We start from the raw sequence: 68,085 nt of genomic DNA, 5'->3' as shown, positions 1-68,085 counted from the left end.
ATATTTATATATATTTTTTACTTTGATAAATTTTAATCAGTTAAACTATAAATTATAATGACGCACATTTTGCTGTAAGGAGCGTGTGGGGAATTTGAGAAGATAAGATTCATTTCATATATAAGGTACTTTTTGTATTTAAATTGTATTAGTGTAAATAAAATTCAATTAATGTAATGCCGATAATAAGTTAATTACAATCCGGTTGGCATTGCTTAATGACTCTGGGTGGGCTAAAACACTAACCTTATCTTTGAAGGTAATGTTTAACTAACTGTTCTATAAAGCTGAGGAAAGTGGAGGGACCCTAAAATAATAACTCGAAAGTGTTGTGTAGGAAAAGCCAATTATGATATATTGTGTGGTTAGCTCAATCATTTGGGACTTTCCTCAAGAACCATGTACTTGCTAGAGTGAAATTTTATGGCAAAGGTTTATTCACACATTAAAAAAGGAATAAAATCCTAATTTGGTTCTTTTTTATGAAATACATTGTTTATATTCTTACACTTCATGTTTGATCTAATTCGTTTAGTTTATGTTTCTAATTTAATAAATTTCCATAATAGGAGTGTGAATTGGGTTAAATTAAATATGATCCTATATGCTTTCTAAGGCATAATAAATTAATTGCAAGAACAATTTTTAATATAGATATTGGCCATGTTAGAAGCCTCAGATTGGCAAACTGCGATGGAACATTGGAAGTGTGTTGTGAAGTTGAATTAATTAAAAGGAAGGAGTTGACAGGCATTTACTGTTCTAGCATTTATGAGTAAATAATCAGTGAGTCCTTGTCTGTGCCATATGATTTAAGCCAGTAGATGGTTTCATTAATTATTATGCTATATGTAGATGATGGCTTGTTCGAGTACTCTTACTTAGAGATTTCGATAAATGTGAGGATGGAAAAATTACTGGCTAGTTAAACATTATTGAGTTTTGATTTTATTTATAAAAATTAAAATTTTAATTTATTAAAATTTAAAAAATAGGTATATGTTATAAATTTATTTTTTATTTTAAAAATATTTATAGTATTAATTTATTTTTATATATTAACATAAATCTTATAATAAATAAAAGTATAAAAAAATTATTATTAATATATTTAAAAATAAATATTTATTTAACAATACATGTTAGTTCAAGTAATAAACTGTGAAATATCGCTTAGATAAAATTTTAGATTTAAGTCTTTATGCATTAAAAAAATTTTAGTAACATACTCATCGTGTATCTAGTTACCCACATGAGTCAAATTTAAATTGAATTGAATAAAAATAAGTAAATCTTTATTTTTTATGTTTTGAAAAAAATAATAGTTATTTTTACAAATAAAATAGAGATAATATTTATGATCCTACTTACTGTTATATAATATGTGTCTATTTTAAAAAAAAATAAAAATAAGTTAAATTAATAAATTCATTCTATAACTTTTAATTTTATATAATTTTACTCTCATAAAAAATATTTTATATAATTTATTGCTTGTTATTTTCTTTTATTTTGTCTTATTCTTTATATAATGTTAAACATAGTCATAATATATGTTTTTCATGTCACAGGCAAATGTAGTGCGGTTTATAAAGGAATTAAAAGAAAATTAATTCATGAACAATTTTTATTAGCTAAGAAATTATACGAAACATGATGTCTCTGCTTTGGGAATAGAAAGTTAAGATTTGACTTAACAGTTAACACCACATGGAAGCCTAAGAAACAGTCCCCAGCGAGACAGAGGGGGCATCATAGTCATTGAGATTACAAGTATATAGGGAGATTCATCTCAGAAAAATGTTGATAAAATTTTCAAGGATCTTCCTCACTAGTTTTTGAAAGATATTGATTAAAAAATTTAATAAATAATAATCTCTATTAAAAAATATTTTAAAATATAAATATTTTAAAAAAATTCGTATTGTGGATAATAATTTTATTCAACTCAAATAAAATTGTATTTAATAAAAAATATCATAGAATAAAAAAAAAAACTATAATATTTTCAAATTCCAATCATGTATGGATGCCCTTCAAGGACCAAATTATCCATTGGGAATTTGGGATCCAGACATTTACAATTATTTCTTCCACATTTCATTCTTTATTTATTTAATTCCCTGAATGGATTTTAAGGCCACTTGGGTCAATAATTAACAAGAAGCGTTACTTTGTTTAAAAGGGAAAATCAGCAGATAGCCCAGTGATTTAGTGTCTTCGTAATGAAATGAGATACATGTTTGAGTTATCTTAATGCCAAATTCACATGATTATAGTTGAACTTGCCCCTCAATCATATACTTTTCTGTCGCTGTGTCATTGGGAAGAAAATGACTAAGGTTATATAAGGCAAAGTCAAAATCATTATATCAGCCAATGTTTGTCAAAATATTTGAAGGAATTGCTGTATCACACATTTTGTATTATTAATTATAATTTAACAATTCTTATATTTCTGATGTTACCTTCGAAAGGAAACCCAAAATTGGAAGATATTTACGCACCAAGGGACAAGTGCATAGCCTTCATGGGGACGGGTTTTTCCAAAATCTAAATGATGAACGAAACCCAATACTGTTGTTTTGCTTAGCTGAATATCGAATGTATCAATCCAAAATGCCAAGTAATTACATTGATTTATTGTAATGTGATTTTATATATATATTGATTAGTTACTTTTAGGTTAAATTATTTTATCTTTAAATTCATATTTGGATTAATGTGATAAATTATAATTTTTGTATTAAATTAAAAAATTAATTTTTTTAAAAAAATTACGTACAAATAGCATCACTTTGAAATTATTTTTAAACAAAATTAATTTATAAAATTAATTTAATTCAATCTCAAAATTATAAGTGTATTTGACTTCAGGTTTCATCGCCTAGATACTCTATGTTAATGTAATTTTAATGCAAACATAATTCCAATGATGATTTAATTCCCAAATTCTGATCTTGAATTTGCTCCCCGACAAAATTTGATTAGACAGGTGTGCTGAGAAATTGTGGGGACATGATTTGCAAAGATTAATTACATTAGATTCACAGCTTGTTGCTTGTTGTGCAAAAACAATCGTTGGGTCCCAAATTTGACATATCTTACAAGGTAGATATGTGGGCCCTTTCGAATTTTCTCAATCACTATCCTGTGAAGGCTGTGATCACTGCTACAATTGTAAAGAATTTTTGATTTAGAACTAAGGCGACATTTGGTTGTGGGATAGAAATATTGAGACGGATACATAGCATGCATATTATGTTTAGTTAGTGTTTTACTAGAGAAGTAAAGATACAAAAGATAAATAAGACATAAATTTGAAGGATACTAGTATCTCAGCTCTAGAGACACAGAGGATAAATTTATAAAAATAAAAAAAGAAATACTAATATTTTTATTTTTATTGTCTCAGTATTTCTGTTTTTAATGTTCAGGAACGGTAAGTAAACGATGCTTAAGAGTCTCTTTTTTCTGCAAGTGCTTTGTTATATGTGCCCAAGATGAGAGCACTCACCTCACAATTCAAAGTAGACTTCCATGTTTTAACTATAATTTCTTCTGTTTTGATCATTTATTCTTCAGTAACAACTGAATCTTACAATGAAGAAAAGTGACAACACAATTTTCTTGGAACCTACACTTTGTATATCCTATAAAACAAGGAGTCACCGGTTATTCTTCTCTTCAGAAAATGATTCAAAATTAGAGAGAAAGGACAAAATATAAAAGCTAGTGATAGGGGAATAAAGCAATAGTCAGTCACATGGATATCCCTATGTACACTGATGTGAGATTCCAACGTCCAAAAATCGTAAATTGAAGAAGAGGAAAAGCAGATGATAAAAAGGAAGGTAAGGAATCACTTTAAATCCAAAAACATGAGCTCTATAAGACAATTACATTTTTTTACAATATTGGGGCATGAAACCATTGAGAAGGAACCGTAGTTGCACTAGGAGGGAATAGCAGAAAGGGATCAAAGATCAATTCCTTTTGGCCGAAAGAAAAATAATTATTATATCATTGTTGGACCACAAAACACAAGAAAAGAATTGTACATCGTACAAAGAGAGAATAATTGGAGTTTTGGGCCACGCTTAATTTGGACTTGCATGTTAATTAATGATATCCATGCAATACCCAATCCAGTGTTTATGGTTGGGCCAATTTCTTCTGTCAATTATCCTTTTAAAAATATACGGTTGAAAATCAAAGAACTAATACGTGGATATTTCAAAATTAATCAACCAGAAGGTAAGTGTTTGAATAGATGGCAGGAAATGAAATATTATTGAGTAATTAACAGTTAATCAAGTTTAAGAATTGTGAATACATAGTCGTATTCTTATAATTTTATTTAAAAAATTACTGATACATATATTGTATAACTGTTTCTATGTCAAAATTTGATTGATTTATTTTCAAACGTATGAATGTACATTTTTTAAATAATAAAATAATTGTTTTCATAACTTGACTATAATATATTTTTATTTAAACTTAATTAATATTATGAATTTTTACTATTTTTAATAAATGATTAAAGAATAGTAATGAAATAATAATGATACTCAACGAACATGATCACCGGCATATTAAAAAGTTAAATTAATAAAATATAATCAATTTATAAATATAAGTATATTATATTGTATATATATGATTATATTTTATGTCTAAATTTTTTTAAAATTAATCATAGTTACACATCATATCATATTATATTTGATATTCATACTCATATATGTCCAACATATATATAGATCTAATCTATAGGTTGTTGGTGAATCAACTTAGAAAACAAATAATACAAAGTTTTAACTATAGAATGCGTAAATTAACATAATTTTACTGATCCTAGTTTGAAGGCTAATTTAGAGTCACTATTTGATTGCCACACTCTATACAAAGAGTTTTGATATTTGTGCATTTGTTTAATGTTACTTTTTTATTTTTTTAAATAATTTTCTCTTTTTCGCATGTTACATTTATCCATCGTATCTCTTTTCCTCTTTCTCCCTAAATAAATATAATCAGGCCAATGTGTGCCAATCAATTCCCTTCTGCAAAATGAACGTATGCATGGATCACATCCTTCAAGGCCACTGGGTACATTATCATTTGAAATTATTGTACCAGCTCATTCAACATTTCCTCGTAAATGAATCATCACCAAAAGTTAAAGCCAAACTTGATTTGACTCCACAAAGATGATAGAAAATGTAAATTTGATTTCATTTTGTGGTTAGAACGCTTTGTTCACTCGCTAGAATACATATTGGGAATCAAAATATATATATTGACTTGCCAATCAATGAGAGTATGAGGATATACAATGTATTGGAAATCTTTGTCCACATATGAAATACTATTACCGATCTATATGGTCCTTCTCACAATTGGGACTAGCTAGGAAATTATAATATTCTAATGTTCTTGGAACACATCACATAATCCTACGCCCAAGACATTCCAGATGTCATTAGTAACTGCGAGACGCATGTCCGTGACGCCACAACTAACATCTAAACTCATTCGCCATTTTAGCATTTCAAATAGACCCTTAACTTTTGCTCTAACCCACATTTTCACAACGAAGTCTCCACTCACTATGGTCCATAACTTGAGCGAGGAACCATTCTCATCCAAATTCTGTGGATTCCCAATCACCATGCTATTGGAAAATTTTCCCATTCCTAACTCAGCCTTTATCCATATCATGCTCATGCTTCGTATGTTGATGGGAGTAGCCATAGTGGCCACTGAAAGTTGTTTGTCGTGATAGTACACGTAGACTTGGAATGGATCAATGACCAAATGCTCGTTTCTGTTTGTGTTTCTTATGGTAATTGTTAGGATATTGGAGTTGCCTTTGAGTTGCGCTTCGGAGACACTAAAGTTTGATAAAGAGAGTGAATCGACAACAAAATTCGGTTCGTGGGGTCGTAGGATAAACCAAGCCACGCCTATAATAGCACCTAAAATAACAAAAACCGAAGCTACTATGATAATAATTCGATGGATATCATCACTAATTGACTTTTCAGGAGGTGTGATGATGGGTGATGGAAGGTTGTTACCGGTTGCATGGTCCATCTAATAGAACACAAATTGGGTTAATCTACATATGGATGGGGAAGGTGACGATAACACTAATATGAGATAATGAGAGTGCGTATATAGATATATACCAGACGGGAGAAAACATGTCTGATTTGTCGTAAAAAACCATGAGATCATAGTTAAATTTGTTGCATATAAAAAAATTAATGACAGATATATATAATCTTTCCTCGGATATTACGAGGGCCAGCTCAAGCCAGTGAGAGAAACTTGTCTGTCGGATCGATTGAGGAAATTGACAGTATAATAAATAAACCTACAAGGAGGATTTTTAAAGGTTTAGAATCATTATTTGATGTGAGTTCTCAAAATCTATGTGCGTGTTTGGATTGGCATTTGCATTGCTTGAACTCACGTTTAGCTCGACACAAGTGCAAGTTAAAAGTTTATAAATATAGATATAACACAGAAACTATAATTAACAGTGTTAAAATAAATATCAATTCATCTATATCTTAACGTAAAAATGAACATGCTATATGTGTTGTAGCTCTATATATACACATTTGATGCATGTCCAACTCTAATCCAAAGATACTGTATCTCTTTAATAGAAGAACCAGAATGATTTGACTTCAAATAATCTGTAGGTTAACAAATAGGTGATAGTTTCAGGTAGCAAATATAATATCTCTTATTCTTTCTTAAGTATTCCCTTTGTCTTAAACTGACTGAGGTTTAAGATTTTTACACAATAATTAAAGTAAGTAATAACTATCTTAATTAGTAAAATAATTTTATAAAATTATCTTTAAAAATTAACTCATAGAATACTTTAAAATAATTATATTTAGTATTTATTTAAGATAAAATTTAAAAAAATATTTCATTGAAATTATAAAATGTTACTTGATATGAAAAAAAAAATATTATACTAATAAGTTACTTAATGTAAAATGTTAGAAGAAATATGATTTTAAATTTAAACTTAAATTAAAGCTTTTAAATGTTGTATGTGTGTATGAGAAGATTTTTTTTTATAAGAAAATAAGAGAAAAAAAATATTGATTATTAAATCTTATCAAATACAAGCCATATAAGTTTTTTTATAAAGTCATATATATAATTTATATATATATATATATATATATATATATATGACAAATGCTTCTCTTGAACTGTATTCTCCATTCATACTACATCCACATTCACTTGTGGTTCAAGTTGTCAACACATATTCAGATTAACTACTGAAATGATTAAGTTAATCTTACAATTGCTGCACAATATTATGGGTCACTTATTATGGCTAAGGATTTCATTCTTGATCTTTAAACACCATAGCGTACATGGAAGATTAACGTCTACTATTTCTAGAGTAGAATATATAAGTAAAGAGCTAGCTGCAGCAATGTTTTGTTTAGAGGAGGTTCAAGGAAGAAACAATAGCCCTCACAGTATAACTATAAAACCTGCTCTACGTCTAAATATAATTATTATTATATTTTTATACTCAGATTTTTTTACATTCCTTTGTTATCATATTTTTCTTTTCTTCTTTTGTCACGCGTCATACTCTCTCTCTCTCTCTCTCTCTCTCTCTCTCTCTCTCATATATATATATATATATATATATATATATTCCTCTTTTCATTCTTTGACCAAATTAATCTTTCAATCGAACAATGATGGAAGAATATGAAGAGAAAAAGCAAAAGGGCGAGGGCTACCCCTTGGATGATTGCATGCTTGAGCGTGGCTACGTAACCGCCACAGCTTTCTTTGCATTTCTTGGAGAATGGCTCATTCTTCTCCTCACCTCTTCCATGGCCTCCTTCTTCATTCCACTCACCCCTTCTTTCACCCTTCATTCAACCTCTTCCTCACTCCTCAACGCCACCACCGATAACCACTTCATAACTAGCTTAGCCGTTGGATTTCACGTTCACAACACCAACCTCATGGGAACCACCATCAACTACGATTCTTTCCACGTGTCACTCTTCCACCGCCATCAAAAGCTCTCCACTTTCTCTCTCTTAGATTCTTTCCAACAACCGATACAAGCCGAGTTCCCCAACGTGTCCGTGCCCGTTGATCAGTGGGCCGTCGATCACAGTGCGGTGCAGGCCCACGGAACCTCCTGTGGGGTCGCGCATTTGGACTTGTGGTTCACCGTTAATGCAATCTACGCGCAGCCAATGTGGCCACGTGTCAGGGACAAGTTGCAAGGGCATTGCGGCGAGGTCAAGTTTGAGCTGTGTTCCACTACGGTTGTGCACTCGTTTCTTGCGTCGTGCGATGTGTACAGTGACGTGGTCCACAAGGTTAGGCTTGTGCTTTTGGTGCTGTTGCTCCTCCTCCTCGTAACTGCCTCTGCGGTTCCCCTCTTAGTTGAGCATTTCTTTTGCTGTGAATCTTGATTTTCATTTTGTAGCTTTCTTGGTTGTATTAGAATTAGTCATTTTGGTTTCATATTCTTGTCATGGATTTCTGTTCCATGTTATCTTGAATAAAGAAAATGAAATTAGTGCATTCTTCACTATCACCGTGTCAGTTAGAGTAATTCCCATTTCATTTTTCAGCATACAACCATATTTTGTGTAATTTTGTGAAAGGTCATTTAGTTTAACTTTTTTATTTTATTGTTTTTTTAAATAAAAATACTAAAATGAATGATATTTTTCAAAATTAAGGTTAATTGATGGTTTTGAAATTTTAGAGACTAAAATAGTTCAGTTTATGATATATAACAACTACTTTAAGAATTTACTCAAATGCAAAGTGCTGTGCCCCTTCCCTGGATATTGTTTGGAAAGGGAGTTGCAGAGAGGGGAGGAGAATAAATATATTTTTATTTTATATTTTTAAATTAAATATATAAAACAATATATTAACATTATAAAATATGTTAATTAATTAATTATCATCATAAATCATTAATAATTTTATTAATTTAAAAGTAGAAATTATTTTCTCTTTTTTTTAAAACTCCCTTTTAATTTTAAACAACCCTTTAAGATATGTCTAATAAAGGTTGATACTTAATTTAGATAAATGATTTGACAAAACAAGCTATTTGATCCAATTATAAAAATACAACAAGATTTGGTTTGGATCAAACTTAATATAATATTAATTCCAATCTAATTTGATTTGATTGATTGAAAATAATTTGAATTAAATTGGATTGAATAAATTATTTCTTATATTTTTGTTTTTAATTTATTTAAAAGGTAGAAAAATGAGGCACAAAAATAAATTTAAAATCTTAAATTAATAAAAAAAATATAAATAAATAAAGATAATAAGATATATCTATCAAAAATAATAAAATATAATTTTAAGAATAAAATTATAAAAAAAAGCTATTATCGATCCAATCTCATACATATGCAGTAGTAATGAAAGTTAATTTCATAAATAAAATGGACTGAACTGATTTTTAAAATTGGATCCTAAATTTAATAATAAAAAATCAATTCTTATAATTTATAGTTGTTTTAGCTTATTGGGGTTTTTTTTTTAATGATAGCATTGGGTTTTTTTTTGTTGGCTATCTTGATTTCAAGTTCAACTAATTTTCGAACACTATTAATATTTGAGAGTATGATTTTAGAAGAAAAACAAACGAAGAGTAAAATTTCTATTTTCAATAAATATTTCATAATTTAATAAATTTTAATTATTTAGCAAGTAATTAATAATAATATAAACAGGTCGAGAGGGAAGAAATCCTTTCACTGGAAACTCAAGTCATATCCAACGCGTAATCAAAGTCTTCGTGGATGGGCCATGAGCTAATCCGTACCTCAGATACAGCCAACACTCCAAAGGCAATGGATCAATGGCGAAGCAATTGTATTAATTAGGATTTGAACCGCGTAATGTATGTAACATAAATTCCTTTTTTTTCTTAATTTCTAAAACATCGTTAGTGTGGAATACCCAAGACGCAATAGTCAAAGACATGCGTAATATTTATCATAGATTATGTTCCCATTCGCTTTTATTTCCTCTGTTTTTCAACTTCTGTTTGTCTTTACCTCTAATTCAATAACAACATATATTCAACGATATAATTGACTTAGTTAAAAGGCTAAGTCTATCTTAAAAAACATATCATATATATATAAAAGAATTTTCTCATGTAAGTCTAAAAATATAACCGGTCAGCAAATGAAAGGCTGAAAAGATATTGCTCATATATATATATATATATATATATATATATATATGTGTGTGTGTGTGTGTGTGTGTGTGTGTGTGTGTTACTGCTGCTAGTGCTAAGAGAAAGGTAGAAAAGATGGTGCACGATAGAATGATTGCATTAACTCTGATCATTTGGTATCTAAAATGTGACCACAGTTATTATTTAATATAAGTGCAGTGATAAACTTTCAGTTGTTACTCATAACTGAACTCCTACTACAACAGCTCACTCAGTTGTTTATCACACGTGCTTCCTTTTCTTCATTGTTTCTTCCTATGGAAACTCAAAACATCCTAGTCCATAACCACCAAATTCTTTCAAGATCTCTCTATGTACCCTTTAACAAGAGAAATAATATGCTATTCACATATTTTTTTAATTCATTGTTTCTGACACATCCTTGTTTATTATATAAAATTTAAGTAAGACCCACAAACCAAAAGAATGTGTTGAAAAAATGTTACCAGTTTCTATCTATAACCTGTGAATTCCTTTACTTCAAAACTATGCCTTTCCTGCATTAAGTTTGTGGCAATACTTACCTATACCCAAAAGCTTACCAGTGTCTTTTGGGGAGGTGAAGAAACCCACATGCAAATCGTCACAGTAAATATTCAACAACTTATCCATACTTGGCCAGATTCCAGATTCGAATCTAACCTTAACACATAACTTAACGTTAACGTTAACCACCCCTTTGTTCCAATCCTTAACAAGTTCCTCAGGCACCACCTCCTTCTTAGTTGAGTCTCCAACTACCAAATCAACCTTAACACTCGCGTTCGCCATCTTCCCAAGAAATACGTGTTGTTGCACCGCATCAACACGCCACACCTGATCATAAAACACCAACATGCTGCAACGGTTAAGCACCACTTCGACTGTGGCTTTGTTTGGGTTTGTTATGGAAAGACCCACCTCGTGCTTACCTCGGAGCTTCGAACCTGAGACAGTGAAGTTGGTCACTGAAAGTGATGTCACACGAAAACTAGGGACACTTGGATGCATGACAAGCCAAGCTATGCTTATTATGGCCATGAAAATAACGAAGATGGAAACCAACATCACTCTTAGATTGCAGAATAAACCGTTATTGCGGTTCTCCGTGGCCATTGGATTGGATTTTGGAAGAAGGCTTTGTCTTATCAATGATGTTGGGTTGTTAAGCAAGTGCAATTTTGGCTTGGTGCTGTTATTAATATCCTGAGTTTTCTTGTTTGAAGGTGGAGTTGGTGTAATTAACAAATGTAGAAAGGGTTACATGGGACTTCGAGAAAAAAAGAAGGGGAAGACTACAATATAATACGCAAAAAGACCTTGGAGAGGGGAAGGTTCCTAGAAACTTCAAGGAAAAAGTAGCTAGGAAACTTCGCGGAAGGAAATTGAACGTAATCAAGTGAAAAAGTGCATATTTGGCAACCTTTTCCGAGAACAAAAATGATGCTAATGTACAAGATTTTCTGACTTGTCTCAGTCATTTGAAGATTCTTTATCCACTTGGTTGAAATTCTAGTATACATTACAAAGCATATTAGTAATTGAAGTATGGTTTGTGTTTTCTTGCGTGATTAGTGAGAAAACCCTTTTAATATCCTCTTCAATATATTTAATGTAATTAATTAGTTTTTTAAAAAGTTAAAATTTTTGTTTCTGTAAATTAATTATTTATTAACAATTATTTTAGATTTTTTAAAAAAGTGAATAATTATAAAAGTGCGTTAAAAAATATGCTAAAAAATTGTGTTAATAACGTTATCTTTTATGTCATTCCTATGCTCCATTAAATCATAGCAACTCTTTGGTAATTAATTATAAAGGGGTAAGTTTTCTAATTAGAAAAAATAATTACACTTTGGTATTGTCAATGTAATAAGTTTTTTTTTAATAAAAACTTCAACTTTTAGTAGCTTAAAATCGGTCATAAGAGTTTATATTAAATTTTTTCTTAAATATTTTGGGAAGAACATTCAAGGTATACATTTAACATTTAACAACAAAACAGGAGCACAGGATGTCCATACAATTAAACGAAACTTGATGTTATTACTTTGTATGGTCACTATTTACAAAACATAAAAGCACTGAAAGAATTACAATAATGAAAGAAGGAACAGAAAATCCAATTTCTTCTCTTATGAATTCAAGGGGTACTCGAATAGCTATGAACTATTTAGAAGCAAATTTGAAACATCAAATACAATTGAACTTATTACAAGCTGTAAGAATGAAGATACCTTATGAAGAACGTGCTCCACTTTCCTCTGACATCATTCCTTTAAGACTCTTAGCCAACCAAATAGCTGTCTCCCTTGGGGAAACCTTATCTTTCCCAAAGGGCTTTAGAACAACTTGAAGTTCCTCCAATCTATTTTGCTGTAGCAATTCTGCAGACAATTCCAAGAGCTCTTCAAGTGCCTCTGCTCTTTGCCTAAAAGATTTCACATCCAATGTTTCCTTTGCTGCTGGTTTGTCTTCATTCAGAGAAGTGTTGCTTTTACTGATCTCGGCAGAATCAGATTCTGAGACTAAAGAAAAAGGGTTACTCACATCTTGTTCCTTAAGACCAGGGTGATCAGACATGCTTGATTTCAAGCTTGAAGGATCAGAGAAACTTGAGGATTTAAGGATAGGAGGAGTGTTCACGTTTTTCATTTCCAACTGATCGGAAATATTTGATTTCAAGCTTGTAGCTTCAGAGCAAGTTGAAGGTTTAAGGGTCAAAGGTGAGCTAATGTTTCTCATTTCTAAATCATCCCTCACTACATTGATGAGTTTACCATCTACATTTTGAACTCCCATTTGCACAGATTCTTTTACTGGCTGCTCACTTCCAACGCGGTAACTACTGTGGCGTATCACATGGATAACATCATCAAAGGCTGGAGGAAGATGGCCAGTATCAGGCCTTTCTGATGGTGGATTCTGCAGAACAGTTCCTTTCTCTTGCAAAACTTTATGGCTTGATAATTTAGTATTGGTAACCGGAGCAACAGGCTCAGCCACGGATGACAGTCGCTCCCTCACCGTGAATTTGTCATCACCAGTAGACTTACATAGAATTGTTGGCTGGCTAACTATATCAGGCTTGCTTACTGGACAGACTTCTACAAACAAAGAATTTTCTCCAGAACTTGGAGGTAGATGTTTTATAGACTTGTTAGAAGGCATTTCCTTGGAAATATCTTCAAGATCTTTGATTTCTTTGGTGGCTTCAGCAGGGGGATCTACAGAGGTATTATCACATCCAGAGGTAGTAGATATAGTTGTCTGGTTTATGAGAAGACCACCTTCTGAAGCGAATCTTACCTCAGAATCTTCAACAGGGTGATTAAGAGTCAAATTGGAAACCACTTTCTCATTACTACTAACAGTATTCTGAAAATTCAGGGTAGTAACCACACAGGTTTCTTTAGGCACTTTTTCAATCATCTTACAATGTGCACATGTTGTAGGTGAGCTGCTGTTTGGACATGGTTCCGCACTTACAATGCTAGTTACATTATCATGATCAGGATTTATCTGTTCTCTCAAGTCAATAAAAGTTGTTGCATCATCAGCAAGTTCACATCCTTGAATAGAAACTGAAGACGAGGCAGAATTACTGCTGTCTGTTTGCATTCTTCCTCTAGAAATTGTATCAAAAGCCTTCTGAGGTTCTCTGCTAATCTGTCTAGAGATATGCGGTACATTGCCATTGGTTAACTGACAGTGGCTCATCTCAGGTTCCTGGGCTATTTTATTTGTGCCTACCTTCCCAATATCACTAGCTGCATTTGGAACATCAAGTCCAGCCACCTTCATTCGTCCGGAAAATGAAGGTCGTTTAAGTAAGCTTGGAGGAGTCCTTTGTCTTGGCTTGGCAGGAACTCCATCTCCTTCTACTTGTTTGACAAGGCCAGGTGGTGGAGTCAAATCATGTCTTGGTTTAACTTTTGGTGAGGGTTCTGTCGTCAGTAACTGCCAGCATACAGAAATAAATTCCATGGTCATGAGGAAATCTTTAGAAACATATGGTAACTTGTATAATTTCAAATGATAATCTACCTGATGCTTAAAATGATGAGATCCATGTATTCGTTTTGCTGAATCAGGGGTAGCCTTTGCAGGTGCAACAGTTGGTGGTGACTCTAAATTAGGCTTCAAACTAGGAGCAAGAAAATTTGGTTTAGGCAATTTAGACAATGTCTCTGTATTTATTTTGTGACTTGATGCACCACCAGCCTTTATGCGATTGCCTCGCATTGGAGAAGTTGTTTCTCTAACTTTTCCCTCTTTCAATGCCATCATTATATTTCTAATTGTTTTTGGCTGCTTAGATTCAACATTAGAATAGTGTTCACTATGAGAGGGTTTCATCACCTCTTGCTCAGCTGTTTTGGCATTGGCATTACTAGACCTACTTTCTTCGTCTGAGACATCATCATCAATAGATGTTATATCTGTCTCGGTGGTTTTGTTTTCACACTTTGCCACTGCTGTTGCAATGTTTTTCTCGTTTGGCATTAAATTATCTCTGTCACTGCTCGAACTATTACTGTTTTGACTTTCAGCCATATTTTTCCGAGGATCATTGGCAGCAGAAATTGGTTTTTCAGGAGATGCTATTGGAGGGCTGAAAGATGGACGGTATTGATCAACATAAGGCTGCAAATAAGGGTGCTTTAACACCTCTGATGCCTGTGAAATTTATGAAGTGAAAATGCTTAGGAAAATAAATGATAGTAAATCATTTCCACATTGGAAATAAATTTATTCTCCAGAGAGGCTTACTGTTGGCCGATGCTCAGGATTTTTTCTCAGCATGCCCTTTATTAGTGTTTTCCTGTAGTTACAGTAATCAACAACAAATGATTTCCAGTAAAGAGAAAAATAAGAAATTAGCAAAAGCAGATAGAGTAGAAACCTACAATGAAGGGGAATAACATGGAGGCAAAGGGCCAATAGAAGAACGATTTATCTTGCTTATCAATCCTGCCATATCCTGAAACATGATTTACCATGTCATTGTTAAACAACCAAGACGAGATACCGTCACATACATGAATAGACAGTATTATAAAGAATCACGTGAACCGCATTCAACAACAGTCAAGCCAACATCACCAGCAACTCCAATTAACAAAGTTCAACAAAAATATTAGGAAACTAAATGTTGAATAGACCACAATGATGATCTGGTATGTGGTAGCTTCTCAAACTCCGGGAAATGTCAGGTTAGCAATCTACTTCTTCAATTATACAATTTTACGATTTTACATATCTAGATCATTCTGATACCTTATCTTTCCCTGTAACACGAAAAAGTAACTTTGCTGACTTTGATGGAGAAAAGAGATACTATGTTCATATCTGACATGATTACATTTAAGGAATTCACTAATGATTTAAAACTACCTATGGGCTATAACTATCAAAAAGTAAAAAAATAAAATCAAATAAGAAACCTTACAGAAGCTTTAAAAGCAGGGCGATGAGCAGCCATCTCGTATATACAGCACCCTGAACAAGAAAAATGCATTTTAGCTGCAGCAAAATCAAGTCTGCAAGTATCAGACTTATAAAATGCATACCTAGCGACCAAATATCAGATTTGAATCCATACGGAATATCAGCAAGCAGTTCAGGACACATGTAATTAGGAGTTCCTACCACCTGCATAGAGACATTTACGGTTATTATCAATTACATATGTGGTAACTAAGTATTTGAATATAAATGTAATGGATTAAAAAAACGGTAGCATTGTCCTATTTCAAACCTCTAGATACTAGAAGTTGAACATTATTAAATATGAATTTGTCCACACAAAATATGAGATATATTAAATGAGTTTACAACAGTGTGGTCTCCTAGCTGAATCATCCAAATTGTAGAAAAAATTCTTGTCTTCTTATCTACAATGAGAATGGATTGGATGATTCTTAGTCTAGTAAAAAAGAGTCTACAGAGATACAAAAGAACCTTTAATAAAGTTATTAAAAAAGACATTTTGATTAATTAAATTTTTGAAAATTTGATTTTTGACTGAGTTCAATGACATCATGTGATCCATATAACCGACCTCACCAAGTAAGATAAGGCTTGATTATTGTTGTTGTTGTTATCTATAAAAGCTATAAAATTTGGTCTTATCTATCAAATTTTAAGCAAGCAAGCTAGTTCAATTTGCTCAAACAACTCCCAATTCTTATCCCCACCCTTCTCTTCATCTGAAATACACTTTAAAAGGAGACAGCAAATATAAAAAAAACTTGTTAATAAGAACCTTGGAAGAATCACACCACAAAAGCTAGCTAGTTATTGTAGTTGGAGAGCCGAAGACTTTATAAACCCCCTACTTGTATAAATGTCTTCTTAGTATGAACATAACTGTACGTGTCCACACAAGACTGAGAAACAAAAGGGTATGATTTCAAGATGAAAAACACTAAATCTGTAATGCTGCAGATACATCAGTACTATGGAAACTTGATACAACTAAGATTAACAAGTATCTTGACATGTTTAAAACAAATAATTTGGATTTAAGAAGAAAGCAACAAGTTCCTATTGTACACATACCGAAGAAGCCAAATCATCTGCCTTTAGTGTCTTAGCAAGCCCGAAATCCCCTATATGTCAGAAAAATACAGACAAATTCATAACAAAGACTCAAAAATCTCTCCAATATAATCAGAGATGGTAGGTGAACTCACCTAGGCGAACATCCTGATCCTTGGTTAGAAAGATGTTGGAACACTGTTAGCAAAATCAACAAAATCAGACTTAACTACATTTCAAATGAAAAACTGAGAATCATAGACCATGTAGTTTGTCCCATATAAGTATACCTTTAGGTCACGATGTAAAACAAAATTTGAATGCAGGTATTCAACTGCCAACAGTAATTGAGTGAACCATTTGCAGAGTTTCTGAGCAATTTCAACAACACATCCAATGTAAGCCATAAGCAAATTTAAGCATTATCCCTCAATATATGGGAAACGATACACACACACAGAGCCATGAGATAAGAATACCTCCTCAGGAAAGTAAGCACCATTTAATTTTTTCATCAATTCAGCCCTGTCATAGATTTGAAGAGAAAATAAGTATAATAAAATATTAAACAACTGGGGAGAACAAGTATAATAAACTTCAAGAGATTGAACATCTAAAATTTATGAACTTTCACATGACACTGCAAGTTCATAGGTATTATTATAATCATACAAACTCACATGTCTCCACCTTCACAGTAGCCAGTGACAATGCAAACATAGCAACCCTACAACAGAAGTAGAATGTGCTTACTGCTTAGCTGAAAACTAAATAGTCACAATCTACACATTTTTAGTTTTGTAACTATTCACACTTAATTAAAAGAAATTATGGCTAGGATTAAATCATGCCAAAATTTAAAGGGACTCTGACCTTCTCAACCCACGCTTCTTTGAATTCCACAATGTAAGGATGCTGGATTCGAGCAATGAGAGCCATCTAGAATTTGCAACAGGCAACAGTAGTTAAATCAAATCTCCACACAAACAACAACAGATTCCATACATATGTAGCAAATCCACAGGTAGAGATAACAACAAAATATTTAAAAAAATAATAACAAAATAAACAAACTCACCTCTTGATGAGCAGATCTTCTGCATCTTTCAGTCTGCCTGGCAAGCCTGATTTTTTTCAACACATATCTGCAACCCGTAAGCTCCAATCATTAAACTTTTGAACCCAATTTCGCATGAACAAACAAAGGAACAAGCATAACCCCATAAATGAAAAATATGAAATGCAAAGTGGTGACTTTTACTTCTTCTTCTCAGCCTTGTGATTAACAAGAATGGCAGCCCCAAAAGCTCCACGACCGATCTGCTCCATGATCTCATACTGATCCATCCTTGACTCCATTGCTCTCGATCCACCAAACCCCACAATCACAAAAAAAAAAAAAAATACACAACAACAACCAAAACCAATCACTAGCAACCAATCTCACACCATTTCCCACTTCTCAAAATCCTCACTTTCTGAATCAAAATGAAATCATTTCCTAATCCAAATGGTACAAACTACAACATCTCAAGAACTCGAAGTCCTGGCCATAGTTCTTTTCCACCGAGATTTACAACGAACTTGTTCTACATTGCTTCCACAATAGATTAGAATCATGTGCTACCCAAAAACCATGTGGATCTTCTTCTCATCCTTCTCTCAGCACCCTGCTATAGCTTCATTCAACTGTCCCTCACCACTAGTACCTTGACAACAACAATGGGCAATAATAGCATACCCATGATGACTTTTCTCATAATTGCAAAGAAAATGATTGAAAGTTTCAATCTTTGTTGCCAAGCTGAAGTAAAATAATAATAATAAAAAATAAAAAAAACAAGGTACAACACACGTACACTCTCTCTCTAACTGTGTAATAGCTGAATTGAAGCGTTTTAGAGAGAGAAGACGAAGAAGAAGAAGAGGGTGCTTATGGGTGTGCTCGGTTATTCGCCGACAGTTACAGCTGGTCTACCTGGTTCCGAGCTTTCGTTTTTTGGTTGTTTATTTCAATTTTATTTTTAAAATTTTTTATTTCATTTTTTTTTTTCGCATCTTCTTCTTCCTACAAGATTTAATGTCCATTAATGGAGTTACCAAGGGTGTTACCTTCGTGGACGAAATATCATCAGTTATCTATTTCCATAACAAGGAACATTTCAATTATCACTAACGGTTTGTTGTGTGAATTTCTAATGTTTGTGCCATTATTAGTATTAGAAATCCATGAAGTTAATCAGATAATTTTGGAACCATATTTAATGGATGTCGTGATTTGCTAACCGAAGTATCTGTTATTTGGGTATATATATATATATATATATATATATATATATATTAAGCCTACGTTGTTTACCAGTAAAGGCTAGGTTAATAGTTAATATTATTCTTGTTATATTCAGTATTATGATAGCGATCTTCCCTTTCTGATTTTGGTTGAATGTAGATCAGGTGAATAAGTCTAATATTTAGATACATGTCATCCAAACTAAAGTTTATACATTTAAAAAAGAAATTGCTTGGTCTTGATTAATAAAGATTTGGATATTAAATGCAAAGTCAGTTAAACGAGGAGAGATATTTATTCATTTATTTAAAATGTTTTAAACAATTTATTTGATGTCTTTTTTTGTATATTTTTATTTGTTGTTAATTCATTTAATGTTAAATTTTATTATCTTAATAATAGAACAAATTTTGTCAATCTCAAATTTTTTTATAAATTATGATTCATTTTAAGCTAATTACAAAGTTTTTATTTTTTAATTTTAAATATTTTTAAAAAAATAGTGTTTGACAAAACTTGATTTAAATTAGTTTTTAACTTTGTATTAAAATAAATTTAATTCTTTAGCCCCTTGAAAATAAAATAAAAATCATTTTCAATTTTTAGTTATAAAACTAACTTATTTATTTTTATTATAGTTCTTAAAAGATATATGTTATCTTTTTTTTTCTATTAATATAAGTTATCTTTACTCCTTGATATTTATTACTATCTAATTAATTAATTAATAATAATAATAATAATAATAATATTATTATTATTATTATTATTATTATTAAGTGTGTGCTGTGGTACTTAATATTTTTTAGATATTTTTTTATAGATATCGTATCTAAAAAATTTATACCTAAAAGAAACATGTATTAAATAAATAAGATATTTTATATATAATTTATTTAAAATTATATTATTTATGATAATGCTATTATATATATATAGTATATTAATTTTTTATTTTTTATTTTTTTATTTTTTATAAATTTTTAGTTTTTAATAAAATATATTTTTTATTTATTATAAATAAAAATAATTATAAATAATATATTAATTTAATAATTAAATTTTAATAATAAAATAAAAAATATATTAATATAATATTATTATTTTATTTTTAAAATTTAATTTGTTAGTTTTAAATTAAATATAACAAATATAATACTTTATTATTTAAATACATATCTAAATATTATTGATTAAAAATTTTTATATACGATATTTTAAAAAAATTTAATAAGTACTACAGAATTTACCGATTACTTAAATGTTATTCTTTTGTTACTTTAACTATTTGTTTCTATTATTCAGTTTTATCATTGTTATTTCTATAATTATTAAAACTATTAATGTTAATAATATTATTATAATAAAATTTAATACTTGATATAAAAAACTATTAATGTTAATATTATTATTATAAAATTTAATACTTGTTATAATACTTGTAAATTTTTAAAAATACTCTATACTATATTTAAATTGATAGAAATAATTTTTATAATATTTTAAAGATTATCCAATATTTATATTATTTATTTTATTATATTAATATAAAATTAAAAATATTAATTAAATTGTTTTATATGTGAAAAGATATAAAATAACTGCTTAATTTAGATATAGTTACCATGAAATTTTAGTGTAACTTAGTGAAATTTTTATTCCTTACTCGTATAAGTGGGATATTGATCCTTTAGAACATGTTGTTTTTACACATCTTTATAATATGTTTGTCTGTTAAAGGTTATATATTTAAAATATTTAAATTAACACATTTTAATTTTTAAAAATATTATTTAATCTAAAGAACTATTTAATTAAAAAAAAAAGAAAAAAGACAACAGACACTTGAATCACCGAACAACACACATGTATAAAGATCATCACTTCATGTATGTAATCATTATTAAAAATTGGATAGATTTTTGTTTATATCACATAATTGCTTAGTATCTGTGTTTAACGAAAAAAGTATTTACGATATGAAAAAATAAAGTGTGTTTTGTATGAATTCAGTACTTTTCCATATTTCCTTTTAACAAAAGGACAGATGAAAGTGAACAAAAAATAAAACTTTTAGATTATTATTGAAAGGGGGAGGGGTCTACACAGATCAAGTCACTGTAACCGTACGAATCAATAATAAAATGGCATTTGTATTGGGTTTAAATATATTTTTTATCACTATATTTCTGTGAACTATTTTTTTATTATTTAAGTTTTAGTTTGTATTTTATAAATTTAATAATTTTATGCTAAAAGACCATCAAATATTATATTTGATAAAATATACTAAAAAAAAATAAAACTAAAAATTTATTAAATATAAGAAATAAAATAAAAAAATATTTTTAAGACAAGTACATGTTTAAACTTTTATTTTGATTGGAAACTTTGAGTTGTCAATACTAAATTATTAGAAGATTGTTAAAAGAAGTGTCAACACGTAGCAGTAAAGTACAAAATGTGTTTATTTTACAACGTTTAACAAATATTTTCTATAAAGCATGTATCAAATTACCATTAAATTAGTTTAAAAGAAATTAATCGAGAAAGATAGAATCTCACATTTAACGAGGTACAAGTTTGAATCTTTATTTTTTTTTATATAAAATAAACTTAAATCCTTTATAAATTACTTTTAAGTTTAACGACTTTTCTACTTTAGAATAAGATACCATCTATTTTATATACCCTTGCACAGTTATAATTATTTTTAATGTAATTATTAGTAAATATTTCATGCATTACACGATTGTTTTCTAAAATTATAAAAAGGTTAAATTAATATAATACTAAAAATATTTTATTTGAAATAATTTTTTTAAAGTTATAGATATTCAAAACTTTTAATTTTGCAAATCTTAAATTTTGATAGAATTATATTTTAATGATTGTTAACAAATGTTTAAAAATATTAATTACGAATATTAAAGAAATTAAACCTTGTTTAATTAAGTAATTAATTAATAAAAGTTGGTGTTAATTTGATTTAATTTAATATAAATGTTTTAAGATGTATCACATGCTACATGATAAAAATGAAATGGATTAAAAAGTGTAATTTTGAAAGAACATTCATATATGTAGTTGAAGTTGCAATAAGTGACTATTGAATTAGCCACCACTTAATAGTGTCTAAATATTGGTATATCAGACTCCAAAAAAAATTAACTATTAGTTTGTAAGATATCAACATGTTTATACTTAAAAATGTCACTGTACCAACATTTCAGTACGATTAGTAAAAAATATTTAATAATTTTTAATAAACATTTTTAAAATGCTAATTAGCCAACGTATAGAAGATAAATCTACGAATAATATTTTTTATTGAGAAGTTTGAAGAAGTTAAAAATATTTATTAGAAAATTATAATGTTCTACAGCTTTTGAGCTTATTTTAAAATAAAATAAAATATTCAATTTCGTAATTCTCTTTTAGCGTGGATTTAAAGTAATTGTTATAGAATGTAATGCAGTTTTTAAGGAGTAAAATTTTTGTCATATATTAATTTTAGACTTTAGTTTCTATTAAATCGTGCAGCATGAATAATAATTTCAAGATCAAGTGTATTATTAACCGTATTTAGTATTAGTTTTTTTATTGTCAAAGTAATTTCAACACGCAGTTTCAAAGTTAAAAAATGAAGAAAGTAAGTAAATTTATCTTAATTTATAAAAAAATAATTTTGATTGCTTATTATGTATAGATTAAAAAAAATTTCATAATTCCGTCATTAAAACATTCCTCATTGTTACATACTCAATTAGCTGTCTTGACCTTTTTTTTATTAGTCCTTTTTAAATAATATTTTTCTCTAAAATGACCATTTCTAAATGTAAATAGGTGTTTTTTTTAAAGATATGATCTCTTTTAATGAAACCTTTTTTTCCCCCTCATTATCTTAATAGCAAAAGGTTTAAAGTTACAAAATAACATCAATCAACAAGAAAATTTTAAATACTTAATATTAACCAAAAAAAAAGGAAAAAATACGTGTAATATTGTCTTCAAAGAAAATTAAAAGTGGTCAGAAGATGGAACTTTTAAGAAAAATATTTCATTGAACAATGTTAAAAGATATAAAGTGAATGAAAAAAACCACAATCTTGTTTGAATTATACAAATTTTTTTTATGAGAAATAAAGTATATTTTTGAAATATTTAACATGTCACAAATTATATACTAAGAAAAAATTAAACAATTATAGACGTCTCTTGAAGAAAGAATATAGAATAAAAAACACATCTACTAAGAAAAATGAAAAATATAAATTAAACAATTATAAACATGTCCTCCCGAAAGAAGATAAAATAATAAGTAAAATAAAACTAAATTATAAACAAGATAACCTAGTGTGAAAAGAAAGAATACATAAAAAAAAATTACGTATGATATGAATCTTTATCCTATGAAAAATTACAATGGTTAGTAAATTCCGTACAGACAAAAAATTATTATATTTAAATGATCTATTTAGTAATAAAATATTATTTTGATTAATATTGTTAGAAAACATTAGACAAAATGATTTTTTTTATTATAGAATTTAAATATAATAAACTAGTTTTTAAATATAAAAATGATTTTATATAATTTAAATTTAGAATGGAGGCCCCACCATTTACACATAGTCCAATGAGTTGACAATGAAATTAAAACAATGATTAGGGTATGATAAATATAGGAATAGGGGAATAGAATCACGCAGAAGCAAACAATGGTGAGAGTGCAGTGTGTGGCATGGTTTCATGTGGCACGTGCTGCTTCCTCTTCTCCGTCGACACGCACATGCCATCCACATTATCCCCATTTGAATGCAGTTATCGACGCAGACACCTGACAACAGAGGGTTACCCCATTTTTTTCCATTCCAATCAAATTCAGTGCCACGGGAGGGACCATCTTCTACCTCCTCCTCTTCCCTTTTCACCCTCCCACATACGATTATCGTTTAATAATATTTATAACAAATTATGCATTTATTAATCAAAAGTTATAAAAAAAAGTAACTACTTATTTTATTCTCTTAAATTACAATAACATAAATCTTATTTTGTAAAGTCAAAAACAAAAGTGAAATATTTATAAAATCAAAGCTAAATTCATCTTTGCATTAAAAATTGCGATATTGAAATAAATAGTATTTAAAATTTATTGAAAAAAGTGAGAAACTTCTTAATTACAAAGCTCATCAAGGTGCGTGGCAAGTTTTTTTTTTAATAGGCAAAACATATATTATTAGAGAGAGTTCAAGGAGAATTCAATACTCATATACACAGAAAAATTACTAACTCAGAGAAATAAAAAGCAAAAATATACTTATATAAAGTTAAGACGGATGCAATTTTGTGGATTCAAATACCAATCAGCTAACAAAATAGCTTCTCTCTTACTAACAAGTGATAGTCATTTTCAGGACCTCAGAATAATAGAATCTAGAACTTCCCTCTCATCCAAAATACCATTAAAAAATACAATTATATTTCTATGTAACCACAAATACCACATTGTAGTTAGCCAAAGAATTAATAAGTATATCCCTTCTCTTTTACTACAGCCAACACTAATCCAAAAAAGCAAGTGAGTCAATATATCAGGACTAAATCCAAGGTGGGTGGCAAGTTAAAGGTGGGTGGCAAGTTAATAATATGACAGTAAGAAAAAGGCATGGCTTTATTTTATGTGCCATCTTATTAATTTAGGTTTAGCAACTTTAACATAGAAAAATGTTAATACTAATTTTAAATAATAAAATTTTATAAAAAATATAATAATATAATTAATTTTAAAATGAAAATTATTATTTTTAAACATATAAAGTTAATTTAAATAGTTGATATTAACCAAATGATTAAGGTTAATTATATAACCTTGTGATTTGATAACACCGGCAATTAACGAAATGAGCGTGAATTTGAGTAGTCGACGTTTATTTACCATACAAACTTCACATTCATTTGGCACATAATTAGTATACATTTTAGTTAGGCTATCTCAAATCTAATTACGTATAAATAGTGTTATTTGCTAATTAAAGCCCACAATTAACATTCTATTCTTGAATCTTTGCCCACACTTTCCTTTTATTATATTCTTTTTGCTTGTGACAATGACAAACAACCAATCTATACCCGAACCACTTTCTTTACATATGTGTGTGTAAAGGTCGAGTGATTATGCTTTTACACTCTAAAAGAATGTCACACCCACTATTCATTGTGTGTACATGTATACATATATTATAGATATTTTTATTATAAAAAATCATATAAAATTTGATTAGATTATTATAAGTGATAAATTTCTTCGTCTGAATATTTAGTAAAATTATATTTAAATATAAATAATTAAATAATAATTATCTGATTATATATTTATAAATATTCAATTTATTAAAATTTGACATGTACGTGATTAATAAATCATATAATCTAAATTTTACATATATTAGTAAATCTCAAGGGATATGATAATAATACTCCTTTTCGTCCATAAGAAGCTAAAATGGCTACTTTTTAACAAATTATTGGAGGACAGTTTGATGACTATTCCGAAGAAAAGCCAAAAGCACAAAGACACGTGAAAATAATATGAACGTATCGAGTTGAAATTTGAAAACAATACGTAGGACAAGCTAGCAGCGAAAAGATGTAGATGCACATGTTCATGCTGCATCCACACTCATTATCAAAATAGCTTATTTTTGGACAAGTTAAATTGTGAAAGAAAGAAAGTAATTACTCTTTTGCTCACTCTCAATGTAATAGATTGAAGAAGAAATTTAAGAATATTATTATCTTGAATGAATATAATTAGAAATTTTAAGCCTTAATTTATACAATTGTCTTTAATTATATTTCTCTTCAAAAATTCACTGTTATTTAACGAATAACTGAATTAATCAGTTTTTTTGACTAAGTCAACCTTAAAACTAACAATTACAATAATACCCCTTATATTTTGGTGGTAAAGATATTTGTAGGACTTCAAACAAATAGGAACATCACTAGTTAAAGAGATCTTATGGTTATATTATTTTTTTTTTGGAGGTAATGTAGTTAGCTCAAGAAATAGGTGCTGGTACTGCTTCAAAAGAGAATCAAGTTGGAGTTGTTGATTAGAAGCTAAACATGCACAATTATCATCTACCTTGAGGTTGAAGCAATTAAACTCTTGAATTGCAAAAAAACATAGTTTGAGCTTGAATTATTCTTAAATTTCCTATTGCTTGCACTCCATTGGCAGTATGTTACTCACCTTGTAATATAACTCACCTTGTAATATAACTGTATTGCCCTTATGCTGAAACTGCATTGTAAGCTTTGCACAATTCCAACAGATTTTCCCAAGTGTCATAAACCACTGCATGCCTAATATAATACCAAAAGAGCTACTAGGTAGAACTAAAAAAGCTGCCATGAACACATGAGAATTAAATTTCCAAGATACTTGTGGACATCTTCTGTTGATTATAAGTTGCTTATCTGAGGCCACTGTCACTGGAAAATCTCTGATAAAGCAAGTCTTCAACCCTAGAGATTTCATCCATTTTTCACTGATGAAATTATGGGTATTGCCGATGTCCATTAAAAAAGGCACTTGTTGTCTTTTAATCAGTCTCTTTAATTGTGACCGGGTTTGCCATAATTGTAGCAGGTTATACCTGATCTGGGCTTTTAGGAATATTGCTGGAGATGATATTTTCTTCAGGTTTCTTAGGAGGTTTTCTATTGAACTTCCTTTTGTAAGGAGTTTTGTAGGTTTCAACAGTCTCTTTCTTATAATTATGTTTTTTCTTTTTAATGGAACTAGAGGGGAGACCAAATTGCTCGCAGAAGGACCCTAAATCTTTTTTGTTTAAGGCTCTTTCTTTGGCAAGTTGTTTATGGAGTTTATCTTCTTGACAAACTTTCATGACATTCTTGACAATAATAGCAATGAGTTGACTATAGCTAAAACTGTCATAAGGAATTTCTCCATTAACAGAATGATTTCAGAGCTTACTTCTAATAAGGTTTCCAAAAGATTTAGGTAGCCCATCAATGAATTTTTCTTTCCAGAAGGGTTGGTTACAATCTTCTCTAGTGTAAACTCTAGACATGAAAGTATCTTTATATAATTTGTACTGATCTAAGTCATGACACTTGAGATTAGATAACAATTCTCCATATCTTTCTCTCTATAAAGAAGGATCTCCAAGAAAATGTTGAGAAATACAATATAATAAAGTATATACTGCATCAGAGAGTTGTTCATCATTATCGACAATATTTTTTCCTTTGTCATCAATTTTAACTGCAGAAAGAATATTTTCTCTATCAGTTTCAGTGAGATAATTATCCCACCAACCCTTAAGTTGACCCATAAAACTAGCTACAAGAATATAAACAATGGTTTCTTCATCATAGTTATTATTAGTGAAGTAACCCATTGCTACAACAGCCATGTGTTGGAGTTTAGAGATTATATTATACTCAGAAAGACCATCAATATTCTACATATAGATTTCATTAGAATTAAAACTTTGAATGAGATAATCAAGACTTTCTTCTAAAACTAAATCTGGAGCAGTAGCTCTATTATAATAAAGTTTGGAAGGGTTTTTTCAATTTTTACTGTTGGTATAAACTGGATTGATAGCCAAGACAGAATTTGTTTCAGAATCTTGTTCTGAATTAGCTTTAAAAATAGTATTGACAGTTTTGGTAAAAGATCTAGTCTTAATTCTAGCGCTAGATTCTTCAGAGGTCTGAGGTGTATCAGGGACAGTAGTAAGCATACTATTAATCTTACTGATAAGCTCATTTTTATTGTCCTCAAGAGCTTTAGATTTTTCTCTTTACCTAAGCTCTAAGATTTTCTGTTTAACTTTGACATTTTTCTTGAAAGGTTTGAAGAGAGGTTTTTTTAAAGGAGTCTGCGAAGAAGATAATGTTTCTTCTTCTTTAGGTTTAGTAAAACTAGCAGAGATTTTATTTCCTAACACCTGCAAGTATTTATTGGTATAATGGGCCTATTCCATTAGACCTTGGATATCACTAGGAGTAATAGACTCATAAGGATTTTTAGTTTTGAAAGGGGTAGCAATAACATGATTACCATTTTTGTTTTTAAGATTTGACAACTAATATTGAGTTGAAGGTGGCAAGTCACTATGGACTATTTGTCCATTTTAATCTGCCAAGAAATGACATTAGCAGAGGAAATAGTAACAACATCCTCTTGCCAGGGATAATTAATATTATTTTGAATGGTGTAAGCATGAAACCAATAAAAAAATAGAATATTTTGTTTAACTTTTTTGAGAAATTTATAAAACTTCTCTTGGATATCAGATCTATCTTTTCTCTTGTAATTATGAAAGAATCACTCTCTTTGAGGTTTCCAATCCTCAGAATAGAAATATTTTCTAAGAGATTCCTTATCTATAATGAATTTATGAGACAATATCATAAGACTTATTAAGGGAGGAATAAGTTGGAGATTGGATACTCTGATTTTCTTCTTCTTCTTTGTCAATAGATTGATAAATATTTCTAGGAATTCTAGAAGAAGTCTTTAAACCTTGTAAGTTTATGGAAGGATCATGATTAATAGACCTGAGAATTTTAGATCTAAACGTTTGAGATCTGGAAGAGAAAGATCTCCTCACAGAAACAAAATCAGATCGATTGCTGTAAGTATCAATCCTAGAGGAAAAAAAGTTTCTACTATCAAAAGTTATTTCGACCTTCCCAGAATTAGACTGAGAAATGTCCTGGATTTGAGGAGCAGATTTAGGAATGCAAGGTGCAGCCTTATCCATAACCTACTTCTCAGGAAGAGTAACCTTGTCCCATTTGGTGATTCTTGGTAAAGAGACGTTAGCCTTTGTCATATCAATAATAAACAAAGTAGTCTCATTTTTCTGTGATTTAAGGAGGACTCTGGAAGCACATGAATTCATGACTTTGTATTGAATCCTATAGATTAGAACTACGAGAATAGATCCCTCTTTCATGTTTAAACCATGAAAGCAAATATTGAGAAAAAGAGAGTCTAGGATGTGAACATCCATAAGACTTACCGTTTTGTTAGAAAAACAGTTGAAATAAATTAGTCCTTGACCTAGACTGGTTTCAACTATTCCTATGAGAGAATCTTCAAATTTGTTGTGTCTAACGTCTCTAAGACACATTAAGATGATAACATCTATACCCATATCTATCAAAGGTTTGATAGCTACTTGGACACATCCTATATGAATATATTTATATTTTCTTTTATGGTCATTAATGGAGGATTTAGACAAGAGATAAAATTCTTCTTCTATGTCTTTTCTTAAAGGGATATTGTTTTCAACAGTTTTAATTATGTAATTAGAGCTGTTTTTCTTGGAATGTTCTTCAGGAACGTATAAAGTATCCTGAGGGATTTCTGGAATAGTTCAGTCATCCATACTTTGATTGATCTCTTCGAAACGAACTTCTTCGTCAAAGAGATTGTGTTTGGATATAATTTCAAGAGATTGTTTCTCCTGGTCATTGGAGAGTGTGTTTTTAGTAAGAGAGGATGAGGAGGAGCTAGAATGAGTGAAGGAGATGAGACATTATAAAATAAATCTAGTTCATTACCTTCATTTGGTTCCATAGAAATATATCAATTAATCATTTATAATTTTCTCAACTAGATCTGGTTATTTGTAGTATTTTTTTTTTACAAAAACATAAATTCTTTTACTATAGTTACCAGCTTCTTATGTTCTTAATTTCTTTTGAATACAGTATCGACAAATCAGCTTTACTGCCCTTCATCCACACGGGTCTTACTGCTGCAGCTCCATTCAAAAGAAATAAAAACTGTTGTACTTCCAGTAAAAGTATTTCATGAAATAAAGAACTATACAAAAACAGAAAAGTAACAATAACAGAATAGTAACATAAAATCCAGATCTAGAAGATTAAATTATAAATAATCAACAATTATATTCCTACTTCTCCATCAGGCTCTGATACCACATATATATATAGGGACATTATTATTTTATACCAGTGTAAGTTTGAAAACTCTTACTCCCAATCTAAACTTTTCATTTAATTTAAATCTAACGGGTTATAATTTATTACTTTACTGGTCGCTAAATTTAAATTAAATAAAAAATTCAGATTAAGTGTAAGAGTTTTTAAATTTACAATGTTGTAAAAAAATCTTTTCTCGTGTATATATATATATATATATATATATATATATAAGTTATTTTATGTGAAAGCAATGATACTCTGTCCATCGTGATGCAGATATAATGGCGCCTCATCATTATTGATTTCAAGCTGAGCTCTTTAATTTCTTTCACGTGTCATACCTGTCATTTTAAAATGCATCTCTTGTGTTTGTGTTATTTTCCTTAGAAAGTCATCTGAAGGAAAAATCTTTTTGGAGGGAACGATGAGTTGGAACATCTTCATTGTGTCGGATTAGTAAAGTGTTACATGTGTTTTTTTTATGAGGTGAAGAGTCACTTGCTAAAAATATTATTTTATAATATTAAAAAATTAAGAGGTGTATTAGTAAGTCGTCTTCTCTTGTCTCAAATCAATCAGATAAGAAAAATACTATGTACTATACAAGTATTAAAGTTTGCTTCTTTTATTTCTTTTTCATTTTTGTGTGATCAATTTTTTTATGTTGGGAGAAAATTTTCACAGTGAAAGAGATGATAAACAGTTCGACTTTTTATTTTTAAAGGTGAACTCGGTTATTTAACGTGTTGACTCATTGTTTTACTGGTTAATGACAGTTAAAGTTAAAGATTGATGAACGCATACAAATTTGGGAACAAAACTAGTCTTGAAAGATTCGAGTGTGGTATTTGTAGTAATTGGGCTTCGGGTTGGAATGCTTAAGGCCTTGAAGGCTTCCTTGACCCAAAAATAGCAGAGTTTGAGCTTTGGAAAACCAACATTATTTCTATTTCAGAATGGTTACAAAGTTTATCCTGCAAGACGGCAAAAGGTTTTTGTGAAAGAAGAGAAAATTGTTTTAAAGTCTTCCATGCTGTTATCAACACAAAAAAGCTCCTTCTAATGATAAAAATTAATGGCCCAGTTGGAATAATTTAAAACTTGATTAAACTTGAATAATTTAGAAAATACACAGGAATTGATTAGTCCAAATGATCAGGTCTGACCCAAAAATTCAGCACTATTTTTAGACTTTAAACTAAAAAGATACAAGTTATTAACACAAATAAAGCCTGCAGAATGAACCAGAAAAGAAGAAGCAAAATCTACGGTTTTGTTAACATACATTGGTGCTAATTTTTGCATGAGAAATGTTTCTTGCATGTAAACATTTTTCACAAACTTTAAAGACATGTCATCAAATTAATTTAACCACTTAACTATTTATGTTAAACCACAAATTTAAATAGTGGGAATTTATGTCTAGTTTACACTAAGCTTACTGGTTAAGTATGTGCTGTAAGTTAGCATATGTGTTCAAATAATCAAATAACTATCGTCAGCTCTAGAAGTAATTGACTGACTCATTAAGTAATTAAATCGTCAATTCTTAATTGAAAGCATTTGTGAGCAGTCTGTTTTTAAATTGCTCATGTGAAAAATAGCCTTTTTTGGGTGTAAATAACAAGTCTTCTTTACTTATTTAGGTTTTTTAAAATCATTTTTGTTGTTTTTTAAATAAATATTAAAAATAAAAGCAAAATCATATAGTAATTTTATGTTATTAATAAAAGTAAACCAAAAATACCTTCAAAAATTATAATTAACATGACAGTTGTACAAAACAAATGTTTACCGAATTCATATGTTTTTAATAAATTCTAAAAATCAAAATATTTAATGAATTATATTTTAATAATCATCGTTAAAAAAATATTATAGATATAAATAAAAAACAAATCAAAATATTATAACATTATAATTTACCTCTATATATTAATATGATTTTTTTTTCATTCTTAAACATGGATGTTTCTAAGATGTATTATTCTCTCTTTAATACGTAGTACATCTTCTTTTACATTAAAAATTTAAATTTTTTGGTTCAAACATAATTTTGATTTATTTTTTTACTTTTAAAATATTAAATTTTTTATTTAATACACTTAATAGAATTTTTAATTAATATTTAAAATATTTTTTAAAGTTATTAAATTAAAAAAATTATATAGTATATTTTTTAAAAATACTTTAAATTTAATAATATCAATTTACGGTGTGTAAAATGTTGAGTAATTTTATTAAGAATTAAAAAAAAAAACTTTTGACTCAAATAATCTTTTTTTATTCAAATAGAAAAGCAAGCATCATGGGCGTTGTCCCGCGGTTCTGCCAGCCAATTCAAGTATCCAACTATGCCCCAACTGTGTTTGATATTATTATTTCTTTTAAATAAACAAATAATATAACAATTGCAATAGAAACTGTGTTCTGCAAACAAAGGAAGCGAAGAATCGCAATGGAAAAGCAAGATGGGAAGAGAGTGGTGATTCTAGGAGGTGGTGTCGCCGGTTCCATCCTCGCTAAATCTCTTCAATTCCATGCCCATGTCACCCTCATTGATCCGTAAATTCAATTTTCTTCTCTATTCCTATAGCTAGGGTTGTTTTTTTTTCTTTTTTCATGTTTAATTATTCAAACCAGAAATTTTTAATTCGAAATTTTCTAATTTCAGCGCCTATTTCTTTGTATTTAATCGTTAAGGTTAATGGGTTGAAGATGCTTTTTTTTTTTTAAAAAAAATAATTCTGTTGCAGTTCGCTGCATCATCGTTAGTTGGTAAAGAGAACGATAAAGGCATAGTGGCATTTTATATTTACCCTTGTTTATTTTTAGAATCTTTGTCGCTTTTGGAACTTCCTAAGTTTTGAAGTTTTAATTTTGAGGTTGATGAGTGTGGTTTTGAAAGTGTTTGCTGTTGGGAATTATGTTGGGGGGTTGAAGTGGCATTGACATCGAAGTATTTAACTTTTCATGCACATGGTTGTTGTTGTTGTCAACATGTCATTGTGTGTTTTTTTCTCCTGATTGAGGGCAATTGAATGCAGGAAGGAATATTTTGAGATTTCATGGGCAAGTTTGAGGGCAATGGTTGAGCCATCCTTTGCAGAGAGGTCGGTGATCAACCATAGAGATTACCTTACCAATGGCAACATTGTTGTGTCCAGTGCCGTCAATGTGACCGAAACCGAAGTGTTGACGGCTGATGGTCATCGGATTGAGTATGACTATCTTGTTATTGCCACTGGCCATGCCGATCATGTCCCCAAAACTAGGAGTGAAAGACTTAATCAGTTCAAAGAAGGTGAGTTTGAATATCTTGAGCTAGACGGGGAACACAAATAATATGAATTTAAACCGATGAAGAATATTTAGCAATAAGTTAGAGCCTAAATGTGTTAAGATTGCATTTTTAGTGTTTCTGATATCATCGTTGCTATGCTATTCTTTGAAGAGAGTGGGTTACTGCTATTGGATTCATTTAGGCCTGTTTATTACGGTTTGCTGCATGCTCTTTCTTGCATGTAGAGAAATGATAACAATATACTTTCTAGTATACCCTTTCCAACACACTTTTTACAATTGGTTTAAATTTATGCAAGACTCACTAAATTAGGTAAAATCCACTCCTTATTTAGTGAGCCCTACTCATAATTTGATAGGAACTCTTGATAAATTTCAATGAATGATTAAAATTGTGTTGGAAAGAGAATGTAGCTGCGTGTTTTACTAGCATTCCTTGAAAAACGAAAAGACCATGGGGCTTTGGTATGACCATGGAAGTATAAGAAGACAAAACTGATTGAGTTCTGAGTTTTTTGGTTGTGATTGGACTTGTTTAGAACTGTCTGGGATTATTTTGCAGTATTATTTTCTTTTCAATTGAACCTTGTGTTGGTTGACATTACTCATTTTAGCATAATGTTTAGGAAACATTTTTCAAGAATAGGTTCAACCATGTGATGAATTGTCAGTTGGTACATGGGTTATGAAGTTCATTTTCTCTGCAGAAAATCAAAAGATAAAATCTGCCAGTTCCATTTTGATTGTTGGAGGAGGCCCCACTGGCGTGGAACTTGCTGGAGAGATAGCCGTTGATTTTCCAAATAAGAAGATTACCCTAGTGCACAAAGGATCAAGGTTACTGGAATTCATTGGGGCAAAAGCTGCTGATAAGACTCTAAAATGGTTGACATCAAGGAATGTCACAGTAAAACTAGAGCAATCAGTTGACTTAAACGCTGCCACAGATGGACGGAAGATATATCAAACTTCACACGGAGAGACCATTGAGGCAGATTGTTATTTCTTATGCATAGGGAAACCGCTTTCTTCAGCATGGCTTAAGGAAACTGTGTTGAAGAATGACTTGGATGTTCAGGGAAGGATTAAGGTGGATGACCGTCTGAGAGTCAAGGGTCGGAGCAACATTTTTGCAATTGGAGATATTACAGATATTCCAGTAAGTGTTGCCATCAGTAACTTTTATTCTGCTTTTCATGGTCATAGTACATGCCATTCAGTTGATGTTCTGTCCATTTCTCTTGAACTAGACTGAGAGATCATGCTTTGTTGCCTTGGCTTTTGCCAGAATTGAGTTTCTACTTAGTGATAATGAAAATATTGATGCAAAATGAATGACAATATTGCTTGTACTCATTGCTACTAAATAGGAATAATTAACTCAGCTTTGTCGACAAATTATAGCAAGCTCATGAAACTAGTATTCCTCCAATTCTATTTGAGATATTTACCTCATTTCATTGCTACTGAAGGCTTTATTGCCTGTCCATATTTTTCATTATTGTTCTTGAGAATCTGGCATTTTAATCACTTTGCAAGCCACCTGATTGGAGGTTTTTTTATGGAAATCCGTACAACAGGAACTCAAGCAAGGGTTTTTGGCACAGCAGCAGGCTGCAGTGGTTGTGAATAACTTGAAGGTGATGATAGAGGGAGGAAGAGAATGTAGGATGGAATCTTACAAACCACATTCAGCAATGGCAGTAGTTTCACTTGGTAGGAAAGATGCAGTGGCACAGCTTCCATTCGTCACACTCGTTGGAAGAGTTCCTGGCTTCATCAAGTCTGGAGATTTGTTTGTTGGTAAAACAAGAAAGCAAATGGGACTCGACCCTCATCCTATACAAGCTTGACTCGACATCGTGCATGATGTGTATAAAAAATCAATCTGTTTCATAGTTTATGTACATTATTGGTATATTGGTGCCTTTTTTCAGTTGGTTCTTTCCTAAAAAGAATTTATTTGCACCATATGTAAATTATCCATATGCTGATAAGTGGTGGTGTTTCTTGAGATGTAACTGTGTGAGAAGCAGAAGCAGAAGCAGGATGCAGATGTTAGCATTGACATATGTGGTTTCATAAAATTGATTGGATGCTTGGTTTCCTTGGAAAATGTTTGACATACTACATGCCTCTCTTACATATCTAAATTTTCTTTTCTGCACCATTTAGACGGAGATCTAGTCACTTTTGTCCCTTCTTCCCTGTTCCTGTTACCAACCTAACCTTACCAAACGCAAGACAGTTGATGGGTATGTATCCATTCCATGTACTTGAGAGACTGCATTTTATTTAACATGTTGATTGATGACTTCACTGGCGTAGGGGATTGTGCGTGCTGTATTGAATTATAATATTTTAGAAAAAGTGTATTGAATAACAGGTTGTAATATTAAAAGCATGTATAATTTTTCTATTGATAATTATGGTAATGACTAAACATAAATAGATCAAAACAAGTGAAAGGGAAACATTGACATTGTTTCTTCAAGTATGTGCTTGCTCTGATTAATTGACTATCAGCAATAAACTTAAATATTATATTCTACTTTTACTCCTGGTTAAAAATTATACAGAGAAAGAAGGAAAGTTCGTTTCCTACGAGGTGCAAACGTATCTGCTTCAGCAATCCTACACAGAACAAGCACACCCAAAACCAAATCTGAGTTATTTTATCTTGTCATATTAGGAACTTGCATCATCACCTAGTCTTCTATCTTCCTAGAGAAACTTGTCATGTTCACTTTGCTAAAGTGTGCATTTCAAGTTGAGAGATAGATAGGCCAAGAGACCGTTAAAAATAACTTGGATTTTCGCAATTCTTGTTTCATGACAGAACATGACAATATTCTTTTGATTCATGTAACGTTTCTCCTAAGTAGGAAAAGGTTTGGGGCTTTGCTTGTTGGTACATATAGTATTTAAAAAAAAATTAGACTCAGCATGTATTAGAAATGAGATTGGAGATGGCTGCAACACAGAAGGATCCTAGCTGGTTATTTCAAACTATTTCACCCCTTTTAAATTTCATCAGTAGTTTCAAAGTGAATATCAGTTTGAAGATCAATGGTTTTAGATTTTAAATTATGGTGGGATAACTGAGAAGAAAGAAGGATCAAGAAAGCCACTTGCCAAGAAATTAAAAGTGAAAATGTATCACTCACTCCAACTACCCAACCCACCATAACAAGTCTTCTATCCAATTAGCCAAGCCTTGCATGAGGTAACTTGTAACAGTAACTGTCCATGTTGAGAGGGTATAAATCTTGTGCAGGATAGTACTTGTAATCAAGAATGATTTTTATCAAATACTAAATTAAAACAATCGGCTTAAAGACTAAAAATTTGCCAAAATAATTATAAAGCTGAATGTTAAAAAATAAGAATAATTGCCAGTCTAAGTCTAGAAGAATCTGGAAACTTTCCCAAAAGCAAACGCTAGAAGTCTAAAATTAAAACATAGTGGCATTACTTTGCCCAGACGAAACTAAGAGAACATCCAACACATTCAAGATGACCCTGAAACTTTTGGTATTTGATTTCATCAAAGAAACAGATTTTCAGAAGAGAAATGTAAAGGAAGGAAAGAGAACAAAACTACAGCTTTAGGCAACTAAGCTGAGTTCTGTAGTCATTAGTTCTCCTTAAGTATTTATATTGTAAGTTCAAGAAGAAAAATACATTGACCTAAAAAAAAGAAAAAGAAAAAGAAAAAATACCATATACAGTAAAAATGAAAAATTAGGAGACGCAAGTGGATAAGAATCCCAAGCCCAACCCATCTAGATGCAAGAGAAAAGTCAACTTTCACCCAATTAGTCACAAGCTGATGAACGTAATGAATAATATAACCGTATCTCTTTTTTTGGGTGGGTACGATAATAACCTTATCGTAAACTAAAAGGATAAGACTAAATCAAAGGCTTATTTTTTTAATTTTCTATTAGAATATCACAGCTAGGAAACGGTCATTGAATGAAAGAAATTCTACTGTACTAGGAAGGTCCTAGAAATTTGACGTCAGCATTCGATCACTATGCGCTAACTCTAATTCAGTGCAATGCCTCCAACTCAGCGACACCTTTCAAAGAAAAAAAAATGAAATAAAATAAAAGCAAAATCTTCTATTATAATATTATTTTTAGCCATTATATTTGAATAATTTCCTCTAAGAATTTTAAGCTAGCAAGCTACATCTAATGCTGGCGGGCACATGTACCCTTTTAAGATGCCACCATCATGATTCCCCAATACTATATTATGGGGTCCTTTTATTTATTTCAATAATATTTTCCTTAAGAAATTGGACGTGGAGAAGTTGTAACACCCCTTTCAGATTATGACTAAGGTGGTGGCAAGTTGACCGAAGTTACCATTTGGCTTGGGTCGTTTTTATGTCCAAATTCAAAATTTGACGTTCCACTTTGATGATACATGCAATGACGCAACGACTTCTATTTATGTTGTTGCCTTATCTCGTTGTGAGAACATAACAATCATTACAAAGCTAGCTTCAAACTCTTATCAAAGGTGAACGAATTACAAGCATAAAACATGGTGGAGAAGAAAGTGGTCATCGTAGGAGGTGGTGTCGCCGGTGCTGTCCTTGCAAAAAATTTGCAAAATCAGGCCAACGTCACCCTTATTGATCCGTGAGCTCTCTCTTTGTATATACCATGATCTCTCTGTAGTTCAATTCTTGCCCTTTTCTATGTTTAATTGAATTTTAAATGATGCGTACATGTATTTATGGTTCGTTTCAAACAACATTTGGATAAATAACTCAAATATTTGTCACTCGAGTTTTATTTCATTAGCTTAATTGTAAAATTTACTTAAATAAGTTAAAAAGTTTATTTGAATAAATTTTACCTTGAAGCTTATTAAAAAATATTACTTCTTTGTTTTTTATAAAAAATAAGTATAGATTATTTTTATTTTTTATAAAAAGAACCATAGGAAATAGGACTTTTTTGCTTCAAATAAACTTAAAGCCTTTTCAATTTCAAATGCCTCCAAAATTTGAGAGTAGTAGGCTTTATCATCTTTCAATTTCATGAAGAGTGATAATTTGTTTAGGAGATACTTGATGACCTATTACTGATGTATGAGTGAGTCGGTGCATACATAGAAGAACTTTTTATGGACATGGTTGCACTGATTGACACTTAATGAACACAGGAAAGAATATTTTGAGATTCCATGGGCAAGCTTGAGGGGATTGGTTGAGCCATCCTTCGCTGAAAGGATAGTGATCAACCATAGAGAGTACTTCAAAAAAGGTGACCTTGTTATATCAAGTGCTGTCAACATAACTGAAACTGAAGTCTTCACTGCAGATGGTAGTCAGATTCCCTACGACTACCTTGTTATTGCCACCGGCCACACAGAACATATACCAAAAACCAGGAGTGAAAGACTTGACCAATACAAAGGAGGTAAATATTTGAAGTTGAGGATAATTAACTCTTCAAAGTCTTTATTATTGAGAGGTGGAAAAATGAAATCGAAGAAAGAAATATCTAAATCCAAACTAATGAACTCTAGATGGTGGTTTGGGAGGTTTGAATATAATAGTCCTAAGCTCTTGGTTACAAGAGGTTGGTAGTGTATTTTTAGTCAAAGTTTCACCATATAATAAATTGCTATGGCCTGTTGTGAATAATGTTATGTGAATGATTTTCAATGTGTCCGTTGAGAAGGAAGAGAAACGAGAGACATAAGATGAATCGCTTAAACTACCCGATAAAATATATATTTATGATAGAAATCAGTAGTACACAAATTAAATATAAGAATATTCAATTACTTAATTACTGTAATTATAAAGATGTAACCTTCCTTATTTTACAGCATTACTATAATTATATATTTCTAATAGTGTCTATTTCACTGGCAGAAAATACAAAGATAAAGTCTGCAGGTTCAATTTTGATTGTTGGGGGAGGTCCAACTGGTGTTGAGCTTGCAGCAGAAATTGCTGTTGATTTTCCTGATAAGAAGGTCACTATAGTGCATAAAGGATCAAGGTTGTTGGAATATATTGGGCCAAAAGCTTCAAGGAAGACTTTGAAGTGGCTTAAATCAAAGAAAGTTGACGTGAAACTAGAGCAATCGGTTGAGTTGAACTCCACTAATGAAGAAAATCGGACATATCAAACTTCACTTGGTGACACTATAGAAGCAGATGCTTATTTTCTATGCATAGGGAAACCACTTGGTTCAGCATGGCTTAGAGAGACATTTTTAAAGGATGACTTGAATGCTGATGGAAGGATCGAGGTTGATGAACACTTGAGAGTGAAGGGTAGGAGCAACATTTTTGCAATTGGAGATATTACAGATGTTCAAGTAAGTGCTAACCAAACCAAAACCAACCCATTTTGGCTTTTCCTAGGATAATAATATATATTTCTACCTAATCATATCATTTATGACAAATTCAACAAGTTACCCTGCCTTAGTTTTCCCTCCACATCCTATCATATGCACATGTGCTGCAGTCAACAGTTGTTAACTGGGTATCAACTAGGCTAATGAATCATGCTATGTGATTTTTCTGACTAATGAAAGGAGAGGCTTGCAAACAATAAGAAGTTTTGTATCAATTTGCTAATAAACAAGCCTAACATCTTAGCTAACATGATTGAAGCAAATCCATTAATTTCTCACTAATTCTATTTGGCATATTCATATTGCATCACATCATTGAATTTCTTGTGCCCTGAAGGGTTTTGGGTTGTGGTTTCACAGCATTTTTTTATTTGACTGTATTTATATTACAATGTCAATGCGTACATAATCTCTAGTAGATTTCTATAATTGTGCTAATCTGCTAACTGTATGAGGATCTTTGATATGTAACTAAATTGGTTCTATGCATTAAACATGTAACATTTTATAAGTCTCTGTGCAAGCAATCCTGAATTGGTTGATGTGAAATTTTTGCTATAGGAAATCAAACAAGGGGTGTACGCACAAGGTCATGCTCAATTGGTTGCCAAAAACCTGAAGCTGTTGATAGAGGGAGGAGGCAAAGAGCGTAAATTGGGAACATACAAGGCACAACCACCAATATCTATTGTTTCACTGGGAAGGAAACATGGGGTTGCACAATTCCCATTCATGACGATCATTGGAAGGTTTCCTGGCATGATCAAATCAGGGGATTTATTTGTGGGGAAAACGAGAAAGGAATTAGGACTCGAACCTAATGTTAAAAAATCTTAATTTCACAGTGGTGTGGTGTGTATATAGGATGTAAACTCTTTTTGTTTAGTCATTGTTGTGCATGTGTAAGTTGATTATGTGTTTTCTTTCATTTTGTTTTCAAGGAATTCCAATGTATCTGTAATATTTATTAATGATGTTGATGTTGTCAGTGTTGTCTCGAGGTAGTATAATTTATATGGGATTGGAGCAGAAAGCGGCATATTAATATACAAGTGTTACAATGCATTTTTTGGATATTTACTTTGGTTTTTATAATTTCTTAAAATCTTCGCTTTACTCCTCATTTTGTTTTCTCCACGGTCAATTAAAATTTGGTAAAACAATAAAAAAAATTACTATAAATTGGACATTTGCTGACACTTTCCGGCTTTTGATTTTCTAGTAGGGGATGTTGGGAGAGGGCTTTTTTTTTTAAAAAAAACAAAGGGAAGGGAATCTTTTTAAAATTAATATAATTATATATTATTTATGATAAAAAGGAAATAATCAATATATTAAGTTTATGGTAATCTATCATTTCATATTTTTTTATTTTAAATTGTCTCATTGCAAAACTCCTTCTATTTCTTAAATATTATTCAAATTCCTTTGCATTTTATAAATACATCACAATTGAATTCCTTTATTGCAGAAAAAATTTGAAATTATTAAATATTTAAATGACAAACATTTTTAAATAACACTAGAGCAACATAAGAGAATAGCCAATAAAATAAACTATAGATTGATAACTCCAAAATAATATGAACTATTTTAAAATTATTGCAATAAAAAGTTCAATAAAAACATAATCCCTGTTATTTTAAGGATATGAATCCACAAATTTATTTATTATTAATTCTCTTATATTTTTCTAAAATTATGTTAAAACTTTTTATTATTTAAGTATTTGATAATTTCAAATTTTTACCATCGCTAAGCGATTCAATTACAAAGTATTTATAAAAAATAAAGAGTTTGTGGAACGTTTAAAAGAGATTGAAGAAACTTTGTATAATGAGAGTACTTCACTTAATTTTATACAAAAATTAAGATTTTGAGTTTAATTAATTTATAACATTAGATTTTGCAAAAGTTAAAAAAGACATAAAAAGTACATAATAGAAAGTGAGTGAAAATAATTTACTTAAATTATAGTATAATTTATTTATGAATAATTATGAAATTTCAAAGTTTTAAAAATAAGCAGGATTGATTTGACAACATATTTGGAGGAACTATGGGCCTTGGTGGATTCTCCAAAGTGATTAGGTGCGTTGGGCCTATTGCAATTTAGGTTGACCCATTTTCAGGCAAGCCCAATAATATCAACAAACAAGCCCAACACATAGTTGACTATCATCTTAGTTGTGCTTTTGTGTCTGCTTCTAATGCAGGAGCCTTCTGGCTTGTCATTTTTTTTGTAGTAACATTTTATTTTCTTTCATGAAAAATGTTAACATTGAGAGCATAAATGTAAACTATTTTTTTTTTATGAAAATTAATATTTTAAATGCTTAAAAGATTTTGTAAGAATTAATATTAATAAAATTGTTTTTAATTCATGTCAATAAGTTGCAAGAGTAGTTTAAACTGTTCATCGTATATTTGTTCCTACCTAGCTTACTATTGCATATGGATGCTTGTTGCTTAGGTGCTAACGCAGCTAGTCCCAGTCAGATTCTAAACAGGAAGGTATCTCACTGTTTTGGGCTTCCAATCCAATCCAAAACTTTTTTATGGGCCACCTTTATGGACCCAAAGCCATGGAACATACTAAGACCTGAAGAAATGGGCTTCCCTATCTGTATCGGGTTAGCAAAGTTCAAGCCTGAAGCCCCATAAATTTATTAAAAGTGCATGCTGAATTTGTGTGTTATATGCATTCACAACGCCTTTATATTTTGACGTAAGTTTAAATTTACAATTACAGACTTTAGAATTATCTTTGTTAATAACCTTAATGATTGGAGCATTGCATAGCTTAGAATCAAGTATAAATTGAGTCTTATATAAAATATGACATGCATTATAGTGTTCTATTCACAGTTTTTAGATTATTTTATAATTATAAAAATTATAAATAAATATGAATTTATTAAAAAATAATTTATTTTCAAAATAATGAAAATATTAAAATATAATGACTTCTATAATTTATCTATATTATATAATCTATTACTTTGTCTGGTTAAATATTATTTCATTGTTTTTTCTAATCTTTTTAATAATTGCTGAGTTACTATTTTAAATTACTATGACATTAAAGAATTTAATTTTAAAAAAATAAAATAATTTTTGTAAATTACGTATGTGTAATATTTTATGACTAAATAAAAACAATACCGTGTTAAATAATGATACAGACATATATTATGCACCTATCAATATTGACAATTGACAAATAGTAAAAGTGCCTTAGAATTTGCCTAATTATTTTTATTACTGAATGGGATGACAAAATGTGTTATACTTTTCACCTTTGTATCTTATATATGTTTAAAACAATTTGAAACTAAAAAATATTTTCAAATTTAAAACTTACATTTAAAATAATTAATAATATAAAAATATTTAAATTAACGTAGAATTATAAAGTTGAACAGAACTACTTTATGTGATTCTTGGTCTTCCCCATTTATTTTTATATATTATTTTCCCTCTGCTTTGTATCCTATTATGACTGTTGCATGCTTTTATAGTTGTTGTGTTTATTTGGTCTGCGCACTTAACAATTAGTGGCAAAGGAAATATTTACACTCTGATTTTGCACCACACATCATGCCTCAGTGCCTCATCACTCCCCTAATTTATTTCAACTTGGGATTAATATAACTATGTTGTTGACTACAAGGCATTGTTGATTATTATAACATTTTTTTTCTTAATTTCCAACCTCATCTAATTAAGGTCCACATAAGAACCTAACTTTTGTGGAAAACCCAACATAATTGTTCTTAATTAAAAGATTCAATAAGTTATTTGATTAATAAACCAAAAATAAAACGTGTTATATAAGATTTATTACTAATATATTTTTAAAAATAAATAGATTATTTAACTTAATTAATTCAATATTTTTAATATTTTAAGATAATAAAATTATTTTATTTTATTTAACAGTTTTTATTTCTTTAATTTACACATTAATATATTTTAAAATTAAATTAATAAATTCTTATTATCTTTTGTTAAAAGCTTAGCTAGCAAAGTGGTGTAATATTGATGAATGGAAATTAAGACTGCTTTGGAGCAAACTTGAAGTATTAAAGCTTTGTATTTTAAAATTATATTTTATTTAAATCTCAAGTTAAATGAAATAATAAAAATTGATATAGTGAAAATAACACATTTAATTGGACAAAATAACCAAATAATGTTAGTAATCACTAAAAAAATCATCAAAACTTGATCCAAGTTAAATTAAACTTATAACAATCTACTTGAACATGATTAACTTAAGTTTAAACGTGCTTATAAATGAATTCATATGAGAGGGTTAAACTATTAATTAAATCTTAGATTATCTATACAATTTTACTGGAATGAATAATTTGCTTACATGTATGTGTTCATTACTTCGAGATTATTAAAAACATTTATTGAATTCAAGTAAATCTTCTTATACAATAATTATGTAATAGTTGTATTATTTAAATAATTAAAAAATTATATCATATATAATATTATATATAATTATTTTTTCATTTTTTATCTAGATATATATACACACATATTAGAAATACATATAAACTATAAAATATTCTCCAAATAATATGCAAAATATTTTTCTATAATGTGAAATACAACAATACTGACAATGATATCATTTATATTCAATTTTTTTAATGTGTGTTTAAAGTCACGTGTTAATAAATTAAAAGTAATTTTTTATTAAAATAATAATATTAATTATATCTTTTTATGATAATTTAAAATATTTAATAAGATATATTAATATTTTTAACAACTTTTTCTGTCTTAAAAAATAGTATCTTTAGCAAATTTTGTTTTTTAAAATAATAGTCATTTTAAAATTTAAAAGTAAAATTATTTTTTCTAGTTTTACTATAAGATCTATGTTAAAACTTAATTTTTTAAATTTATTTATTAATAGATATAATAAAAATATTTTAATAAAGTTAAATATTTTTTTCAATTCTTGTATCACAGCACTATTGTTTAGAGTTATGGAACACATATTAAAACGTTAATTTCATAATTAAGTCGATCGAAATTTTTATAAACATATTTTAATTTTTAATGCAAGACAACGTTTACGGTAAAATTAGTCGACAGAAACATATAACGATAATTTGTTATTAAATGTAGAGCTGCCCTTTACTGACTTCACCTTTTTTTAAGAAAAATCATTATAACAAATTTTCGAATATATACCTGATAAAATAAATAAATAAATAAATAAGTAAATTTTAAAATTTATAAATTTTAATAATATTAAAATATATTAATTTAATAATTTTAAAAGCTAATATTATAAATAACAAAAGTAAAGCACGATGACGTGGGAAACCACTTTGGGTTTGGAGATGCATTCGATTTCATTTTGTACTTTGCTTCGAATGCGGTACGGTGCCTTTTTACAGTACTCTCAAATTCACTGTGTTTTGTTGTTCGTTGCTGACGCCAAAGTCAAAATATATATTGAAATAATCACTCTTCCAAGTTGCTTTACATTATATATATACATGTTAAAAAAATTTATAAATCTAGAATTAACAAAAAAATTATAATTAATTTGTTAAAATAAATATAATTTTATTATTATTTAAACAATAATCTTAATATACGTATATTATGTAGTTCATAAAGTGAACCTTACCCAATATTACACCATATTACCATATTACGCTTATAAACAAAAGAAATCAAACTTTTCAAAAATATATAATCAAATCACAGCCTTATTATACAAAACCTGTCTCTCACTTTAAGATTAAATTAACTATTTCTTATAAGAATACTTTTTTGCCGCTGATCAACCATCCTACAATTGTCAATATCACTCGAGACTATCACCTCAAATCAATATCTAAGTTGAATGGGATTCCACTCCAAAACAATATAATTTGTGTGTGTAAACTTTTAATATGATTAAAATTAATATAAAAACAACGAAATGAAAGGAAGGTAGGTTAGGGTTGGGAAGGAATGGCCTAAAATGGTGGGACAATATCCATGACCCAACAAGGCAACATGCAACAAGCACAAAGCATGATCCCATGTTGTCCTACTTTGTGTTTTGTTCTTATTTATGTTCTTGTATGAAGTTCTTTCGTATGCATACTGTCATTTCACTTTGTTCTTCTATTGCTTTTATATTGTAATAATTTTATAAATTCTTGATTCTATTCCTTTATTTTTCGTAATAATTCAACAGTTTCAATAATTCACAATAAAAAAAAACCCCCTTCTACTCCCGATCTTTCACACAAATCTTATAAGCTTTAAATCATTTTTAAAGACACCAGGGATTATTTTTTTACAGTTTGTTACTAAATTTGACCATATATTTAACATGGTTTAACTACGACTATTAGTGCTATAATGTTCTACTAATGCTAAAAATTCAGAACTTATATAACCCATATAAGCTGTTCAATTACATATACGCTATTTATCAAATCAATCACTTAGAATATAAGTGTGAAGTTTTAATTACATGAAAAAAAAGGTATAAACAGTTCATACTCTTTATGTTGCTTGAGTAGACAAAAATGGGCATGTTCTAGAATCTAAGATGTGATAAGTGTAGTAGATTATTTATAAACAAAAGTGATATATGCTATAACAAATCAAAAGAGATCATAATTTTTCTCCACATTTGGTTTCAAATAAGGCGCTTTTTTTAATAACCTGTAGCAGTAGAATTATAGTGGAAGACAACTCAAAGCCCACTTTTTGTTTTGCATTGTTTCTGCTTTTTACGCACTTAAGCACGTTCATCTTGCCGTGATTATAGTCTGAACCCACTTTGTCTTTAAAAGTACATTTGAAATTTAAAACTAACAAAATTAATTTAAATCATTAAATATTATTTAGATATGCATTAAAATTAGTTCTGAATATAAACTTTTATTAAAACATATATTTTTTTATTATTATAGAATGTAGTAATTAATTTTTAATGATAAAAGTATTTATTATAATATATATAGAGATTAATTTTGATGTATTATTAATGTAAAAAGTTTACAATATTAATCAATTACAAAATATTTTAATATATTTAAAAATATTTATTATAAAAATAAAATGTTTTAATTATATATTAATTTATGATTAGATAATAATATAAAAAATTATACAAGTCAATATATTTCAGTTAAATTTCATAATTTATATCCTCACTGATCCTGGTCACAAAATATTAAAATAACAGCCCCCATTGACTAATGACGTGTAAAGTAACCAGCTATTTTTTGCTTCTTTAGAAACAATCAATGATGGCTTTATTTATTAAAAAATATTAATTATATAATTATATTTGATTTGATTAAAATAGGAGGAAAAGAATTAAAAAAGTGAAATAAGATACAAATAGAAATTTAAAACTGTTTGGTTGAGGATGGAAAGAAAATTTTACTTGATGGGCTAGTTAAAATTTCTAAAATTTTCTTCACAAGTGAGGCGTGAATGTGATGGGTCTAAAGTCAATGTCTCTTTTTGTGCTTGCAATGGCTTTATGATGTTGTCGAATAGCATTGCTATCTATGACTTTGTCATGTCCGTACACCAAACATCTGAAGTCTCTGGACAATTCCTTGCTCGTGTATCCTTCCCATTCATGCAAATGGCGTCAGTGGATCTCTTAACTATGAGATACAGAAATAGAGCTCAACAATTATGGCAGAAAAACATATTAACAATTTTTTTTTATCACGAATAAAAGATAACTTTATTAAAAAATTTATTCATTCAAATAATATATTATTTTTATTCTATTTCTCTTTTCATGTATATTAAATTTCACATAATTTATAGGTATGAATTAAAATTTGATATTTTTTATATTTCAAAAGTATATTATCTGTTAAAAAAATGATATAATAAAGTACTTCGTTTTGTGTGAAATTTTATAAAATCAAAACCTTCAGATATACGTTATTGAATTAATTTCAGTTGGTAGAAGTAGGCCAGATAATAATTGTTAGTTTTTAAATTTTAAGGTTGAGAAATTTTGCTGCAGATATTTTTGAAAACTCTAGAATAGTTCCATATATCTCATGATGCACCATTACATAGACCTTTGATATGAACAATAATGTTGATCATCGCAATAACTGGTAGACTAGATAACCTTCATCATGGTTGGGGTATATAGGGGGGTTGAAGGTTAATTCGAATAATCTTTTCATTGAAATAAATAATGGGCTGGTGAAAAGCATCAACCCACTAAAATAACTCCACTTTCTTTCCACCCAAAAGAAAAAGCAACCGAACATGTGCCACAGCTATCTATGTGCATGTAGGCACAATTAAAATAATCCTCACGGCTTTCAGAGGGAATAATCATGATAAGTGATTAATCAAATCAAGTTTCTAATTATGATAACTTAATAGTTTTTCCATGGTTATCACGTTCCGTACCTTTCATTTGTGGATTAACAATATCATGAATTTATATGCCTCGATTATTTATGTTTTGATTTCCAGGGTCACGCGTTAAAATGTTGCTTGAGCTTTTGATCCATTTAAGTAACTCAAATTATTCTTTGGTTCTTCATTCGTTTGTTGACAATATTGTCTGCTCTAATGTAAGGTGTTTGTGAACAAGAGAATTGAGAGATGATGGCCAACCATCCAAATTTAGAGTACAAAAAACAATTCGAAAGAATTGCTAATTAACATTACATTAACCTCACATGAGGATATTAAAATAAGAAATTCAGAATGATCATCACAAATCAATCGAAATTAAGAATACAGAATTGGCATTATTGTAGTTAAGGCACTCTTCACGGTCTAAGCAACATAAGGTTAATTAGTTTTGTCCAATGTTGAGGACATGATTATTTCATTCCTATACACTTAAATCAATCATCAAACTATGTTATGTTCATCAGATGTTGATTTTTCACTATCTGACACAACTAGTGCTGATTCCTCAACTAGAATAACGAGTTGGAGGTTATCACTTTTGGGACCCGATTCAACACATTCACATTGTGAAGATTGTGATGTTTTGGGGTATTTATCTGTATCTACAGTATCAAAATGTGTGAGGTTGGCAAGATCATTAACCGAATCTGCTATTTTCTCTGTGAAATCCACAATATCAATTAATAGTGAAGCCACTGTCACAACTGGAATAATTGATAAAAGGTCTGTTTCTTTCCATAAGCTTGATTGGAGCAATGACTTGAGGTTCTTGACTGCATCTTTTGCGTTTGCAAGATTAATATCAGAAGAGGATGGCTTGGTCATTGCCCTGATTGATGATCCTAGTTCCTTCAAAGCTTTGCTAGATTCCAAACACATTTTTGAGCAGAGCTCTTGGACTGTAAAACGAATTTCTTGGGATCCCTACAAGGGTTCCAATAGGTAAAATCAGTGTCGATATAATCATAGTCCATAATAAAGTTTATTTTCCAATGCATGCAAACTCATTTGGTTAAAAGAATAAAGATGGTAAGGGTTGAAATTCCAACTACTTTTGTCAACAAAAATGTTTTTATTTGTTTTCATCTAGACAAAAAAAAATGTTTTAAAAAAATTATCATTACACTCATCAAATCAAATGGTGTATGAATGAAAAAAAAAAAAGAGAGAAGATAAAATAAAATAAAAAGTAAGATAGAAAATAGATATACAGAAAATGTGTAAAAATATAATAACTAATTATTTAATGATATTTTACTCAAATCTAAGATGTGTGGGATATATATATACACAAAAGATATATCTTGTGAAAATATTTTTTCAATATGACAAAGATAAATCTCAATCATACAGCTATATATAAATGATTAAAATTTTTTAAAAAAAAGTTTAAAGTCACACACTTTAAAAATTTAAGTAGTTTTTTTTTTTTAAATTACATTAAGTGTTTCTTTATCATAAGATTTTAACTATGAAATATTTGTATATTTTCATTTTATATATTTGGCATGCATGCATGTATATATATTATTAGATTGATGATATATACTTGGATATCAGAATTGAGGTGTGCATTAAGGGCTTCCATTCGATATGCACATTGGCGAGAAAGGCCACCAATGTTGAGGTATAGGTTCCAAGGATGACGAAATTTAAACTTGCCATGACCTGGTTCCCACCTTGCAAAATTGGCCTGCATAGTGAAGAAAATTACATGAGACATGTGCATGAGATTTTCATATAAGGAAAGAAGCGAGGGAACACAAAGCAGCAACTTGCACTCACCAGAGAGTCATCACTACTTTTAGAATTGAGAACCTTTTTGTAACCTTCTAAAAACGACTTCTTGTCTTCAGAATCTCCATCTTTGTTGTCTATAGATTCCCCTTCTTTTGATATTTTGAAGTATTCACGTACAAACGCTGTAAAATATATCAAATTATTATGACTTAAGTCTCAATAACAATTTACAAGAAAAGATAATTATTTTTTTTCCATTTATTGGTATTATATAAGGTATTGATTTATAGTAACTTTTTGCTTCGGTAAATGTAATTAATTCATGACTTTATTTCGTACATTTATTTTGTTAAATCTAACCTTCTAAGAAGTCTCCAAGTATTTCTAACTTGTTAGCAATTGAATAGTGGAACTCTTCACCGGCCCACACAGGACAAACAAAAATGGAAATCATCACACAAGCCGAACCCCCTATAAAAATGGTTGATAGCCTCTTGTGTGCCATTAATAGTACTTCATCATCTCGAAACCCAGATACAGATATCAAAGAGAATGTCAAGATAAATATAAGCATCCCGTAGTCATATCTTGCCTTCACTTTCGGAAAAAATCTTATAAATGATGCTATAGCAGCTGCATAAAAAAAAAAGGATTAAAATCATTATATAATTTACAAAATCAATGAAAATGAATTGAAAATAGCTAGAGTTTCTTAAGTTGATGTTATTGTTATGCAAACGTTGATCAGTGTCTATATTAATTAATTTTAATGTCAACAAGACACCTAAATTTAATAATATTTTTTATTTATTGATTCCTTAATTAACTTTTTTAAACTACTTGTTAATAAGTCTTTGATTATTATTTATTTTACTTATTTGGTAGCTTTGTTTTTCACCTTGTATGAAGACAAACACGCCAATCAATATGGGTTCCCCTGTATCTCCAGATAGGCTAGCTAAGTAATGAGCTGCAACACCAAGCGCACCAGCCGCCAGCGTTGCAATTGTCCTATTCAAACCTTTGCCTAGAGTGGCTCCTAAAAATGTGTCACATATATATAATATATTAGTTAGTTAGTACAACAAAGGCATACATAAATATACAAAACAAACATGGGTTAGTAACATAGTATGATCATTAATTATAATATGCAGAAACTTACCAACTGTGTATTCAAAAACCACCACCACAGTCATCACAGCCCACATTGCTGAAAGGCCAAAATTCTCATATAGAGGTTGATAGTAATAGAATAGAGAAACCAGGGAGATTGCAAGCCCCACTTTTAGTGAATGAATCACTTTTCTAGGGTCATCTTGGGCTATCTCTTTTGTCAACCTACAAATACCCAATACCTTCTCCTTAAGAGCTTTAGGCAAGGCCTTTAACCGTTCCCATGCTCTACCAAATACCCCTTTTTTCTCTAGGTTTGTGTTTGGTGATGCCATATCTCCTTGAACTAGGTTGTATCCTCTGAAGGAATTGAGTAACAAGGAACAAAGATGCTGTTACTTATTTTGGTCCTTCTAGCCACCTTCTATGTGTATTTATAGAGAGAGGTAGCAAGAGAAAGCACCTGATTGAAGATTTCAAGAATAATATTTTAATGCTATAAACATTTGTTAGTGCGCTTAATTTGTACGATGAGAGTACGCAGACATATCTGCTTAGAAAAATGGCTTATACTTTTTATTTTATAAGGTGGAAAAGCTAGGAATATTGACATAGACCCTCAATAAAGATAATAAATAACTTGGTGCTATGCGACAAAAAATGACAATAATGGGGCATTTTAGACGTGTGTGGATAGTGTTACACATTGCAAGTAGCCCACAAGTTTTGAAAGCAAAAATTAATGGCTATGGACACTTGGCTGCTGTAACAAATCAGGAAGGCAAAAAAAAAAGGGACTGCTACAACTTGAATGTATTAGTGGTAAAAACTGAAAAATCATGTTGGAATACAGCTTTAAATGAAAAAAAAAAAAAGTTTATATAATGATTCTAGCTAGCTGTAACTTTTTATTAACAGAAACCAGTAAGTTTACATAATGATTCTAGCTAGCTGTTAAGTTTTTTGAAAAATACTAAAAATGCTAAAAAAATGAATCATGGTAGAAGAGGCTTAATTAAACTCAAATGCAGTTCATAGTATACAAAATTTTGGAAAAATCAGTCACATCTAAAGGTCATGTTACAGGGACCTTGGAAGTTAACATCTTGTAATTAAGGACTTTGCCAACAACATATAATAATTTGTGACTTACTATCATTTTCAACTATTCGCCTTAGTGTTATACAGTATAAGTGATAGGCAAAGCTTTTTCATGAAAAGGACTAGTCCGTATTGAATCAATGGAATTTATGAAAAAGGATTTCCTTGTTATCTGTATCTTAATATGTCATTATTCAGTGAAACTGGTGTGTAGGGTCCGTGTAGTTAAACCCTATATAATGGCAATAGTTGGCTATTACAAACAACCATTCTCATCTAGAGCTGCTCATTGAAAGAAATAGTGTGTATGGATGCTGCCTGCTATGAAAATCTTTCCCTTTTTGTTTTCCTCCACTTTGAAACTGATATTCATTAACACAAAAATCAAGTCACCCTGAAATTTTAAGGATTGAAGCTGTCTGCTTTCTTTTTTTACAATCTTATCAAATATAATATCAATTCAATCTCTAAATTTAATGCTATTCATCAATTTATTTCCTAATATTACAAAAAAAATAAATTAGTTTTTGAATGGAGCAACATGAATTAATTTGGTCTCGCATATTATCAAATTAATTATTTTGTTTATACATTTAACAACTATTATCAAATGATTTATTTTTAACATGATATTAGAACCTATTTAATCTTAATATTAGACCACTCACAAATGTCTTGTCTGATAAACTTTGCACACCAAATATCTACTTTTAAATGTAAAAGAAATATATTGACAATGCTCTTCTTTTAAACTAATTTTTTAAAAATAAATTAGGTTCATTTTATTCTTATCACGTTTTCTAATTTAAAAAATAGGAAAAATATAATTTTTAAAAAATTTAAAACTATAATCAAATTGTTTGATTATTAGATCAATTCTTATTCAAATGTAATACATATACACTTTGAATGCATTTAGATAAGTAGTTTAATTAAGTATTTATACAATAAATTTTTACTACAGAAGTTTTATATCTTAAATTCAATTATAAATTTTATCACAATAAATTAAAATGAATTTATTTTAATAATATATATTAAAAAATTAATTGAAGTTAACTTTAAAAAATACAGATTATATATTATTTTCATAAATTCTTTCAAAACACTCATTTTATCATCTTGATTTACAGTTTGTTTCAAAGAATTTATAAACAATTTATGAAAATATTTTATAGCTTTTATTAAAATTTTGAACATATTTCAATAAAATTGTGTATTTTATCAAAATATTTTTTTTCAGTTTATTCTAAGAACTTTTTAAATTAAATTTATGGTATGAATTTTAAAAATTATTAACTTTTTTAATTAAGTTGCATGTACAAACACATTCTTATATATATCATTTACACATTTTTCTTTAATTATCAAAGTTGGTACATTACTTCTTGATACATAAATATTTTGATAATTTTTATTTATTCTATCTCACTTTATCGCATAGTTTTATTTTGATGCATAATAATGTAAGTTATCAACACATTAAATATCAAATTATTAAATAATATAATAATGATCCATCAAATTATAATATAAATTTGTTACATTCACAAAGCATTTTAGTTGAATTCTAAAATTTCAATTGAGTTTTGGACCGACTTATATTTGTCATAGTCTAAGTGAATGGACACACAAGTCCTCTTAAAACTAATCATCATTACTTATAAAAATATTCACTACCAGAAAAGCATCATTTACAGACGGCTATTACAGATAGTCATTACATCTGTCAGTAATATAGATAGATAAAAATTTATCTGTAACGGTCGTTTGTAGTTTGTTTGCCATTTGGTACAAAATAATATAGGCAAAAATTATAGATAAATTTTTTTGTCAGTAATTTGAAAATGGGAGGAAAATTTGGAGCAGCGGAGGGCAAGTGTACCATCGAGAAGTAATAAAGGGTTCTTAAATTAAGTTTCCAAAATATCGTCCCACAAGGATTAATTTTCAATTACTAAGAATTTTTTAATTTAATTGTTTAAACTTCAAAGATACGAGATTAATTAAAAACAAGAATTTATAAAATCAATTATAAAACTAAAAGTAAGGAATACACTATAGATCTATTAATTAACCGAGGTACGGTCGCTTGACGATATAATTAATTAGGATTAAGAAAGGAGCGCAATAAGATAAAATCTAATTACAAAACGGAAATCAAATTTAGATTTAAACATCAAAATTCCATAAATTCATGAACAATAGTTTCCATAGCCCTAGCTATGGACTTAGTTACTCATGCTAAAGAAAATAATTAAAACAATCATAAACAAAGCCATAATCAAAAGCAAACTAGAATGAGATGAGTTCCCAGTCTTCAAGTACGATCGCTCGAAGCTCTAAGTCTCGCCAAGCATGTGCCAAGGATCCCGTGCAAGAGAGACGAGATCAGATGTATTCTAGAGTCAAAGCCAAGATGTCAAAAACTGGTCTAAAATGGTGTCTGAGATCTTCCCTTTTATAGGATTTGAAAACCCTACAAACTCTTCATAATTAGGTTTTCCGTAGATGAGCATGGCCGTGCAAGGCCTTAAGCACGGTCGTGCATGGGCTCAAAGCACTTCCGTGCTTGTTGGAAGGGTCTGGGCGTGCTGGCTGCTGCGAAACTCTAATCTTCTATCAATTTGGGCCCAAAATCCACTTGCGGCCTCTTTATACCAAACTGCACAATTAATATATAAATTAGTGTAAAACCAAAATAAAATAAAGATCAAATATGGATATATGGGCTGTAAAAGAAGGCCTAAATATAGACTTTTCAACTTCCCCATACTTACCTATTTGCTTGTCCTCAAGCAAAATGCTAGCTAAGAGTAACATAATAACTTAAAACATAATACCACACAAGGAACCCGAGATGAGGAGATAAAGAAAGCAACAAGAGTGATATCACTGAGCATAAGCAATCAAAAGGATTAACAATTAGAATCTTATATTTCCATATTTTTCACTTAAACATCAAACTGGGGTACTCTACTTTCCTCTCTCACTAGGGGACAAAATAAGATATCGCTCAATTCTCCTAAAGAAGAGTGTACTACCATAGGCTTGACTATAAACTGACTCTCTACTATATAAATTAAATGGAAGTAAAAATCATGAGGTCTTTTTCAGGTTATAATGTGGACAAGGGGTTATAATAATTGAGGTGAGATAATTGGCAGAAAGGGAATATACAAAGGGGTAATAAATTATAAAAATTATAAACATCCCCTAAGTTTACAAATGAAGCTCTTAGAGTAATTTTTATATTTTTGTATGTGAACAATATCTTTACTCTTCTCTTTTTTCAGTCATATATAACCTTTTTTCTTTTTTTTTTTCATACTTTCTTTCTTTCTTTTTGCACATGAGATATATATAGGAGAATTTATCAAACAATTCAACAACTCAATTGCTCCATTCATAAACTCAAGGTCATCAAAATATTTTTATAGATTTAATGCAAGAGACCAAGAAAATTAATAAAGCTCAAAGTGGACAACTAGTTGTATCTCAAACATGCTGAAGGCTAAGAATAAAAATCTTATTATGCCTCAATCATATTAAAAACATGCAATTAAAAAGAGAAGTCTTAAGTCGATTCCAAGTCAAGTTCTAGAGCACAAATCTTAAGGAGATAATCACACAAAACAATGAGGAAAGGGGTACAATTAATTAAATTAAGATAGAAATCTCCTTTAAGGCTCAAAACTCACATCTGTTAGTTAAAGTTTAATGTAGAGCATAAAAGTAAGGAACCTAGCTAATTATTAGTTTCCAAATGAAAGTATAATACCAATAATAATCACTAAACATGCTCTTCTATCTGGAAAAAATTGGGTTCCATGAGGGAAAAAGTTTTAAATTATCATAAAAATAGTATAGGCACTTTACTCAGTAACATGCAAATAACAATCATATAATTAAGAACTACTCCCCCATACTTAAAGCGAAACATTGTCCTCAATGTTTGAAAGCAATTAACTTAAAAGCATGTAAAGAGGGCAATTGAATAAAAAGGAAAGAGGTTCCCTGATAATTCTTGACGCGACGGCTTCGAGTGAGGGAGCACGACCATGCTGAAATCTTGAGCATGCACATGCTTATGATATAAAGCTTTCTCTCACAACTGCGACTCAATGCACGGCTGTGTATGTGATGAGCACGGACGTGCTTCCAAATCAGAGCTCAAAAGTGTAAGAACAATCAACTCCGTTCTTACAATCTTTCAATATGCTTATTCTTTATTCTAAAAATAAAATATAAATAGCAAAACTTAAAATAAACAAAAAAAATAAAATAAAAGACACAGGTTGCCTCCTGGGAGCGCTTGTTTAACTTCACGAGCCTGACGTTTCTGTTAAATCATGTTGGGAAGAAAGTATGAGTCTCAGAGGTGACTCCCTTGATATGCAATTGTCTCCCCAGCAGCTTTGCCTCCCCAACACCTATTACATCAGAAATTTTTTTCATAAGATGGAAATTAGAATAAAGAGAAGAAAATTTAAGCTCTAAATCAGGAGGCTTATTAATGAATGTTTTAAGCTTTTGTCTTTTCTTCTTCTTATATTGCTTCCTCCTTGGCCTTCTTCTCGTGGTTCCATGCTTCACATGAATTGGAGGAAGAGAAGCAACATCCATAGTGCTCACAAAGTGACAAGACTCTTGGCTAGAAGGGTACTTGAAAGAATTGAAAACTTGAAATACAACTTCCTCATCATCTAGCCTCAGTGTAAGCTTCCATTCTTGTACGTCTATGATGGCCCTAGCAGTGGCCAAGAACGGTCTCCCTAGTATAATGGGGACATTATCATCTTCTTCCATGTCAAGTACCACAAAGTCAGCAGGAAATATAAACTTCCCAACTTTTACAAGTATGTTCTCCATTATGCCTTTGGGGTATATGATCAACCTATTTGCTAGCTGAAGTGACATGGAGGTCAGCTTAGGTTTATGCATTCCAAGCTTCCTGAAAACAGAATAAGACATAATATTAATACTTGCTCCTAAATCATATAAAGCCTTATCAATATGAGTTTTTCCAATTGTGCAATGAATAGTAAAACTCCTTGGGTCTTTAAGCTTATGTGGAAGCTTTTTAAGGACTATAGCTGAGCACTCCTGGGTGAGCTTCACAGTTTCATGTGCTTTCAGCTTTCTTTTATTGGTCAAAATCTCCTTTAAAAATTTAGCATATTTAGGCATTTTAGAGATAGTATCAATGAAAGGCATATTGATGTGCACTTTGCCCAATAAGTCTAAGAACTTGTGGAACTCTTCATCATAAGGAGGATGACCTTGCAGCCGCTGTGGGAAAGGTATCTTAGGCTCATAAGGCCTTGGTTGAACAAGAGACTCTTCCTTCTTTTCTTTTTCAAGCTCCTCGCTTGAAGCACGGTCTTGCTCATAGTGATGCACAGCCGTGCTTTGATCACTGTCATGAGCGTTCTTGTATAAGTACGGTCGTGCTTCAGTTTCAGTGCTCATCAGTAAGCACGGGCGTGCATGTAGAATCAGCATAGGTGTGCTTCTTTATAGGCATGGGCGTGCATGTGCCTCTGTTCTGCAATTCTTGTAGTTTCTTCCCATTTCTAAGAGTGACGGCATTGCATTGCTCCCTTGGATTAGGCTCAGGCTGAGATGACAGTGTTCCCATCACTCTTTGACTTAGAAGGTTCGTAATTTGCTCCAAATGTGCACTCATCTTAGAAGAGTTGGCTTATATTTCAGATTTAACCTCTGCGAAGCTCTTATCAGTTCTCTCAATATGTTGGTTCAACTTGGATTCAAGCTCTGTCATCCTCTTCTCTGAGTAATGCACATATTGCATCATCTGTTTTTAAAAGTTAGACTGAGATCTAGGAGCTTCTTTTCCTTTAGATCTTGCTCCTTGACTTTGCATATGAGGAGGGCGATAAACACTTGAATTTTGACTTCCAAAGCTATTCCCCCAAGAGTTAGGAGGATTACTCCTCCACCCTGAACTGTGATTGCCCATGAAGTTTCCTCCTCTTGCTTAAATTCTGGGCTTGCGAGAGCTCTTACAGGTTAGTCTTGAGCCTTTATTAAAGATTTTAGTTGCTTTACAAGGGCTGTCATTTGGTTCATTAGTGGACTGCTGCTCTCTACTTGGTGGACTGTGGCGGTCTCTTTCCTCTTGATGTCGTAAGAGTCAGCGGTGTGCCACTGGAAGCTAGAAGATGACATCTCATCTATTAGCTTGTATGCATCATCTGGATCTTTTCTTATGAGGGACCCTCCTGTTGTGGCATCAATCGTAGCCCTGGAAAGTGATTGATAGGCCACTGTAAAAAATGTGTACCTGTCTCTACGTCAAAAAATCATGATGAGGACATCTCCTCAAAAGCTCTCCAAATCGCTCTCATGCCTCAAATAAAGATTCAGCTTCATGTTGTTGGAAGCAACATATCTCCGTCATAAGCTTAGAGGACCATGATGGAGGAAAGTACTTTCCCAAGAATTGTTGAGTGAGATCCTCCCAAGTTCTGATGGAATTGGCTAGGAGTGAGGAAAACCATGCATTCACCCTTTCAGATACTGAGAAGGGGAAAAGTCAGAGTCGAATAGCATCGTTGGAAACTCCATTGTACTTTATGGTATCCGTCAATCTGAGGAACTTTGTCAGATGAAGATTAGGGTCTTTGTTAGGCATTCCTCCAAATTGTATCGAGTTCTGGACCATGGTTATGAGTGCTGGTTTCAATTCAAAATTGTTGGCCTCCACATTAGGTGCCGCAATGCTTCCAGGAGTGCCTCTAGCAGTGAGTGTCATGTAATCTTGAATTGATCTCCTTCCCTCTGCCATTCTTTGCTCTCTCATTTCTTTTCTTTGTCTACGCGTTGTTCTCTCAATCTCCGGATCAAATAAATAAGTTGTAGAGCACTTAGAACGAGTGGGCATACATTAAAAGAAATTGTGAAATAAAAAAAATATAAAAATTATAAAAAATAAAAAAAATTAACAATAAACAAAACAGAACTAAAATAAAGTAAAACACAAATTGTTCAAATCAATTAAATTTTAGATTTTCTTAATATTGAAAAAGTAATCCCCAGCAACGGCGCCAAAAACTTAGTCGGAGGGCAAGTGTACCCATCGAGAAGTAATAAAGAGTTCTTAAATTAAGTTCCCGAAATATCGTCCCACAAGGATTGATTTCTAATTACTACGAATTTTCTAATTTAATTGTTTAAGCTTCAAAGATACGAGGTTAATTAAAAATAAGAATTTATAAAATCAATTATAAAACTAAAAGCAAGGAATACATTGCACGCCTTGGTTAAACTTATCAGAGAGGAACCTAGGGCATATGAGTTTTCTTATTCAATCCTTTATGTTATTTTTCTATTTAACTCTAAATTCAATTTCCTTGTGATTACCAATCATTCATACGAATACTATTAATACCCAATGGTCATGCAATATTAATATTCTTTTCTCGAAATTAACATCCTTAATGGTCATGCAAGACATCAATTTAAGAAAGCTTAAAGAACCTATGAACTTGTTAATTTAATAACGATTAAAAGAGAAAGATTGGTTTAGTTCACCTAATCCTTTGTCTTGTTTTACCCTATAGATCTATTAATTAACCGAGGTACGGTCGCCTGACGATATAATTAATTAGGATTAAGAAATGAGCGCAATAGGATAAAATCTAATCACAAAACAGAAATCAAATTTAGATTTAAACATCAAAATTCTATAAATTCATGAATAATAGTTTCCATAGCCCTAACTATGGACTTAGTTACTCATGCTAAAGAAAATAACTAAAACAATCATAAACAAAGCCATAATCAAAAGCAAACTAGAATGAGATGAGTTCCCAGTCTTCAAGTACGATCGTTCGAAGCTCTAAGTCTCGCCAAGCATGTGCCAAGGATCCCGTGCAAGAGAGACGAGATCATATGTATTCTAGAGCCAAAGCCAAGATGTCAAAAATAAGTCTAAAATGGTGTCTGAGATCTTCCCTTTTATAGGATTTGAAAACCCTACAAACTCTTCATAATTGGGCTTCCCGCAGATGAGCACGGCCGTGCATGGGCTAGAAGCACTCCCGTACTTGTTGGAAGGGTCTGGGCGTGCTGGCTGCTGCGAAGCTCTAATCTTCTATCAATTTAGGCCCAAAATGCGTCCAAAATCCATTTGTAGCCTCTTTATACCAAACTACACAATTAATATATAAATTAGTGTAAAACTAAAATAAAATAAAGATCAAATATGAATATATGGGCTGTAAAAGAAGGCCTAAATACAGACTTATCAGCGGGAGTTACAGACAGAAAAATCTGTCTGTAAATATTGTCCTTTTTAACCTTTTCATCTGGCAATTTACAGACAGATTTTTTCGTCTATAATTAGACTTAACGAATTTACAGACAGAAAAATGAACCTTTAAAATGCACTGTTTTATTAAATCATTTACAGCGGATTTTTTCGACTGTAATGTGTGAAATCTTTAAAATCGCGCCTCCTCCTTCTCCTTTCTCATTTTACATAATTTTCTCTCTCTCTCTCTCTCTCGCCTCTTTCTTTCTCTATAGGAACTTCAATTTTTTGGCCTTTGGAATTGATTGGAGCATCCATTTGAAAGATAATTTGCATCATTGTGTTCCTGGTACGATACTCTAACTTTTAACCGTTTAGTTTTTTTTTATGTTTGATGTATTTTAGAGACTTAAAATTTCTAAGATAGAGTTATAGAATTGGAGATTGTATGACTGGGGGAAGGGCGTATAGGTCCTTCTTCGAACATGATTATTGTGTGTTGTGGTATTGTTTGTGTTTATGGAGTTTGTAGAATATGCATGTTATGGAGTTAGAAGAGGATGTGCTCTAGAACAGTTTAGGATTGTGATGTGTTTGTGTTTTATGCATCGATTAATATATTGTTATATAATATATTAATTATGTATGGTGAAATTTTGATTTTTCTAAAAATGTGGTAAACAAATGTAAGGAAATTGACATGTATTAGGGGAGATTCTGTCAAAATTTATATTAAAAATTTGTGTAATGTATAATAAAAGGTTGATACAACATTGTGTATTTGTATTAGATTTATATAGTTCTTGATCCAGATGTTTCTCAGAAATCGTCAGTGGATGTATGATAGGTTGCACCCAAGTCGGAGGGAATAAAACTTGAATTCTTTGAGGGTGTAGAGGAATTCCTACGTGTTTGTTGTAATTCGCAGCAGTTCATCACCAACCAAAAAGTTAGGTGTCTGTGTTCTAAGTGCAAGTGTAGAAAGTTTTTGAATATTGATTCAATTAGATATGATTTGTATAAGTTTGGATTTAAACATGATTATTGGATATGAACTGAGCACGGGAAATTAATTAATGTGAAAAATCAAGTAGGCAATTCAAATATATTGCAATCAGGTAAGGATGTAGGTAATGTAAGTTGGGAAGAAAGCAATAGTCTTTATCAAGAAATGATTTATGATGTTGTTGGTCCTACATTTAAAATTTTTTGTGATTTTGAAGCTGAACAAAAACCTAATGGAGAGGCTGCAAAGTTTTATAATGTTTTAGAAGCAGCAAACAAGCCTTTATGGGATGAGTGTGTGTATTCAGAGTTATCTTTAACAGTAAAAATATTAAGCATAAATTCATAAGACAATCAAAGTCAGAGTTCATTTGATCAATGGGCTACATTAATTAGTGAGCTTAGTCCCCAACCTGACTTAATCTCAAAAAACTTTTACCAAGCAAAAAAATTAGTTTCCAAACTTGGATTAAAAGAAGTTAAAATTGATTGTTATTTGAAAGGCTGCATGTTGTATTACAAAGATGATGTTGTTTTGACCAATTGCAAATTCTGTGGAGAGCCTAAGTTTAAACCAAGAAGAGATGGTAGAAGTGGTAAATATAAAGATGTACCGCAAATTAGAATGCATTATTTGCCTTGAATTCCTAGGCTAAAAAGGTTGTATGCATTCTGTGGAGAGCATATTGTTGGCCAATTTACTATGTTAATGGGTATAAATTCCAAACCATTGAATCATGTCAAGGGAGAAAAACAAATAATAGTGGGGTTAGTGTGAGAGAAAATTCAAGTGATGGTGACTATGATTGGTATGGAAAACTTAATGAAATAGTTGAGCTTGAATATACTGCTGAAACCATAAAAATGATTGTCTTATTCAAGTATGAATGATTTGATCCAATAGGGACAAGTAAACATAATTATTACAATATAATTGAGATTAACCATACCAAAAGATTTAGAGGCTTTGACCCCTTCATCATTGTATAGAATGCAAGACAAGTATATTTCTTATCTTACACTGAAAAATGTAATAAAAGTTGGAGGATTGTAATAAAAATTAAACCAAGAGGTCAAATTGAAAGTGATGAAGTAGATGATGAAGATGCATATCAAATTGATGACTCAATCCCTTCATGTGTAGTAATAGACATTGTTGTCCCTCCAATTTTATCTTCTCCTTTGAATGAAATTAAAATAATTGACCCTCCTACCCAGGCTTCAAGAAGTAATGAAATGGATGACATGACTAAAGATGAGGAGGCAGGATTCATGGATGACATTTCATCGAGTGATGATGAAGGTAGTCTTAAACTATCAGAGTAAATGAGGTAAATTAAGTAGGTTTATCAATTTACTATGTTTCCATGATTATTTATTTTGAGTTATCACCAATATTAACCATATTTTATAAAGATTATGGTATTTGTCTCTAAACATATATTGTATTTGATTCAGATATGGCAGGTAAAGTTAAGAAGGGTATTGCTTAGTATTCTGATCATGGCAACACTTCTTCACCCACCCCTCCCACTTCGACCTCCACACTAGCTATAGTGCAGACCTATCAGGTTAGGGGACAAGAGCAATTAATCATGGTGCCCAATCCTAATTATATAGCTCCTCCCTTCTAATACAGCGAGTTTCACACTCTGCACTGCCTACTACACAGGTCACACAGTCACCTACTACATAGGGTACATGAGAGGGATCCACTACTATCGCAGCTGTAAGTGGGCAGCAGTCATCACAGACTCAAGCGTCATCGAGATTGTTAGAAACTTTGAGATGAGATGGGTCCACTTGGTAAGTTTCCTTCAAAATATGCCTAATATTGCGTATATTATGTGAATGTTATAATAATTGTTTTATTTTATTGTGTTATCAGTTGGATACCACCACAGAAAGGTCTCCACCAGGTCACAGATACCATTAAAAAGATGTTTGATGTGCCTTATACAAGTTTTGCAAAGGTGCCAAAGGATACAAAGATAAAATGGTTCAAAGATTGGAAGGTAATAATAGTGTATTAATTTTAACTAAGTGTAATTACATATGAATGTTTGTACCTCTTCTAATGAAATTGTGTTTATGTACAACAACTTCTCCATTCCCTCCCAGGATGAAAAGATGATTTTCAAGGCCTAGAAGAGTTATACTGCAAAGCGACTAAGATAGACGTACACTGAGGCTCGTCAAGATCCTTCTACTGCTGATTGGATAGCACCCAACTTTCTTCATGCCTTGTAGGAGTATTGAAGTACGAATGAGTTTAAAAATCTCTTCGTAAAGAACAAGACAAACAGGGTATCTAACAAGGGGGTATCACTGTATACTGGTGGCTCTACAACTTTGGCTGGCGCTAAGGCGAACTTGGTATGTGATTTTAAAATTCATTTTACTCTATCTATAATTTCATATTTGAGATTATGATTTATTTTGAATTACAGGAAAAGTCGTTGAATAGGCCACCTACGCATAGAGAGTTGTTCAAGGAGACACACACTCGTAGGGGAGATAAAAACCTGTGGGTTGATACATGATCTCAGGCCACATATGTTAGTTATTCTTATTGATACTATATGTTATTATTAGTGATTTATTAAATAGTTCTCCAGACTAATATCTAATTATCTGAACTGAACTATAGGATGACTATGTTCAAAGGCTTGAGGAGACATCTTCTCAAGATCTAGAGTCAGTTGATGAGGATGATATGTGGTCACAAGCAGTGGGTGGCCTTTATAAAGGTCGTATTCATGGGGGGCCGCTTTGCAGACTCCATGTCCCCTGCATCTGTCACCGGAGATGCCTCTTCTCTTGCACCTGAAGAAGTGGAGGACATGGTCCACACTCAGGTCCATGCCCTCAATGAAGAACTCCAGAAGCAGAATGAGGAGATGTGGAAGAGCAAGGAAAGTGCATGGAAGAAGAAGTTGGCAAAGAAAATGGAGAAGATAGAGAAGAAGTGACATCAAGGATGCAAAGGGAGATCCAGCAGCAGATGAAGCAGCAACATATGCAAATGTAGCAGATGCATGCATATTTTGAACTCATAAGAGCAAGCAGCTCCACACCTCTTCCTCCTTCTCCACCAGCTCTAGCACCATCGGTTTTCAGCTCCATGCATCATTATTCTTCCAACTTTTCGTCTACTGATGATGATGCTCTTTCGGATGATGAGCATATTGATTATTCATTATGAACACCTGTATTTTATTTTTAACATTATTTATTTGGATGTTTTTGTCTTCATTTGTAATGACATTTAAATTTTATATTTTATAAATTATTTTTGAATTTTTAGATGCCCAATTTGTAGTTTTTATTATGTTTATAAATTGTGATAATCAGGAACAAGTAGAAATAACTATGTATATAAATAAAAAATAACAAAAATAGTAAAATATATCACAGACAAATTATAGACGGATTATTTAGTCTGTAAGTTACAGATGAATTTTTCCGTCTGTAAGTTATAAACAGATTTTTTTTGTCTGTAACTTACAGATGGATTGTAAAATTCATCTGTAATTTTTTACCGACGAAGATATTACAGACAGTTTATATCCGTTGTAAATTCGTTTATAATTTTAAAAATCGTCTGTAATTGTTTAAAAATTTGTCTATATATGCAGGTTTTGTAGTAGTGATTGTTGAAGGTTTTTAGGCATGTCTTTTTGCTTGACCCATGATTTTCTACTAAATAGAAAATAAAATAGGTTGCAAAAGATCATTTTATGTTAATTTTTTCTTAAGTGTAATTGATTTTGTAAATTTAAGACTTAAATTTAGTGTATTTGCTTGATATAAGTTTTTTCTAAAGGTTTGATAGAGCCTAAAATTTTATTTAAAATTTTATTTTATAATAAAACCACATATAATAGATTAATAAACTTATTTTTAAATAAGATAATAAATTTAAGCTTTTATATAAATTAATGAGTTTAAATTCTTAAATAAATCAATAAGCATATAATTTAAAAATTATAAAAAAATATGATATTTTATATTATTATTTATATTTACTTACATAAATCGATGTATTAAAGTTAACAGATTTTTACTAATAGAGATTGGTCTTAATATTAAGCAGCTCATTATCGCTTAAGTAAGGTCTTAGATTCAAGTTCTTGTATATGCAAAAAGTCTCTAGTAGTAGACTTACGCACCATATCCAAGTGTGTTAGACTTACTCACCATATACAAGTATGCTACCCAAGCCAAATCAAACTTGATAGAAAAAAAAAAGTTAATAGATTTTTTTAATATTAAAAAGAAATTTAACATACTTTTTAAATGATTTAAAATATAAAATTTTAAAAATATTAATTTCACTTATTTAATAAATAAGTCTAAGCTAAAGTAGGTTTAATATATATAGCCTTAGCCTAATTAGACTAGACCCAATCTTAGTCACAATATACTTAGAGATTCTTTATAGTTGTTCCAAATTGATTTAGATTGAATTGAAAAAATAAATCATAACATTCTTTTTTTTTTTTAATGAAAAAACGATATTCAACATTGAAAAATTGAACCACACGAATTTGGATAACTTAATAATAAATAAACCCATCAAAAGTTCAAGCCCATAAACACGCTCATATGCTATCATTAAATGTGAGCTTTCACAGTCAATATATCTAATGTATAATTGCCATGGTATTGATTGCTGAAGATGCAACGTATATTTTTAAATATCAAGAAAAGCCAAAATCTGCAATCAAGACCAAAGATCATTGCATGGAAACATTACCAAAAGTTAAAAAAAAAAATGTACTTCTGTTCCTTTCAACATTACAATTTTTGTAAAATGATGAATTAAATATATTAAAGTTGCTTATAGGTTTATTAAGATGTTTTTCTCAGTAAAATACCATGTTGTCACTAAATATTTTTACTAATAACTGGACAACAGGTAGAAAGTCCTTTTTTTTTTTTTTTTTTAAGTTATGAGACTGAAAAATATATTATTAGAGATTAAAATTGCTTTCAATTAAGCCAAAAATAACTAGTCCTACTTTCGAGCTCTAACGCAGATGTTTTTAGTTAAGCTAATAAATTAATAGCATTTTTACGTTCAGAAAAGAGTCACATGCAATCATACGATGATTGCTCCTTTCATAGACAAATCTTAATAAAACATGATCAATCGCATTTTTGTTCTTTGGTTGAGATTTATAAGACTCATAAAAAAAAATCAATGTGAATTTTACTTTTAATTTAATAAGTTTAACTAATCATTACTTTATAATTTTAAACAAGTTTTAATAAATAATTAAAAAATGGGTTAGAAAGAATATATGATTATTATTGATTGTATGAGCTGCATGAAAAATAATTACGTGTAAAAAGAATTATAAGTTAAGATAATTAAGTTTAATTGTCTTGTTTACTTTTTCAGTTTTTGGATCATATATGTCTAATATAATGTCACTAGTCTCTTTTCCACTTACGAATAATATCATAACCACGCATCTTAATTAACCCAAGATTTAACATGTAGTAAAGCTCTTTGATTAATTTGTATTTTTATGTTTGGATGCAGGAGAAGCAATAAAAAAAAATTAATAGTATTTTATAATTAAACCTTCCTTATCTAGAAGTTTTCTAAAATATGGAAAATGATACGAGGAATTATCATCTACTATAAGAATATAGTTAATGTGTACCTTAAAATACAAGTGAAAGGCTAAAATAGTGCTATTACCTTGTGAACTGAATTATATGATTAAGACATTTAATTGCACCTTATCAATAAGGGTTTAACAGAGCTATCACACCACCATTATTATTTTTATTTAATCATTGTTGTTACTTTTTAAAACTAAATATTTATATTTATATATTCAATTTTTAACATATTATCAGTGGATTTATATTAAAAAATTCAAATTAAAAAAATTGTGAATATTTTTAAATTTTAGTTTCACATTTCTAACATTCAAGTATAAAGAATCAAACCTACTACTTAACCTCCCATAGATCTTTTCTGAAAAGAAAAATTCATCGATATTTTTCTTTCATTTTAATTCCATGGCAGAAAGAAAAAGGTTCAATCTACTGAGTAAGCTTGAGCTTTTACGCAAGTATGAAACTGAATGAACATATTGAAAACAACATGAAAGCGATGGTACCTAGTTTTGTTAATTCATTTGAATGTGACAGTGATCAATCCAACCCCCCCTCACACTGAAAACGAAATTTATCTTCCCTTATTTTGGTTGATAAAATTTTAAAAGGAAAATAAAATAAAATTACACTTACTTATATCATCATACAGTGCCAAAATATATTATATTTCTCATCAGAATCAATCAGATAATCTCTTTGAATTCGTCTACGTTTACTTAAATATTATGAATCGTATATTTTGCATTAGATTAATATTTATAATTTTTTAACGATTCTGTAAACAAACACTAAATCTTGCTTGAACTGTATATAGGTAAGTAAATTTTGGAAAGGACGGTCATCACAATGATAATCGACTGAAATTTTATTCTTTCATGCATCTTCCCCTAATAATGTGTTCAAATCTCCACTTTCTTTGAGACTCTGGCTTTGGTCGAACTTTTTGTTATGGAG

At 30.3% G+C, this 68,085-nt stretch overlaps 6 protein-coding genes and 1 non-coding gene across 11 annotated transcripts; 3 read left to right on the top strand and 4 right to left on the bottom strand.

Annotated features, from left to right (window-relative positions):
* Positions 1 to 5,430: 5,430 nt before the first annotated feature.
* On the bottom strand, positions 5,431 to 6,099 carry LOC113859729 (NDR1/HIN1-like protein 2). Its single transcript, XM_027492432.1, has one exon. It carries the CDS (start codon positions 6,097 to 6,099, stop codon positions 5,431 to 5,433), a length of 669 nt encoding a protein of 222 aa, XP_027348233.1.
* Positions 6,100 to 10,783: 4,684 nt separating this feature from the next.
* On the bottom strand, positions 10,784 to 11,503 carry LOC113859728. The gene has a single exon (XM_027492431.1). It carries the CDS (start codon positions 11,390 to 11,392, stop codon positions 10,784 to 10,786), a length of 609 nt encoding a protein of 202 aa, XP_027348232.1. The 5' UTR covers positions 11,393 to 11,503.
* Positions 11,504 to 12,375: 872 nt separating this feature from the next.
* Positions 12,376 to 18,968, bottom strand: LOC113858398 (serine/threonine-protein kinase Nek5). Of its 4 annotated transcripts, XM_027491049.1 has the most exons (14): positions 18,081 to 18,968; positions 17,898 to 17,964; positions 17,693 to 17,758; positions 17,500 to 17,546; positions 17,299 to 17,344; positions 17,110 to 17,190; positions 16,975 to 17,017; positions 16,841 to 16,890; positions 15,850 to 15,931; positions 15,729 to 15,778; positions 15,187 to 15,260; positions 15,050 to 15,101; positions 14,324 to 14,956; positions 12,378 to 14,236 (listed from the first exon to the last, which is right to left on the bottom strand). In XM_027491049.1, exons 1-14 carry the CDS (start codon positions 18,176 to 18,178, stop codon positions 12,515 to 12,517), a joined length of 3,111 nt encoding a protein of 1,036 aa, XP_027346850.1. In that variant the 5' UTR covers positions 18,179 to 18,968; the 3' UTR covers positions 12,378 to 12,514. The 4 variants fall into 4 exon arrangements, with proteins under 4 accessions (XP_027346848.1, XP_027346851.1, XP_027346850.1 ...); XM_027491047.1 differs by having other exon boundaries at positions 12,376 to 14,956; XM_027491050.1 differs by having other exon boundaries at positions 12,377 to 14,956; positions 17,898 to 17,978.
* Positions 18,969 to 32,548: 13,580 nt separating this feature from the next.
* On the top strand, positions 32,549 to 37,100 carry LOC113858699 (apoptosis-inducing factor homolog A-like). 2 transcript variants are annotated; one of them, XM_027491434.1, is made up of 4 exons: positions 32,549 to 32,678; positions 33,161 to 33,417; positions 34,124 to 34,575; positions 34,997 to 37,100. In XM_027491434.1, exons 1-4 carry the CDS (start codon positions 32,572 to 32,574, stop codon positions 35,267 to 35,269), a joined length of 1,089 nt encoding a protein of 362 aa, XP_027347235.1. In that variant the 5' UTR covers positions 32,549 to 32,571; the 3' UTR covers positions 35,270 to 37,100. The 2 variants fall into 2 exon arrangements, with proteins under 2 accessions (XP_027347235.1, XP_027347234.1); XM_027491433.1 differs by having other exon boundaries at positions 34,088 to 34,575.
* Positions 37,101 to 37,790: 690 nt separating this feature from the next.
* LOC113858485 (apoptosis-inducing factor homolog B-like) lies at positions 37,791 to 40,889 on the top strand. The gene is made up of 4 exons (XM_027491167.1): positions 37,791 to 38,071; positions 38,601 to 38,857; positions 39,319 to 39,770; positions 40,374 to 40,889. Exons 1-4 carry the CDS (start codon positions 37,974 to 37,976, stop codon positions 40,647 to 40,649), a joined length of 1,083 nt encoding a protein of 360 aa, XP_027346968.1. The 5' UTR covers positions 37,791 to 37,973; the 3' UTR covers positions 40,650 to 40,889.
* Positions 40,890 to 48,695: 7,806 nt separating this feature from the next.
* Positions 48,696 to 51,445, bottom strand: LOC113859727 (aluminum-activated malate transporter 2). The gene is made up of 6 exons (XM_027492430.1): positions 51,160 to 51,445; positions 50,893 to 51,033; positions 50,355 to 50,627; positions 50,040 to 50,176; positions 49,804 to 49,947; positions 48,696 to 49,178 (listed from the first exon to the last, which is right to left on the bottom strand). Exons 1-6 carry the CDS (start codon positions 51,443 to 51,445, stop codon positions 48,696 to 48,698), a joined length of 1,464 nt encoding a protein of 487 aa, XP_027348231.1.
* Positions 51,446 to 58,534: 7,089 nt separating this feature from the next.
* Positions 58,535 to 58,641, top strand: LOC113860501. Its single transcript, XR_003503953.1, has one exon. It is a non-coding gene; the product is annotated as a small nucleolar RNA R71 (small nucleolar RNA).
* Positions 58,642 to 68,085: the final 9,444 nt, after the last annotated feature.

This window comes from Abrus precatorius, unplaced genomic scaffold (genome assembly GCF_003935025.1).
Source record: "Abrus precatorius isolate BTA unplaced genomic scaffold, Abrus_2018 Scaffold2, whole genome shotgun sequence".
Lineage (NCBI taxonomy): Eukaryota > Viridiplantae > Streptophyta > Magnoliopsida > Fabales > Fabaceae > Abrus > Abrus precatorius.
The sequence above is the reverse complement of the archived record's forward strand: the minus strand, read 5'-3'. Positions and strand labels throughout refer to the sequence as shown.

What these genes read in the sequence shown, in the direction of transcription:
- LOC113859728 (XM_027492431.1), bottom strand. Translation starts at nt 11,392, where the DNA reads ATGGCCACGGAGAACCGCAATAACGGTTTATTCTGCAATCTAAGAGTG.
- LOC113859727 (XM_027492430.1), bottom strand. Translation starts at nt 51,445, where the DNA reads ATGGCATCACCAAACACAAACCTAGAGAAAAAAGGGGTATTTGGTAGA. An exon ending in GGTTTTTGAATACACAGTTG is followed by an intron (nt 51,034 to 51,159) that starts GTAAGTTTCTGC and finishes ACACATTTTTAG; the next exon opens with GAGCCACTCTAGGCAAAGGT. An exon ending in ACTTGGAGACTTCTTAGAAG is followed by an intron (nt 50,177 to 50,354) that starts GTTAGATTTAAC and finishes TATATTTTACAG; the next exon opens with CGTTTGTACGTGAATACTTC.
- LOC113858485 (XM_027491167.1), top strand. Translation starts at nt 37,974, where the DNA reads ATGGTGGAGAAGAAAGTGGTCATCGTAGGAGGTGGTGTCGCCGGTGCT. An exon ending in AACGTCACCCTTATTGATCC is followed by an intron (nt 38,072 to 38,600) that starts GTGAGCTCTCTC and finishes TAATGAACACAG; the next exon opens with GAAAGAATATTTTGAGATTC. An exon ending in GAGATATTACAGATGTTCAA is followed by an intron (nt 39,771 to 40,373) that starts GTAAGTGCTAAC and finishes TTTTTGCTATAG; the next exon opens with GAAATCAAACAAGGGGTGTA.
- LOC113858699 (XM_027491433.1), top strand. Translation starts at nt 32,572, where the DNA reads ATGGAAAAGCAAGATGGGAAGAGAGTGGTGATTCTAGGAGGTGGTGTC. An exon ending in ACTTAATCAGTTCAAAGAAG is followed by an intron (nt 33,418 to 34,087) that starts GTGAGTTTGAAT and finishes ATGAATTGTCAG; the next exon opens with TTGGTACATGGGTTATGAAG. An exon ending in GAGATATTACAGATATTCCA is followed by an intron (nt 34,576 to 34,996) that starts GTAAGTGTTGCC and finishes TCCGTACAACAG; the next exon opens with GAACTCAAGCAAGGGTTTTT.
- LOC113858398 (XM_027491047.1), bottom strand. Translation starts at nt 18,178, where the DNA reads ATGGAGTCAAGGATGGATCAGTATGAGATCATGGAGCAGATCGGTCGT. An exon ending in GCCCTGCTTTTAAAGCTTCT is followed by an intron (nt 15,261 to 15,728) that starts GTAAGGTTTCTT and finishes ATCATGTTTCAG; the next exon opens with GATATGGCAGGATTGATAAG. An exon ending in CCATGTTATTCCCCTTCATT is followed by an intron (nt 15,102 to 15,186) that starts GTAGGTTTCTAC and finishes CTGTAACTACAG; the next exon opens with GAAAACACTAATAAAGGGCA.
- LOC113859729 (XM_027492432.1), bottom strand. Translation starts at nt 6,099, where the DNA reads ATGGACCATGCAACCGGTAACAACCTTCCATCACCCATCATCACACCT.